Source organism: Armigeres subalbatus, chromosome 2 (genome assembly GCF_024139115.2).
Source record: "Armigeres subalbatus isolate Guangzhou_Male chromosome 2, GZ_Asu_2, whole genome shotgun sequence".
NCBI lineage: Eukaryota > Metazoa > Arthropoda > Insecta > Diptera > Culicidae > Armigeres > Armigeres subalbatus.
The window spans coordinates 46,235,345-46,293,043 of NC_085140.1; the positions used below are offsets into that span (position 1 = coordinate 46,235,345).

Below are 57,699 nucleotides of genomic sequence, written 5' to 3' on the forward strand. Positions count from 1 at the left end.
CCAAATTTCAATGAGTTTTTGGTTCTTAAGTGAAACTTGATGATTGCACCAGAGAATATATTTTTCCTGCTGGTAGTTTTTTGGTTAAGGCCAGAACTCAGGGTTTAGTGAAGTTGAATGCAGTTCCAAATTTTAATGAGTTTTTGGTTCTTAAGTGAAACTTGATAATTGCGCCAAAAAATATATTTTTCCTGCTGGTAGTTTTTTGGTTGATGTCGAGAACTCAGGGTTTAGTGAAGTTGAATGCAGTTCCAAATTTTAATGAGTTTTTGGTTCTTAAGTGAAACTTGATAATTGCGCCAAAAAATATATTTTTCCTGCTGGTAGTTTTTTGGTTGATGTCGAGAACTCAGGATTTAGTGAAGTTGAATGCAGTTCCAAATTTCAATGAGTTTTTGGTTCTTAAGTGAAACTTGATGATTGCGCCAAAGAATATATTTTTCCTGCTGGTAGTTTTTGGTTGATTTTGAGAGCTTAGGGTTTAGCGAAGTTGAATGCAGTTCCAAATTTCAGTGAGTTGTTGCTTCTTAAGTGAAACTTGATGATTGCGCCAAAGAATATATTTTTCCTGCTGGTAGTTTTTCGATTGATTTCGAGAACTCTGGGTTTAGTGAAGTTGAATGCAGAACCAAATTACAATGAGTTGTTGCTTCTTAAGTGAAACTTGATGATTGCGCCAAAGAATATATTTTTCCTGCTGGTAGTTTTTTGGTTGATTTCGAGAACTCTGGGTTTGGTGAAGTTGAATGCAGTTCCAAATTTCAATGAGTTGTTGCTTCTTAAGTGAAACTTGATGATTGCGCCAAAGAATATATTTTTCCTGCTGGTAGTTTTTTGGTTGATGTCGAGAACTCAGGGTTTAGAGAAGTTGAATGCAGTTCCAAATTTCAATGAGTTTTTGCTTCTTAAGTGAAACTTGATGATTGCGCCAAAGAATATATTTTTCCTGCTGGTAGTTTTTTGGTTGATGTCGAGAACTCAAGGTTTAGTGAAGTGAAATGCAGTTCCAAACTTCAATGAGTTGTTGCTTCTTAAGTGAAACTTGAAGCGCCATCAAAAATATATTTTTCTTGCTGGTAGTTTTTTGGTTGATGTCGAGAACTCAGGATTTAGTGAAGTTGAATGCAGTTCCAAATTTCAATGAGTTTTTGGTTCTTAAGTGAAACTTGATGATTGCGCCAAAGAATATATTTTTCCTGCTGGTAGTTTTTTGGTTGATGTCGAGAACTCAGGGTTTAGTGAAGTTGAATGCAGTTCCAAATTTTAATGAGTTTTTGGTTCTTAAGTGAAACTTGATAATTGCGCCAAAAAATATATTTTTCCTGCTGGTAGTTTTTTGGTTGATGTCGAGAACTCAGGGTTTAGAGAAGATGAATGCAGTTCCAAATTTCAATGAGTTGTTGTTTCTTATGTGAAACTTGATGTTTGCGCCAAAGAATATATTTTACCTGCTGGTAGTTTTTTGGTTGATTTCGAGAGCTCAGGGTTTAGTGAAGTTGAATGCAGTTCCAAACTTCAATGAGTTGTTGCTTCTTAATTGAAACTTGATGATTGCGCCAAAGAATATATTTTTCCTGCTGGTAGTTTTTTGGTGGATTTCGAGAACTTAGGGTTTGCGAAGTTGAATGCAGTTCCAAACTTCAATGAGTTGTTGCTTCTTAAGTGAAACTTGATGATTGCGCCAAAGAATATATTTTTCCTGCTGGTAGTTTTTTGGTTGATTTCGAGAACTCAGGGTTTAGTGAAGTTGAATGCAGTTCCAAATTTCAATGAGTTGTTGCTTCTTAAGTGAAACTTGATGATTGCGCCAAAAAATATATTTTTCCTGCTGGTAGTTTTTTGGTTGATGTCGAGAACTCAGGGTTTAGAGAAGATGAATGCAGTTCCAAATTTCAATGAGTTTTTGCTTCTTAAGTGAAACTTGATGATTGCGCCAAAGAATATATTTTTCCTGCTGGTAGTTTTTTGGTTGATGTCGAAAACTCTTGGTTTAGTGAAGTGAAATGCTGTTCCAAACTTCAATGAGTTGTTGCTTCTTAAGTGAAACTTGATAATTGCGCCAAAAAATATATTTTTCCTGCTGGTAGTTTTTTGGTTGATGTCGAGAACTCAGGATTTAGTGAAGTTGAATGCAGTTCCAAATTTCAATGAGTTTTTGGTTCTTAAGTGAAACTTGATGATTGCGCCAAAGAATATATTTTTCCTGCTGGTAGTTTTTTGGTTGATGTCGAGAACTCAGGGTTTAGTGAAGTTGAATGCAGTTCCAAATTTTAATGAGTTTTTGGTTCTTAAGTGAAACTTGATAATTGCACCAAAAAATATATTTTTCCTGCTGGTAGTTTTTTGGTTGATGTCGAGAACTCAGGATTTAGTGAAGTTGAATGCAGTTCCAAATTTCAATGAGTTTTTGGTTCTTAAGTGAAACTTGATGATTGCGCCAAAGAATATATTTTTCCTGCTGGTAGTTTTTTGGTTGATTTCGAGAGCTCAGGGTTTAGTGAAGTTGAATGCAGTTCCAAACTTCAATGAGTTGTTGCTTCTTAACTGAAACTTGATGATTGCGCCAAAGAATATATTTTTCCTGCTGGTAGTTTTTCGATTGATTTCGAGAACTCTGGGTTTAGTGAAGTTGAATGCAGAACCAAATTACAATGAGTTGTTGCTTCTTAAGTGAAACTTGATGATTGCGCCAAAGAATATATTTTTCCTGCTGGTAGTTTTTTGGTTGATTTCGAGAACTCTGGGTTTGGTGAAGTTGAATGCAGTTCCAAATTTCAATGAGTTGTTGCTTCTTAAGTGAAACTTGATGATTGCGCCAAAGAATATATTTTTCCTGCTGGTAGTTTTTTGGTTGATTTCGAGAACTCAGGGTTTAGTTTTTTTTTTTTTTTCGAGGGTTGACCAGTTGTAGTCTTAATAGACTGGTATCTCGGCTTGGCTCTCCATGTGATACACAATACTAGCAGACGACTCAAGCTATGTTGCTCACTAAGTCACTGCGGTCTGGGTTCGTATTGTGATCATACCGATACATTTCCCTTCTCGCAGTCTGTCAGTATAAAAAACAAATAATAATAATAATGAAAGCTCATCACGCGCATGAATGTTTTCCGAATAATTAACATGTAAAGTTGATTTAATGTTTTCTTGGAGCCGACATTCAATACCGAATAGTAGTCTATGTTGACAACGGGTGGTACTGATGCCATCTCCAAGTAAAGGCCGTTCTACAGCGATTAACGCAACAGCGCATCTTGACAGTAAATCTGTATTCTCTGTCAAAACGCGTCACCGCGCCCACCACCGCAGCCGAGCCATAACACTTTGATGTAATGTGATGGGATCATACTAGTGGACTTTGTTTCAACATGGAATAATTTAAATGGTATCGTAAATATACAATAAATTAATTTAAGTACTATTGCAATAAATCGACATATTAATCTGAGAGCATCCATTATTTTGGCGGTTGATCAAGATTCTGGCGTCATATCCTTTACAGTACTGTCTGATATCATAAATTTCAGTAGTCAAATGGTCATGTTCTATTCCGCTCTTCAAAATTCAAGTCTTTAAAGTCTGGTCCAAGATTCAGTTATCAATGGTATGGTAATGCTTCATTGCGTCTATTTCCTAGCTAAATGAATGAATTTTACGATTATGAAGCATTGATTTATATGAATAAAATCATTAAAAATATGTACTACTCGTTGGATCTTTTGGTCACATAAAATACAATTATGTTGATGTGTATATGGTATAGGTATACACGATACACCTCGTTAAATTTGAATTGCTGACTATATTTCAAATAAACACCTTTCATGAAAACTTATTTTGAAAATTATCTAGTGAAAGCAGTCGAAACTGAATCGAAAAGCCAAAATTGGCCACAGTTTAGAACCGTTCACCAAACAATCTTAAAAAAAATGAGCCTGCTATTTTAACAACTACATATTTTGAACCATGTTCCAAGAAAACGCCTAATACTATCTTTGTGGACTTATGACGGCCTTGCATAGCATCATCATCGTCTCGGAACTAGAATCAGTCAGTAAAGATTTCAAACCATTTCGTGAGCTTCCATTTGATGATGGACTTAAAAAGACATTGATTGATCCTCCTCACGACCTTAGGTGGTCAAACTATTAGTCATGTAGAGAAAATGATAGTGGATGAAAGCATCATATGGTCTATTCTCATGTACACAGGTGGCTAAGGTCTCAGTTAAACGTGACTCTATCTCTTGTTTTACCGTCTAGCGCTGATCATGAGTTCATTCCCTATCGGTCGTATACTGTGTTATAAGGTAGTCAACTAATTTTATTTGTCTTTCAGAATACACTTAGTCACGTCTCCTATGTCCTTCAATCTTTCTTTACATTGGAGTATGTATTATTTTTTCCTAACCCAAAAAAATGAAGAGCGAAACAGGTTTGTTTATACGTTGATCCATGCAGTAAAAGTAAGAGTAAAATAACAAAGATTACTGAGAAGAAATAACGAATACAATCACCGTATATAATGCAAAATTAGTAAATCTACAGTATCTACTTTCACTACTTACTGTATACTGAACTATGAACTACAATTGGTGCAATGGATGATCGTTTGCTTCCCAGTCTTTTGTGTTAGTATTTTGTTAGTTAAGACTGGTACTAGACCCTGCCGGAACCTCCGCACGCAGCATATACTCAAGAAGATGTTGTTAGATCATGCGACACCTTCTCTAAGTATTTGCATGGAGGTATGATATATCAAGTGTTTAATTATTTTCTATATATTGGCAAAAAAATACTCGACGCGTTTCTGTTAAATTGAAATGTTACCGGGATTAAAATACGTACTTCAGTACTGCTTATAGTGTAACCTTACTCGGATGCAATTAAATTCATCCCGTTTTCGTCTAACGGTAATGTGGTGAGTACTAATAATACTAGCAATGTGTACTATAAAAGAACAAATTATTTCACAATTTTAACAATATGCAGACACTTGACTTATCAACGTTGACCCCATCATCCGTGGACAGGGATATCGAGAGCTCAGGGTTTAGTGATGTTGAATGCAGTTCCAAACTTCAATAAGTTGTTGCTTCTTAAGTGAAACTTGATGATTGCGTCAAACACAAATGTTCCATCAGATCAGCAAGCAACCATTCATCAAGTTTTAATTATTCATTAATTTTCACGGAAAACAGCATTCTTTAAAATTACTCAAAAAATCAATGAGCAAGAAAATATCGCTAGCTTGGTTATTTATTTATTACCAGACTAAGGCCGGAGTGGCCTGTGCTGCACATAAAAGTCTTCTCCATTCAGCTCGGTCCATGGCTGCACTTCGCCAAACACACAGTCTGCGGAGGGTTCACCAATTTTCCTCCACCTTACCCACTGTGCATCTCGCCTTCTTGTTTGCGTCGGATCGTTGTCGAGAACCATTTTCACCGGATTACTGTCCGACATTCTGGCTACGTGCCCGGCCCACCGCAGTCTTCCGATTTTCGCGGTGTGAACGATGGATGGTTCTCCCAACAGCTGATGCAACTCGTGGTTCATTAGCCTCCTCCACGTACCGTTCGCCATCTGCACCCCACCACCCCCACAACACTTTCCTTTCGAAAACTCCCAGTGCGCGTTGGTCCTCCACGAACAACGTCCGGGTCTCGTGTCCGTAGAGAACTACCGGTCTAATAAGCGTTTTGTAGATAGTCAGTAGATTTGGCTTGGCTGGCTTGGCTAACAAATGCTCAACAAGATCAGCAGCCATTCATCAAGTTTTAATTCTTCATTAATCTTCACTGAAAACAGCGTTCTTCAAAATTACTCAAAAAATCAATGAGCAAGGATAATCGTTGGCTTGATTAACAAATGCTCCATCAGATCAACAACCAATTAACGTTCACTGAAAACAGTATAACCTACTTCGTGGGTTATTCTTCAGTTAATCAGTTTACACGACCGTGGTTGGGTTCATACTGCTTTATTAAAAACTTATCTATAAATAGGAAAGCTACTTATTCTAGTACTTCTTAAGGATAGGTTTCGTAGTGGGAGAAACAACCATTTCAATTATTTACGAAATATATACATTAGGTCAGAATAATACATATATCTTGCCACAGAAGTTGAGCAATATAAATAAAACACTTGTGTTCTCATGCATTCAAGTAGTGACTCAATAACCGATGCACAAGTTGCATCATACTAGAAAAGGGTCGCATGGTGTCAAATAACATAGAACCAATAACATACCTTGTCATGTTGTCTTTCTTTTGCTAAGCCAACTAATCACACCCAACGCGCGTCTGCGCTTATGTATTTGTAGTTTGTTTATGTTCCCTTGCGCTGATTGGATTGCTATCAAATGCTTTATCAGATTATCAAATGCTTTATCAGATCAGCAACCACTCGTCATGTCTTAGTACTTCATTAATCTTCACTAAAAACAGCGTTCTACAAAATTACTAATAAATCAATGAGCAAGAAAAAATCGTTAGCTTGAATAACAAATGCTTCATCAGATCAGCAACCATTCATCAAGTTTTAATTCTTCATTAATCTTGACTAAAAACAGCGTTCTTCAAAATTACTCAAAAAATCAATGAGCAAGAAAAATCGTTGGCGCGATTATCAAATGCTTCATCAAATCAGCAACCACTCGTCATGTCTTAGTTCTTCATTAATCTTCACTTAAAACAGCGTTCTTCAAAATTACTAAAAAATCAATGAGCAAGAAAAAATCGTTAGCTTCAATAACAAATGCTTCATCAGATCAGCAACCATTCATCAAGTTTTAATTCTTCATTAATCTTCACTAAAAACAGCGTTCTTCAAAATTACTAAAAAATCAATGAGCAAGAAAAAATCGTTAGCTTGAATGCTTCATCAGATTTTTTCATTATCCTCCAATGAAAACACAATTCTTCAAAATTACTCAAAAATTCAATGAGCAAGGAAAATCGTTGGCTTGGTTAACAAATGCTTCATCAGATCAGCAACCATCCATCATGTTTTAATTTTTCATTATCCTCCACTGAAAACACAATTCTTCAAAATTACTCAAAAAATCAATGAGCAAGAAAAAATCGTTAGCTTGAATAACAAATGCTTCATCAGATCAACAACCATTCATCAAGTTTTAATTCTTCATTAATCTTCACTAAAAACAGCGTTCTTCAAAATTACTCAAAAAATCAATGAGCAAGAAAAATCGTTGGCGCGATTATCAAATGCGTCATCAAATCAGCAACCACTCGCCATGTCTTAGTACTTCATTAATCTTCACTAAAAACAACGTTCTACAAAATTACTAAAAAATCAATGAGCGAGAAAAAATCGTTAGCTTGAATAACAAATGCTTCATCAGATCAGCAACCATTCATCAAGTTTTAATTCTTCATTAATCTTCACTAAAAACAGCGTTCTACAAAATTACTAAAAAAATCAATGAGCAAGAAAAAATCGTTAGCTTGAATAACAAATGCTTCATCAGATCAGCAACCATTCATCAAGTTTTAATTCTTCATTAATCTTCACTAGAAACAGCGTTCTTCAAAATTACTCAAAAAATCAATGAGCAAGAAAAAACGTTGGCGCGATTATCAAATGCTTCATCAAATCAGCAACCACTCGTCATGTCTTAGTTCTTCATTAATCTCCACTAAAAGCAGCGTTGTTCAAAATTACTAAAAAATCAATGAGCAGGAAAAAGTCGTTAGCTTCAATAACAAATGCTCTTAGTCTGTAGATTAAAAAAACACCTTAATGAAGACTAAAAAAAAAAAATATAAATAACAAATGCTTCATCAGATCAGCAACCATTCATCAAATTTTAATTCTCCATTAATCTTCACTAAAAACAGCGTTCTTCAAAATTACTAAAAAATCAATGAGCAAGAAAAAATCGTTAGCTTCAATAACAAATGCTTCATCAGATCAGCAACCATTCATCAAGTTTTAATTCTTCATTAATCTTCACTAAAAACAGCGTTCTTCAAAATTACTCAAAAAATCAATGAGCAAGAAAAATCGTTGGCGCGATTATCAAATGCGTCATCAAATCAGCAACCACTCGCCATGTCTTAGTACTTCATTAATCTTCACTAAAAACAACGTTCTACAAAATTACTAAAAAATCAATGAGCGAGAAAAAATCGTTAGCTTGAATAACAAATGCTTCATCAGATCAGCAACCATTCATCAAGTTTTAATTCTTCATTAATCTTCACTAAAAACAGCGTTCTTCAAAATTACTCAAAAAATCAATGAGCAAGAAAAATCGTTGGCGCGATTATCAAATGCGTCATCAAATCAGCAACCACTCGCCATGTCTTAGTACTTCATTAATCTTCACTAAAAACAACGTTCTACAAAATTACTAAAAAATCAATGAGCGAGAAAAAATCGTTAGCTTGAATAACAAATGCTTCATCAGATCAGCAACCATTCATCAAGTTTTAATTCTTCATTAATCTTCACTAAAAACAGCGTTCTACAAAATTACTAAAAAAATCAATGAGCAAGAAAAAATCGTTAGCTTGAATAACAAATGCTTCATCAGATCAGCAACCATTCATCAAGTTTTAATTCTTCATTAATCTTCACTAAAAACAGCATTCTTCAAAATTACTCAAAAAATCAATGAGCAAGAAAAATCGTTGGCGCGATTATCAAATGCGTCATCAAATCAGCAACCACTCGCCATGTCTTAGTACTTCATTAATCTTCACTAAAAACAACGTTCTACAAAATTACTAAAAAATCAATGAGCGAGAAAAAATCGTTAGCTTGAATAACAAATGCTTCATCAGATCAGCAACCATTCATCAAGTTTTAATTCTTCATTAATCTTCACTAAAAACAGCGTTCTTCAAAATTACTCAAAAAATCAATGAGCAAGAAAAATCGTTGGCGCGATTATCAAATGCGTCATCAAATCAGCAACCACTCGCCATGTCTTAGTACTTCATTAATCTTCACTAAAAACAACGTTCTACAAAATTACTAAAAAATCAATGAGCGAGAAAAAATCGTTAGCTTGAATAACAAATGCTTCATCAGATCAGCAACCATTCATCAAGTTTTAATTCTTCATTAATCTTCACTAAAAAACAGCGTTCTACAAAATTACTAAAAAATCAATGAGCAAGAAAAATCGTTAGCTTGAATAACAAATGCTTCATCAGATCAGCAACCATTCATCAAGTTTTAATTCTTCATTAATCTTCACTAGAAACAGCGTTCTTCAAAATTACTCAAAAAATCAATGAGCAAGAAAAAACGTTGGCGCGATTATCAAATGCTTCATCAAATCAGCAACCACTCGTCATGTCTTAGTTCTTCATTAATCTCCACTAAAAGCAGCGTTGTTCAAAATTACTAAAAAATCAATGAGCAGGAAAAAGTCGTTAGCTTCAATAACAAATGCTCTTAGTCTGTAGATTAAAAAAACACCTTAATAAAGACTAAAAAAAAAAAAAAATAAATAACAAATGCTTCATCAGATCAGCAACCATTCATCAAATTTTAATTCTCCATTAATCTTCACTAAAAACAGCGTTCTTCAAAATTACTAAAAAATCAATGAGCAAGAAAAAATCGTTAGCTTCAATAACAAATGCTTCACCAGATCAGCAACCACTCGTCATGCCTTAGTTCTTCATTAATCTTCACTAAAAACAGCGTTCTTCAAAATTACTCAAAAAATCAATGAGCAAGAAAAATCGTTGGCGCGATTATCAAATGCTTCATCAGATCAGCAACCACTCGTCATGTCTTAGTACTTCATTAATCTTCACTAAAAACAACGTTCTACAAAATTACTAAAAAATCAATGAGCGAGAAAAAATCGTTAGCTTGAATAACAAATGCTTCATCAGATCAGCAACCATTCATCAAGTTTTAATTCTTCATTACTCTTCAGTAAAACAGCGTTCTTCAAAATTACTCAAAAATCAATGAGCAAGAAAAATCGTTGGCGCGATTATCAAATGCGTCATCAAATCAGCAACCACTCGCCATGTCTTAGTACTTCATTAATCTTCACTAAAACAACGTTCTACAAAATTACTAAAAATCAATGAGCGAGAAAAGTCGTTAGCTTCAATAACAAATGCTTCATCAAATCAGCAACCATTCATCAAGTTTTAATTCTTCATTAATCTTCACTAAAAACAGCGTTCTTCAAAATTACTAAAAATTCAATGAGCAAGGAAAATCGTTAGTTTGGTTAACAAATGCTTCATCAGATCAGCAACCACTCGTCATGTCTTAACTTCATTAATCTTCACTAAAAACAGCGTTCTTCAAAATTACTCAAAAAATCAATGAGCAAGAAAAATCGTTGGCACAATTATCAAATGCGTCATCAAATCAGCAACCGCTCGCAATGTCTTAGTACTTCATTAATCTTCACTAAAACAACGTTCTACAAAATTACTAAAAATCAATGAGCGAGAAAAATCGTTCGCTTGAATAACAAATGCTTCATCAGATCAGCAACCATTCATCAAGTTTCAATTCTTCATTAATCTTCACTAAAAACAGCGTTCTTCAAAATTACTCAAAAAATCAATGAGCAAGAAAAATCGTTGGCGCGATTATCAAATGCGTCATCAAATCAGCAACCACTCGCCATGTCTTAGTACTTCATTAATCTTCACTAAAAACAACGTTCTACAAAATTACTAAAAAATCAATGAGCGAGAAAAAATCGTTAGCTTGAATAACAAATGCTTCATCAGATCAGCAACCATTCATCAAGTTTTAATTCTTCATTAATCTTCACTAAAAACAGCGTTCTACAAAATTACTAAAAAAATCAATGAGCAAGAAAAAATCGTTAGCTTGAATAACAAATGCTTCATCAGATCAGCAACCATTCATCAAGTTTTAATTCTTCATTAATCTTCACTAGAAACAGCGTTCTTCAAAATTACTCAAAAAATCAATGAGCAAGAAAAAACGTTGGCGCGATTATCAAATGCTTCATCAAATCAGCAACCACTCGTCATGTCTTAGTTCTTCATTAATCTCCACTAAAAGCAGCGTTGTTCAAAATTACTAAAAAATCAATGAGCAGGAAAAAGTCGTTAGCTTCAATAACAAATGCTCTTAGTCTGTAGATTAAAAAAACACCTTAATAAAGACTAAAAAAAAAAAAAAATAAATAACAAATGCTTCATCAGATCAGCAACCATTCATCAAATTTTAATTCTCCATTAATCTTCACTAAAAACAGCGTTCTTCAAAATTACTAAAAAAATCAATGAGCAAGAAAAATCGTTGGCGCGATTATCAAATGCGTCATCAAATCAGCAACCACTCGCCATGTCTTAGTACTTCATTAATCTTCACTAAAAACAGCGTTCTTCAAAATTACTAAAAAATCAATGAGCAAGAAAAAATCGTTAGCTTGAATAAAAAATGCTTCATCAGATCAACAACCATTCATCAAGTTTTAATTTTTCATTATCCTCCACTGAAAACACCATTCCTCAAAATTACTCAAAAAATCAATGAGCAAGGAAAATCGTTGGATTGGTTAACACATGCTTCATCAGATCAGCAACCAATCATCAAGTTTTAATTTTTCATTATCCTCCACTGAAAACACAATTCTTCAAAATTACTCAAAAAATCAATGAGCAAGAAAAAATCGTTAGCTTGAATAACAAATGCTTCATCAGATCAACAACCATTCATCAAGTTTTAATTCTTCATTAATCTTCACTAAAAACAGCGTTCTTCAAAATTACTCAAAAATCAATGAGCAAGAAAATCGTTGGCGCGATTATCAAATGCGTCATCAAATCAGCAACCACTCGCCATGTCTTAGTACTTCATTAATCTTCACTAAAAACAACGTTCTACAAAATTACTAAAAAATCAATGAGCGAGAAAAAATCGTTAGCTTGAATAACAAATGCTTCATCAGATCAGCAACCATTCATCAAGTTTTAATTCTTCATTAATCTTCACTAAAAACAGCGTTCTTCAAAATTACTCAAAAAATCAATGAGCAAGAAAAATCGTTGGCGCGATTATCAAATGCTTCATCAGATCAGCAACCACTCGTCATGTCTTAGTTCTTCATTAATCTTCACTAAAAGCAGCGTTCTTCAAAATTACTAAAAAATCAATGAGCAGGAAAAAGTCGTTAGCTTCAATAACAAATGCTCTTAGTCTGTAGATTAAAAAAACACCTTAATAAAGACTAAAAAAAAAAAAAAAATCACAAATGCTTCATCAGATCAGCAACCATTCATCAAGTTTTAATTCTTCATTAATCTTCACTAAAAACAGCGTTCTTCAAAATTACTCAAAAAATCAATGAGCAAGAAAAATCGTTGGCGCGATTATCAAATGCTTCATCAAATCAGCAACCACTCGTCATGTCTTAGTTCTTCATTAATCTTCACTTAAAACAGCGTTCTTCAAAATTACTAAAAAATCAATGAGCAAGAAAAGTCGTTAGCTTCAATAACAAATGCTCTTAGTCTGTAGATTAAAAAACACCTTAATAAAGACTAAAAAAAAAAAAATAACAAATGCTTCATCAGATCAACAACCATTCATCAAGTTTTAATTCTTCATTAATCTTCACTAAAAACAGCGTTCTTCAAAATTACTCAAAAATCAATGAGCAAGAAAAATCGTTGGCGCGATTATCAAATGCGTCATCAAATCAGCAACCACTCGCCATGTCTTAGTTCTTCATTAATCTTCACTAAAAGCAGCGTTGTTCAAAATTACTAAAAATCAATGAGCAGGAAAGTCGTTAGCTTCAATAACAAATGCTCTTAGTCTGTAGATTAAAAACACCTTAATAAAGACTAAAAAAAAAAATAACAAATGCTTCATCAGATCAGCAACCATTCATCAAGTTATAATTCTTCATTAATCTTCACTAAAAACAGCGTCTTTCAAAATTACTCAAAAAATCAATGAGCAAGAAAAATCGTTGGCGCGATTATCAAATGCTTCATCAGATCAGCAACCACTCGTCATGTCTTAGTTCTTCATTAATCTTCACTAAAAACAGCGTTCTTCAAAATTACTAAAAAATCAATGAGCAGGAAAAAATCGTTAGCTTCAATAACAAATGCTTCATCAGATCAGCAACCATTCATCAAGTTTTAATTCTTCATTAATCTTCACTAAAAACAGCGTTCTTCAAAATTACTCAAAAAATCAATGAGCAAGAAAAATCGTTGGCGCGATTATCAAATGCTTCATCAGATCAGCAACCACTCGTCATGTCTTAGTTCTTCATTAATCTTCACTAAAAGCAGCGTTGTTCAAAATTACTAAAAAATCAATGAGCAGGAAAAAGTCGTTAGCTTCAATAACAAATGCTCTTAGTCTGTAGATTAAAAAAACACCTTAATAAAGACTAAAAAAAAAAAAAAATAACAAATGCTTCATCAGATCAGCAACCATTCATCAAATTTTAATTCTCCATTAATCTTCACTAAAAACAGCGTTCTTCAAAATTACTAAAAAATCAATGAGCAAGAAAAATCGTTAGCTTCAATAACAAATGCTTCATCAGATCAGCAGCCATTCATCAAGTTTTAATTCTTCATTAATCTTCATTAAAGCATTCTTCAAAATTACACAAAAAATCAATGAGCAAGAAAAAATCGTTGGCTTGATTAACAAATGCTCTATCAGATCAACAACCATTAATCAAGTTTTAATTTTTCATTATCCTTCACTGAAAACAGCATTCAGCAAAGCAAAAATCGTTTGCGCGATTATGAAAAGAAAAGCTGCATCAGATCAACAACTACCTATTCATCATGTGTTAATTCCTAATCTTGTAAAATATTATGCTTATGCAGTTTCTCAAATAAATTATTTATTTGCATTAATATTAATGCAGCTAGGTACTCTCGTACTCATAAGGAATTGCCTCATACCTATCACAGGAATATTCAATATCTAAGCTCATAGTGCTAAGCTCCACATACATTATGTGCTATCTAATTTTATTACTGTATTATCAAAAGTAATATAAACTTTTATAAATTTTGAATATACCCAATTTACTTCCTTGACCTCACTGAAACAAATATTGTAAAAGGTTTGCGTGATCTATTCAATAATCTATTAAACTATTAATTTATAAATCGTGTACCTAAAAACATCGATGAAATTTGCTTTCATATTAAATATTTTGTTAGCATAATGGAAAGAAGTAGTAACTGTTGACGTAATCGCACATATATTTGGTATTCATCCAATTTTAGACCATCAATTGAAAGGCTATCGTAGTAAATAATAATTAATACTTTTTATCTGTGCGATGATGTTAATTTTGGATTTTCTATAATTACTGTTCAATCTTGAACATATTAGAATTTGCCAACCGACGAAATTTGCTGCTATTTATTGATTTAATTATTGTCTTTTATCCACCCGAAAACTTGATTCGAATTGCTAATAATAAATAATTATCTTAACTCACCATTCCAGACATTATTTCACTTATTATGGTACATAATATTCATTTTGATTAAAAATAATTTGAAATTAAAAACATCACTACGCGAAACTGTATGGATTCGATTCGAACTCAGCAGGAAAAAAGCTCGACCTGTGAAATCAGCCGGCAAAAAGCTCAATATTGTGAAGCTAGCAGGAAAAAAGCCCAAAATGTGAAGTTAGCAGGAAAAATATTTTTTCCTGCTCATAGTTCATGCGCTCAGGCACAGGTGGCGCACTAAAAGAGCTTTTTTCCTGCTCGATTTTTCCTGCTAGTTTAGCAGAGGTACTTGATTAAAGAAATGTTTACGAATTGTTGACGACAGAGGAAACAAAAAATAAATAAAAGCTGCCAGTTATGCACGGAAAACCTCACAAATCAGATAACTGACAGGCTGGCTATAGTGTCTTTTCATTTGTATACCTAGAACTCTACACACCGGTGGAGACTTCAAGCGCAACACCGAAAAATTCCAAGTGCGATATCCCGGTTATTAGTTCCTGGCTGGATTATCGTTTATTTTTATCGACATTTTTAGTAAACATCCACTACCTAATTTTAGGTAAAATAAAAACCTAATTTTAGGTAATCTCATCTAAGCGTGTAGGCGTTTGACATAATCAGTAGGCGTGGGGCGTTGTTGAATTCACCCCTGGATGCGGTGATTACCGTGACGTGATTACACAACAAAACAAAAACTTGTCAAACGCCGAAAGGTTTGTGACTTCGAGGGATTTCGCTTTATATAGAGTATAAATAACTATAAAACTATAGTTTTATTTAGAAATTCTCCTGCCATAATCATCGTAGGTAATTGTAAAACAATATCGATAGTTGTACATAAAGTATATGTTGCTTTTACAGGAAGTTTCTGCCGTTGCTGCAAGATTGTACCGAATATGTAAGCTGTGATCACAGGTCTCCGCAAGTCTCCCCAGCTAATAATAATAGAATACCTGCAGTTATCCTCGGAACCTAAACACAACTGACTGTCAACTTACACCACAAACATGAGGATACCCCTATTCTTCAAATCGCTTCTGTTGAGCATTCCGGTTGGGGTCACATTCTTTGACTGTGTTGGCTATGTCGCCCGAGTGGAAGGTATCTCGATGCAACCGGCGCTAAACCCCGACGGAAGCCCTGTGACCGACTACGTGTTCCTGTCTCGATGGGCTGTCCGAAATATGGAAGTTGATCGTGGCGACGTGGTTTCATTAGTTTCTCCTAAGGATCCCGGTCAGAAGATTATCAAACGAGTGGTCGGACTGCAAGGCGATATCATTTCTACGCTTGGCTATAAGGTTCCATATGTTAAGGTCCCCGAGGGACACTGTTGGATCGAGGGCGATCACACAGGTTAGTACTATTTGTTTTCATTAGTATGTACATGATTTTAAAGTATACCTTTCATAATGCAGGTAATTCTTTGGATAGCAACTCTTTTGGTCCCGTATCACTGGGACTGATAACTGCTCGGGCTACACAAATTGTTTGGCCACCATCACGCTGGCAATCGTTGCACTCAAATGTTCCTAAAACGCGGCATCCGATATCGCTTGGGAAATCGACAAATTCGAGCAGTAGTAATAGCGCCCCTAATCCAATATTGCAAGCGCAGGAGAAACCATCGTAAACTATTTTTTTTACATGAAATGCTTAGCATCACCATCAGGTCTAAAATCAGGTGCGCTCATGTTGCTGTTTAAGGAACCACAAATTGTTAAACAGTAGATCCAAATTATTTTAATTTTGAAGATATTTTTTAGCGTTAATGTCAAGAATACTTTCGCGGATGTTTCTAAATATATTGTCAATGAAAATCAATAATGCCCGAAAATTTCAATTCAAATTTTAAATTTAAAAAATTACGCATCTTTACTATTTTGTCATTCCCATAGATCAGTTGAGTTGGATTGGGGTTGGTCTTGACTGCTTCCGAATCTCAAGCTAAATATCGATTCCTATAATCATATAAAGGGCTTCCTGTTAGCCTTTCGGGCAAAGGCGTTAGATTGCTAAACTAGAGATAGCGAGTATGATTGTCAGTCCAGTCTACGAAATTCGTGGGTGGGAAAAATGTTCGATTCACTATAATAGGCATAGCGTCAGATGACGATCGATTTGACATACGCCTTTGCTCGCAAGACTAACACTGAGGTTGAATTCCATTTTCGAATGTAGGTAATGAGAATGAATGTATAGAGTCGAAAACATCTCCTAACACTCATAAACATAAAACAAGCTAGTTGACCTTATGAACCATTTACATTTTATTTGGCAAATTTAATCTATTTTTAATACTTACCATTGTTTCCTTAACTATTGTGCTATTGCTTTAAAGCCAAATTGCTCGACCACTCGAATTGTGTGCTCTACAGCGACACCTTCGCGGATTACCTTGTACAGGCCAATCTGCGACAGATCAATAACTGTTGAAGCCGCTCGTTGTTCTTCCCGAACTCCTAGTTGCCCTCCATCAAAAACAGCGCCTAGCGCTGGCCACAGTTTCTGGAACTCTCTAACATTCAATGTACTTTGCTCGGAGCTCTTATTTGCACTAGTAAGTGCCACCGGTAATCGGAATTCTCTGGAAACATTTCTGATGAAGTCGAAATCAGGAATCCTTATTCCAATCTTTTCAACTCCCGGATTGAGATACGGATTATCAAGATTAGCAGATTTCCGAACAATGAGGGTTACAGGTCCAGGAAGTAACTGTGCGAGCAACTTATCCGGCAGATGATCTGCTTGTCCCCAAAATCGAAAATCGCAGAAATCCGCAACGCATATAGCCACTGGTTTTTTCTCCTCTCGTCCCTTGATAGCATAAAGTCTTTGAATAGCATTGGGATCGTTTGCACTGCATGCTAACCCGTACACGGTATCAGTAGGAAGCGCAATGACTTTACCAGATTCGAGCAGGTTAGCAGCCTGGCGAATCGCTTGATCGTCATTGGCGTTCATAACAGAACTAGTCACAATTGTAGACATTTCCTCTAACTTCATTTTTGAATGTAATCTAAATCTTTTCATTGATGGCAACTTACGCGCCAAAATCATGTCTTTCCAGTCTCAATAGCTTATCAAAGTGCACAATCCTCAAAATTAAATTATTCTCTCCAATTATGACCACAGGTAGGATTACAACATTTGTAGAACGTTGTCATAGGTTCATCTGCCGAACGAGTTTGCATCTGCATAAAATACGCACGATTATGGGCACAAGCCGGACAATCGGCGTCAGTTGAATCTACGTTTTCCCAGGCAGCCGCACCGCCCATAACATGATCAACTTCCTGCAAACCAATAATCATATTACAAAAGTTTTTATTCAATTTCTACAACATACATTTAAATAAGGAGAATAATAATAAATTTATTACAATTATACTAACCTTCAGCTTAGGATAGATTCGCGTCGATATCTTGCGCTTTATCTTGCAAATGTAAGGACATGTGTTGCACGAGAACCGGAGTGAATCAGTGCCCTCCTCCACCAAAAGCAGATTACCGCAAGTTGGACAAAACATTAACATCGTTAAAAAACACCAGATAATTTTGCCACGTTAGAATAAAGATGTAAAATTGATTCGCAAAAGGGAAAATCCAAAATTAACTTCATTTATTTACCTTCTCCGTATCCAGACCAGATGACACGCACGTGGGCAACTGTCACAAAAAAGAGACTGGCGGTTCGCGGTTGACGTTTTTTTAATAGACCAGTGCATGATGACGTAGGTTGACAGTTCACAGAGCTTGTTTACAGGGACTTACACGTAAAAAAATTTAATGTTGTTTATTATTAATATTTCTAATACTTTTTTGCCAAAGCAAGCGCTTAATGACATGTATAAGAAAAAACTTATACATCGCATTAGTCACATACATTCGGAAACTTATACTTTTCATTAACTTATAAATGTTATTAGATTTTTGATATGGGATCACTCATTAGGTGGCATAATGAAGAGTATAAGTATTTTCGAATGGTTTTTTGCCATAACATATAAGGTTATTTTTTTACGTGTAGTCTCTGGAGCAGCTTCCGGAAAAACTGTTTTGCGATTAATTAAGAATAATGATGTCTGCTGTGGTGGATTTATGTTAGGAATCAAAGAAAAGATATTTTAGTTACTACACGCTTAGATTGATTTACCTATTTATGGGTACTTAATTCACTCATATATGGGTAATTCCAATTATACCAATATTATTAGTGAAACTTACCCAAAAAATCGGTAAAATTTACTGATGTTCTGAAAAAATCGGCTTTACCTATATTTGAGTAATCGCATTTACCCATATTTGGGTGAAAAAATAAAGATAAACAAATTCGACCGACATCGCAGTAGTTTGTGAAATTTCTTTATTTTTATCTCGTCGAAGTTGAGAATATGTAATCGATCCGAAAGTTCTTCATGTAAGCCGAATATAAGGTAACTATTTTGTTGTATTTTATTAAGATTGTTGTATTTTTGATATTTGTATTTTAACTCATCTTTCAGGTTGGAACTTCTCAACTATATCTTTCCAAAATCAGCAGATCAGCAGCACCTCCTCGTTATCGGCGAATGATGAACAATCGCAGGCACCAGGACCGGAAGCTAGTTCCAGATCCACAGGCGGAATGCTTCTGCTGACAGCTGCGAATCTCTGACCACTTAGAATATTCTTAAGAGGTACCAATGGAATCGATAATTCCTCCAACCGTCTAACAACTCCAACGGGAATGTTCGCTCCAATCTGCATGTTTCTCATCCTGTTCCCGATAAATAACCATAGGTACTTGGAGTTGGAAGTTGCTGGATGACGAGGAGAAAAGGGAAAGGAAAAAACAGGCGACTCAAACGGAACGTGAGCGCTGTCATTTCTTTTTGTACCAAGAACTAATTCCTAGCTGCTATTGGATGCTGCTATTGTAGATCCAGTTGGAAACCGAACTGAGATCTCGCGACAATCGCATTTTCTCCCATTTCCGGATGTCGCAACTGCATCACGAGTAGTGCGCAACTATGCCATAGCCGTGCGCCATCATGCGCACCACTCGCGATGCAGTTGCGACATTCGGAAGTGGGATAAAATGCGATTGTCGCGAGAGCTCAGTTCGATTTTCAACTGGATCTACAATACTAAAATAACAATCAGAATTCAGATTTTTTGAATTGGAGGCGTAAGTTGATTAGTGTTTAATAAAATGATTTAGGATTTATATATGATCTTTAAATTTTTCAGATCTATGCGGTCAGTCGCAACTATTTAACCGGATCATTCAGCATTCAGCATATCTGCGTCCGGGAGAGTTACCATCCGCCAGCTGTCACCAGTTCCATAATAGCATGCCGTTCCGCACCGCTTACTCCACCACACCACACTGACCCGTAGCTGCTGCTGAAGGATGTTCCGGTTCGTTCGGGATTCCAGAATGGCAGAACTTCCACACTGAACTTCCTCACTGACACGAAGCTGCTGCCGATGCTGCTGCTGAAGGATGTTCCGGTTAGTTCGGGATTTGCTGCCATCAGCCACTGTTATTAGTAATGCAACCAGCAAAATGAAAGTTGAGGAATAAAATTCAAACTATTTTATGAAAAACGCGGTAGTTAAAATAATAAAATAATTTGCATGTATATAACCAATCAAATATTTTACTTATATTTATAAGAATAATTTTTATTCAATAATATTTTCAAAACAAGAACAGGAAAATATCACCCATATTTAGGTGAATTTCACCTATAACAGAATACTCATAAATAGGTAAACATTACCAAAATTCCCATGAACCACTTGTACTCAAATATGGGTAAATGGTACTGTCGTGATCCGCCGGCCATTTTCGAGGCCCGATCCGGTGGTTCACCTGACTGGGTGACGTCCGTCGCTAACCACATTCTACACCAAACTGATGTCTCATTTCAAATGGGCTTTGCTCAAAGCCCCTTCCGAATCTTTCTTTCTCTTTCTATCTCCATCACGAACTTCTATCGTTGTTCTCGAGCTATTGTTCGCTCCGTTGATCGTTACCGCCAAAAATCAGATCGGTAGGTTTTACTAACCCATGTCAAAATTTGGATTCGACCATTTTACCGAATGTAAATAATAATGGATTGGCGTAGGACCACAACTTGACTAATTTAATCTGTTTCATATACTTTCCTCTGATCCCTACAATCCCCTTCACCCCTACTCTCAAAATAAAACTCTATGTATAATAAAATATTTAGTTGATAAGAAAATTATTTTGAGCTTTTTAGTGGAATGTCTTCACTTGTCATAAGACGAGTTTATACCATCCCATTGAATTCCACCACTTAATTGTATCTTGACAGATACGTATTTCGACCTCAACAGTAAGGCCGTCTTCAGTGTCTCGTACTTGACTCGACAAGTCGAGTCAAGTACGAGACACTGAAGACGGCCTTACTGTTGAGGTCGAAATACGTATCTGTCAAGATACAATTAAGTGGTGGAATTCAATGGGATGGTATAAACTCGTCTTATGACAAGTGTATTTAGTTGAATTTATTATTTATTTAGGTTGAAAACAACTGAAATGTAGTTTAAAAAAAAATTAACATCAACAGAGCATACAGCATCTTCAAGTAGCGTTTACTTAGGATGCATAATTCAGGTGATTCAGGTGATTAAGTGATTCGTATACGGATTATATTTTTTGTACATTTTCCTCACCATTGACATGGAAGAAAACAGAATCTTTCTATTCATTAACATTCGATCGGAGATGGATCAGATGGCAAACTCAGCGATCAATTAAAAGCTAATTCATCGTAATGAACACAGCTCAAGACCAGAGTTTAATAAAATTAACAAAAAATCATCGAGTCCCAACTGGAAGAAAAAAAAGGGAACGCTTCAGCATGTAAATAAATATTTTTCGTTTCATTTTTTTCTCGTTTTCAACTCGTCTAAATATTTTGACATTTTCGCATAGGCGTGGAAAAATAATAGCCAAATAATTGGAAAAATAGTTCACCAAAAGCGGCTTTTGAGCAGCACTCAAGTGCAATTTAGATCTTATCAGCACTGTTACAATGTCGTTAATGTGACTATAGAATCGAATTAATGCCATGTTTAATGGCTTAGTGGTTACTTGGGTATCCCTCAAACATCGAAGCCCGAAAATGTTCGACAACATATTTACTAAGAATATTAGTTTATTGTTCTAAAGCTCATTTTACACTAAAACGATCGTTGATTTTGTTTTGCTAGCATGTGTTTACCAAGCTTAAAACACAAATGAAGCAACAAAATAAAAAAATCAAGTTACATATTATATCTCTAAACAAATTAAAATGCACATCTGGTTTGCTATCATGTGTGTTGAGTTTTCCAGGCTCAAGAAGAAATCAAGCCACAAAATCAGAAAAAAAGTTTTAATAATCTAATCTGCTTAAACTATCTCTAGACGAATGAAAAATGCTGATTTTGGGTTTGCTATCAAGAGTTGAGCTTTAAGCACAGAGAACAGACATGGATGCTCGAACAAAGTTTCGTTGAAAACGTGTGTAAAGATTTAAATCGAACCTCAACGCCGCCAACGCAGGCCGCCCGACATAAAAACTTAATATCACTAAGTGATGGCGTTGGCATACACTACATAAACAAGGTAGTGCTGCCACCTAGGAGTGAGCCCAGGAGCAATTCGAAATGAACACTAGCGCTAAAAGTAAAACACGGCAAATTTTTACCATATTTATCAGCACACTAGCACCGCGCAACGGGGGCATAACGACATACTTCAAAATGACCAGTACAAACTTTTACACAAGCACGCGAATGAAGATGAACGTCTGTTCTCTGTGCTTTAAGGCTGAAGAACCTGAAATGAGTTTTACATATTATATCTCAACACGAATGGAAATGCTGATTTTCGTTTTGCTATCATGAGTTGAGTTTTTAATGCTCAAGAACAACAATCAAGCAACAAAATCAGAAAGGTATCTCAAGAAGGTATCATTGTTCACGTTGAGTTTTTCAGACTCATGAAAATCAGTCAAGGAACAAATTCAGAAAAAAAAATAATTATCTGTTCAAAAGGAACAAAAATTGCCAACCGATCACTGCAAACGACGAAATTTATTGAGCGAGGTTTTGTATTATCGCTAGGTATTGCACTAAATTTTCGTTGCATTTCGTTGCAACGGATAAAAATAGCCAAATGACAAAACGACGATAGTGAATCATTCGCAGTTTTTTTTTTCGTCCAATGTGTATTACACCTTAATCAAACTTCCCATGTTAGAAATAATTCGCATCACTTCACACGAAATTGATTCCGTTCATTGCAACCGGATTAATTTCACTTTTTTCGCCATATTCGCTTTTCACTATTTTCGTGGAAACCGTACATTGCAACCGGATTTCGATTAATATGAAAGCACTCCGTCCATGACAACCGGATGCTTACAATTCATTATTCGGGCTTCGTTCATTTCTTCCGAAGCCTATTCCCTTCATTTCATCCAGAAAATTTCCCTTTCAATTTTCTATGGGATTCAGTCTTTCAAGAAAACTCCGTTCATAGCAACCGGAGCTTTGCATTACATCCATCAATATCTGCCATCGTACAAAATATTATTGGATACCGTTCATATCTCCCGGAATCCATTTTGTAAAAAAGCTATCCGTCCATCGCAACCGGAGCTTCATTTTCTACATTAGGCTTTGTTCATCACACCCAAAGCCTGATTCACACCCAAAGACCGGATTCTTTTCATTATATCTTTTTAATAGCTTTCTTGGGAGCACTGCGCCATTTGTCGTGATCCGCCGGCCATTTTCGAGGTCCGATCCGGTGGTTCACCGGACTGGGTGACGTCCGTCGCTAACCACATTCTACACCAAACTGATGTCTCATTTCAAATGGGCTTTGCTCAAAGCCCCTTCCGAATCTTTCTTTCTCTTTCTACCTCCATCACAAACTTCTATCGTTGTTCTCGAGCTATTGTTCGCTCCGTTGATCGTTACCGCCAAAAATCAGATCGGTAGGTTTTACTAACCCATGTCAAAATTTGGATTCGACCATTTTACCGAATGTAAATAATAATGGATTGGCGTAGGACCACAACTTGACTAATTTAATCTGTTTCATATACTTTCCTCTGATCCCTACAGGTACTTCACCCATAAATAGGTATGTGCACTTTTTCGAGATTATAGGTACTGTTTACCCATATTTGAGTGAACTGAACTAAGCGTGTAGATAAAGATTGTCGCTGTCGTCGCTGTCCGGAACATCTTTTGCTGGCAAGGATAGGGGAGCTAAATGTCAAAGAAGGAAAATCCATACGATTTGACAGGTATGTACCACACATGTTTCGGACAGCAGAACAAAGGGAACCGAAGCGACAATCTTCATCTAGTAACTAAAATATCTTTTAATCAAAGCATATCACTAGAATATTCGGATCAAAATGATTTTGAACAAATATTACGGATTTTTATTTCCAGCTGATCGATTTTAATTCTAACACCCTGTAAAGGTAGCCTCACACCTCGGGAATTTGGTTGGCGGATTTTTTCCCCATGTATTTTTGCATATGCGATGTTTTCGGGATTTGGGCACGGAAAATCAAAATCCCAGCCCCATTTAAAATGCACGGGGATCAAAATCCGGCGGAAAATTTTCCCGAGGTGTAAGGTAGCCTTAAACAAGCTCTGTGAACTGTCAAATAATTAAGGTTAACTCAAGATCTTGCATTGGTCTACACGCTTACCTCAGTTTACCCTTAAATACGTAATCAGTTCACCCAAATATGGGTAAATTGTTCTTTACTAATATTATGAGTGAAATTTACTAAAAATATCAGTGAATTTCACTCATATTATTAGTAAGTATGGTCATACCCAAATTTGAGTGATCGAGTTTACCCATTTTAGGATGAAAAAATAATCTTGTAAACAATTCATCAGCATGAAGAGCTCTCAAAGGTTTCTCCCAGGCTACTGACATCCTATTGTTTAGCCCATCGCCAGATCGTAGCCAGGATGTCCTGGGCTATATTTTTTTTTTCATACTGCGTTTCAACGATTACAGCGGCCTATGTCTATTGATGATGATGACACCGCGCTTGTCACCGGGTCGGTTTCTCCTAATTACTTCAACGCTGGGTGGTGCGGATAGAATCGATTTGGTTGTCAAACTGAAGCCAAAATTTTCTATTGTGCCGGAGCCAAACATTGAAGATTGTGCGGTTATGTTCGTTTCTGATCTAATATTGAGAAGTATTGTTATTATTTTGGGAAAAAAATAAAAATAAACTTTGTTTGAGTTTTTTATTCTTTGTAACAAATATTCTCACATTATATTTCAAGTGGAAAATTAGTGGGAATGCAACTAAAAAGCACTCGTTACGAAATTTCACGAGATTCAGCAGCTGATTGGAGCATGAATGTATGTAAACAATCGTAAAGTCATGTAGAGTCTAGCGCATTTGTGCGCTCTCATGCAGCGTGGAAAGAGAGAGAAATTCGAAGAGCGGGAAATGTTTGACAGCCAAGTAACTGCAAAATAATGTTGTCTATGGGAGTAATTTCACTTTTTCCCTCTGCTGGCTTGAGCGCAGAAAAGCGGCTCTATCCGCAGTACCCAGCTTCAACGTTGCCGCTAAACTATTAAATAAATTGCATAATTTTATAAACTACGGTAGTGCGATATTTATATAAACAATGTAAGCACAGACAAACAGACATAACTCTTGATTGTCGGAATAAAATAGAACAGCAGTTTAACAGCAGAAAACTATTTATTCAACTTGTTCGGTGGAGAGCTTGAACAGGAATGAATGATTTGCTACAATTGTTTATTCAATAAAACTTATGTTGCTATGGAGGCCTTCGGTTTCCAAGGAGGTCATCAGCATACTTTGTTGCCGATTTACTCCAACACCCCCCCTGAATCGGTAAGTCCTAGGAGGGTCCTTAGTTCGCGGAAACGTCCAGGTTCCAGGTGTTTGGTGAACGTGTCCGCTATCTGATTTGCTGTACCAATTTCTTCAATTGTAAGTCGTCCTTGTGCTACATGGTCGCGAAGAAAGTGATGCTTCACATCAATGCGCTTAACACGCTTGTTCTCCGTATTGGCGGTGGTTTTCATGACCGGAAAGTGCGTTCGCACACAGGACGATAGTGTGGTGTCCTTCAAGCTAGATTCTGGAGCCACCGATCATCTTGTGAACGTGAACCACTGTTTCGCCGATCTCACGAAGCTGAAGCAACCCTGAAGGATGTCCTCTACGTACCAGATCTCCGAGCGAATTTGCTGTCTGTGAAGAAGATGGCAAAAGCAGACCTGAATGTCACGTTTTCGAAGACGGAAGCAATCTTGAAGCACGAAGGAGAGCTGATTGCAAGATGTCCCATGCGGGGCGATTTTTACGAGCTCGATCTGTTTGTCGATACTGTGGCGGCGTGGAGCTGCGAACGGTAACCTGTGGCACCTTCGACTTGGCCATTTGGGAGAAAGGAACATGCAAGCACTCGTTAAGCACGGAATGGTAACAGGTATTCCCGAGGAGCCAGGTAAATTGGATTTCTATGATGTTTGTGTTCTCGGAAAGCAGTGCCGAGAACCATTCACGGGTACTAGAGCTCGTGCTGCAAGACCTCTAGTGCACTCCGATGTGTTCGGTCCCATCACACCAGCGGCTTGGGATGGTTCTCGGTACTTACCTTTATTGATGATTACACGCACTTCGCAGTAGCTTATCCCATCAAGAAGAAGTCCGAGGTGTTCCAAAAATTCAAGGAATACGAGGCCATGGCTAGTGCTGCTCTGGAGCACTCGATTTCGAAGCTGACTGTTGATCAAGGGAGTGAGTACTGCTCCAAAGATCAGCGAGCGTTCTACGTTTCCAAGGGGATCCAGATCGAGCCAACCGCAACCTACACACCACAGCAAAATGGGGTGTCCGAAATAGAACAATCGTCGAAAAGGTGCGTGCGATGCTTATTGAAGCCCAAGTTCCGAAGACTCTATGGAATGAAGCGGTCCTAGCGGCGGTGTACCTGACGAATAGAAGTCCAACCAATGCGATATCTGGCTGGAAGACTCCTGCCGAAATGTGGACTGGTCACAAACCGGATCTAAAGAAATTGCATGTCTTCGGATGCAAAGCATTTGCTTGGCTGTCAGCGACACAGAGGAGAAAACTTGAGCCAAAAAGCAAGCCTGCTGTGATGATCGGCTACGCGCCGAATGCATAGCGCCCGTGGGATAAAAAGAAGAGACAGTTATTTCTTGCCAGAGATGTGAAGTTTGATGAGACCAGTTTTCCATTTGCCACCGAGATCCGTGATGAAGCTCCATTGGTTGTTGTTCCGTACGAGTTCGAGGATCAAGACAAGGAAGACGTGCACCACCCGGTGCGGTCTGTTCAAACCAATCAGCCACTCGTGGCTCAACAAGATGACATTCTGACTGACGATGATGACGACGAGGGTGAAAACGAAGTTGACGAAACCGGAGCGCTCCCTTCGCAACTAGACCGTGGTTCAAACCTCGAAATGGTAACCCCGAGGCGCAGCGAACGGGAGCGCAGACTCCCCGGTAAGTTGAAAGAATTTCTGGTTGGGAAACTTTTCACTGCCGCGCAGTCTCCTTCTACAGATGCTGTACAGAACGTTCCCAATGCGCCATTCGACGGTTCCGATGCACGAGATGAGGCTGAGCGTTTGATCTTCGATGTTCCTGAGGCGTACAAGGAAATCGCTGGACGAGCTGACGAAACCCTTTGGCAGCAAGAATTGCAGTCGTTGGCGGACAACCATTGTGACGACGAGAACCGGTCGGCCCTCAACCGTTAATAGTGAACTGCAGGGCATATACTGTGTTCAACAGCTACGCAGTGGAAAACGTCAACGAATGACGAACTGTCATAGATGTCACATGAAGCAGAACGTCAGTGACTATGCAAATTTGGTATTTATAGATTATTGTACTCGATCGCCCAGTAATTTTCCAGTAATTAATAGTATTCCGAAATATTTGAGAATTTACTACAATATTCAATATGTAAGTGTAAAACCTTAAAATTAAATTACCTTAAAACTATTATTATTACCCACTACCTAAAACTTGTTATTATAAAACTGAATTTATTTCTCTAGTTGCAATACCAACACCTATTCTAAAAAAGTTAAACCTAGAGGATTAGTAAGAGATACTGTTAAAATTGTAAGTAAACTGAAATTGTAAGGCTAATTAAATGAACTTATAATAAATTTATTACAGCTAAAGCTGTCTCAACCAACTACGAGTTTATCGGTGGGCTGCTAAAAGAAAACAGTTTCAACAACCATGTTTGGCGATTGGTGAGATGTCCAGCTGGCGTGGTTCCGCTTAAATCGAAATGGGTCTTCAGAGTCAAGCCAGACGACCGAGGCGAAGCAGTTCGTTACAAGGCACGCCTGGTGGCGAAAGGATTCCTGCAGAAGGCCGGCATCGACTACAACGAAACGTATTCCCCCGTAGCGAAGTTGACCACAATCCGAACCGTTCTTGCTGTCGCAGTCCACCGAAGGATGCACGTTCACCAACTCGATGTGAAGACCGCGTTCCTGTACGGTGAGCTGGAAGAAGATGTGTATATGGCCATACTTGAGGCATTACGGCACCACCGCACCTCGTATGCAAGCTGGAACGTTCACTCTACGGACTGAAGCAAAGCCCACGCTGTTGGAACAGCAAGCTGAACGACCTCCTACTGGATTTCGGGTTTACTCGTTCGCGACACGACTACTGTCTGTATACCAGGATCGACGATCGAGGGAGGGTATTCATCATCATCTATGTGGACGATTTGCTGATCGCATCCGATCGGCTAAACCTGGTGCAGGAAATCAAGCGTGCACTGTTCAAGAAGCTTCAGATGACGGACTGCGGCGGTATAAACCACTTCCTCGGAATTAAGATCCGATACGATAGCGCCACCGGTAAGATGTCCCTGATGCAAGAAGCTGCTGTGGACCGTGTCCTAGCAAAGTTCGGAATGCAAGAGTGCAATCCCGTCAAGACTCCAATGGAGAAGGGCTGTCTCCTACCGGCGCGATCTGTGAATCCTGTGTCGCATCCGTACCGTGAGTTGCTGGGCAGCCTTATGTACACAATGTTGTGTGTCCGACCCGACATATGCTATGCGGTTGGATACCTGGGGCGCTTCCAAAATCAACCTGGTGAAACTCACTGGCAAGCGCTGAAGAGAATAGTTCGGTACATGAAGGGTACGAAGAACCTCAAACTTCAGTACAAGCAGCACAACGACGCTGAGGCACTAGTCGGATACGCAGACGCCGACTGGGCGTCGGACACTAAAGATAGAAAATCTGTTAGCGGCTACATTTTCAAGGTTTATGGTAACACCGTGTCCTGGACTAGCCGCAAGCAACAAACCGTTGCGTTATCGTCGTGCGAAGCAGAGTATGCAGCCTTGAGTGCCGCGGCTTCCGAAGGGCTGTGGCTTCACGGAATCCTCCAGGACCTCAAACAAGTCCAACCGAATATGGCGTTCAAATTTTTTGAAGACAACCGTGGCTGCATTTTGATGGCCGCCAATACGGAGAACAAGCGTGTTAAGCACATTGATGTGAAGCACCACTTTCTTCGCGACCATGTAGCACAAGGACGACTTACAATTGAAGAAATTGGTACAGCGAATCAGATAGCGGACACGTTCACCAAACCCATGGAACCTGGACGTTTCCGCGAACTAAGGACCCTCCTAGGACTTACCAATTCAGGGGGGGGGGGTGTTGGAGTAAATCGGCATCAAAGTATGCTGATGACCTCCTTGGAGACCGAAGGAATCCATAGCAACATAAGTTTTATTGAATAAACAATTATAGCAAATCATTCATTCCTGTTCAAGCTCTCCACCGAACAAGTTGAATAAATAGTTTTCTGCTGCTAAACTGCTGTTCTATTTTATTCCGACCATCAAGAGGTTTCTTCAAGCTTCGCCCCGGCCAACTTCAGTTGTCGGATCAGCTCTTCGAATGTTTCAGGTGATATTTCACGGATGAACCCTCAGCCATTCGCAGCTTCGCAAGTTGCTTTCTGACGAATGTCTGCGACGAGACGGACTTCTTGGCGTAGACGGCTTCAAGGCTGCTCCAAACTTCCTTTGCCGTCTCCTTGTCCCGGACAAGATCCAGCAGATCGTCATGGATAAATGAGATCAGCAGGTACGCCGCTTTACCGTCTTCTTCCTGGAACTTCGCAAGCTCGGCCGGTTCCGCTGGAGGATCCTTCTTGATGACATCCAATAGCTTCACGGACTTCAAATACTTCTCCACTCGAAAACGCCAATTGTCAAAGCCGGTGCCCAAGAACAACGGGATCCCGTGGACCGAATACTTGCGTGAGTCGCCCATAACTTCTTGATTGTCGGAATAAAATAGAACAGCAGTTTAACAGCAGAATTATTTATTCAACTTGTTCGGTGGAGAGCTTGAACAGGAATGAATGATCTGCTACAATTGTTTATTCAATAAAACTTATGTTGCTATGGAGGCCTTCGGTCTCCAAGGAGGTCATCAGCATACTTTGTTGCCGATTTACTCCAACAATAACACATTGAACATTTACTCATCAAATTCATCGTCATTCAAACACTAACGATATCTGTCAATTTCGGTTAGTTGGGCAAATCACGAACCAGATGACGGTAGTGAGCAAACGTCAAACTCGAGCAAATCCAATGAGCGCGCCATGAGTGATCGATTGGCCAACTAATGATTATTTCAATCGGCCAGTAAATCATTGAACGATGGAAATTTGACGAGTGTTATGTCTGTTTGTCTGTGATGTAAGCAGAGCTTGAAATATTCATCTTCATGAAGCAACTTCAGTCCGACTTTTGACAAATATCGCATGAATATTCAAAACATAGAATGACATAGTCAGACGACTACTCCACAAACTCATTCATTCGACTGTCACTGAGTGTGGTCACTATGTGGAGAAAAACAGATAATTAACATTGTTTACATTGATGTTTACCGTTGAAAGTGCCTCGCGGATGAAAATCGGGTTCAGTTCTATGTGATAAATTATTTTACTTTTGTAAAACTTGTTCAGATTTCAGATAATCTATCAATTTGTAGAATGTGCATAAATATTCAATGACTAACATTCAATCGAATATTGACAGTCAAGAGCCGACTATGAATGTGTTTGGAAGTGAGCGGACAAGTGAAGAAAGTTTGACTTCACCAAAAATTTTCGATTATTTTACACTCTGGATGTAAGTATATATCCTTATTTCACAGCTCCAAAAGATATCATTTTTTTGGTTCACACCTCGGGAATTTGGTCCACGGATTTTTTCCCCATGTATTTTTGCATATGCGATGTTTTCGGAATTTGGGCACGGAAAATAAAAATCCCGACCACCTTTAAAGGTAGCCTCACACCTCGGGAATTTGGTTCGTGGATTTTTTCCCCATGTATTTTTGCATATGCGATGTTTTCGGGTTTTGGGCACGGAAAATAAAAATCCCGCCCCCCTTTAAAATACACGGGGACCAAATTCCGGCGGAAAATTTTCCCGAGGTGTCCTTAAGGCCACCTTACACCTCGGGAAAAATTTCCTCCGGATTTTGGTCCCCGTGCATTTTAAATGGGCCCGGGATTTTGATTTTCCGTGCCCAAATCCCGAAAACATCGCATATGCAAAAATGCATGGTGAAAAAATCCGCGGACCAAATTCCCGAGGTGTAAAGGCCACCTTACACCTCAGGAATTTGATCCGCGGATTTTTTCCCCATGCATTTTTGCATATGCGATGTTTTCGGGATTTGGACACGGAAAATCAAAATCCCGGCCCCCTTTAAAATACACGGGGACCAAATTCCGGCGGAAAATTTTCCCGAGGTGTAAGGCAGCCTTTAAAATACACGGGGACCAAATTCCGGCGGAAAATTTTGAACCCCGTGCATTTTAAATGGGGCCGGGATTTTGATTTTCCGTGTCCAAATACCAAAAACATCGCATATGCAAAAATGCATGGGGAAAAAATCCGCGGACCAAATTCCCGAGGTGTGAGGCTACCTTTAAATGGGGCCGGGATTTTGATTTTCCGTGTCCAAATCCCGAAAACATCGCATATGCAAAAATGCATGGGGAAAAAATCCGCGGACCAAATTCCCGAGGTGTGAGGCTACCTTAAAGGCTGCCTCACACCTCGGGAAAATTTTCCAGCGGATTTTGAGCCCCGTGTATTTTAAATGGGGCCGGGATTTTGATTTTCCGTGTCCACATTCCGAAAACATCGCATATGCAAAAATGCATGGGGAAAAAATCCGCGAACCAAATTCCCGAGGTGTGAGGCTACCTTAAACCGCTGAACATTATTCCATGTCGGAATTTTCCGCCTGCAGCTGCGCATCCCGAAAAATGTGAATATTCGTCGGTTCGGTGTTGAAACTGTCCGGAAGTATTCCTTATGATATCGATAATAAATTGACGGAAGGTCGCCTTTAAGGTAGCCTCACACCTCGGAAATTTGGTTGGCAGATTTTTTCCCCATGTATTTTTGCATATGCGATGTTTTCGGGATTTGGGCACGGAAAATCAAAATCCCGGCCCCATTTAAAATGCACGAGGATCAAAATCCGGCGGAAAATTTTCCCGAGGTGTAAGGTTGCCTTAAAGGTAGCCTCACACCTCGGGAATTTGGTCCGCAGATTTTTTCTCCATGCATTTTTGCATATGCGATGTTTTCGGAATTTGGGCACGGAAAATAAAAATCCCGGCCCCATTTAAAATGCACGTGGTTCAAAATCCGGCGGAAAATTTTCCCGAGGTGTAAGATAGCCTTAAAGGCTATTTTTCCGCCGGATTTTGATCCCCGTGCATTTCAAATGTTGCCGGGATTTTGATTTTCCGTGCTCAAAATCCGAAAACATCGCATATGCAAAAATATGAGGTGTGAGGCTACCTTAAGGGGGTCGGGATTATTTTCCGTGCCCAAATTCCGAAAACATCGCATATGCTAAAATACATGGGGAAAAAATCCGTGGACCAAATTCCCGAGGTGTGAACCAAAAAAATTATATCTTTTGGAGCTGTGAAATAAGGATATGTATATACTTACATCACAGACAAACAGACATAACACTCATAACTTTTCTTATTTAAAAGATTATAATAGACCCTCTTATTAAATTTCAGGTACGCTCAACATTAAAGCCAATAGCTGTGACGAAATCACAAAATGCTTGTGCAATCATGAAGTTATGCGCGATATCCGCTCAATCAAAACCAGATCAGTACAGTCCCGATGGAATCGGGTGGTAACCTAATGGGGCGAACACAATGCTGCGTCATCGCAGACTTCAACTTCATCGCATATGGCCGGACCCATATGCGATGAAGTTGAAGTCTGCGATGACGCAGCATTGTGTTCGACCCTTAACTGTCAAATCGTATGTATTTTTCCTTCATTGACATTTAGATCCCCTATCCTCGCCAGCAAAAGATATTCCGGACAGCATCGACAGCGACAATCTTTATCTGGTAACTAAAATATCTTTTAACAAACCCATAAATAGAAAACAAAAATATTTAAAATAAAAATCCTTTGCACTCGGATTTGTTGCGTCGCACGTCGCGTGCTTTCTGGTAGGCACCTTTGGAACGGGCAGTTTGAATTCACGTGAAACTGCAATAAAATATCTGCTTGCCGAATTCTCTTCAAGCAACCCTTCAGAGCAACCGACCAATCGCCGAACGCCAACGAACCTCAACCGAGTAAACAACAGTGTCGAAAGCGAAGTAGTACTAGCATAGATACTATTGTCGTCTCGTTCTAGCATCAGGTCGCTGCACCGGCAAAAAGTGCTTTTCGGTCGTCCACCATTTCGGTCCGTTCGTGTATCTTTGGCCACGTCTGCTCGTTGTCTCAGACTACGGGGTACTTATTCTTGCACATATTGAACTAACCAGCACAAGATTGTCTGGAAGTTCAACCGGGTGTGTGAATTTGTCTGCGTGGTGAACTCCGGGTGTGGTATTTTAACAAAGTTCGGAAAGAAAGGAGGTGCGTAGCAATGTTCTCCCTGAAAGTGGTCACCTTTGTTGCCGTTTTGGGGCTGCAAACGGCATTTGCGAGCGAGGCCGATGTCCTGGATCTGACCGATAGTGATTTCGCGACTCGTGTTGCCGAAACGGATACTACACTGGTCATGTTCTATGCACCCTGGTGAGTAATAATGACGAAATTTTATTCCAAAGCAGACGTGTTCAGCGTTTAGCTTATCTATGTATGTATCGATTATTGGATGATTTTAATTGGTATGTACCGGGTGAGATTAGTAAACTGCTTGTTTTTGTTGCTTTGTAGCAACGGGATACAGTCATTCTAATATGATATGTAGATCCGATTAGGTGTGGAATTGTGCACCTAATCATCATTGAACAGGTCTGAATCGGAACAAAAAATTCTCGGGTACTTATTCAAAAGGACGTATGTGATTTTGTGAACAAAGAATCAAACGTCGATTTGTCTTATCTGATAGCACACCCACGCAAATCAACACCACCAACAGGTAGCCGAAGCCTCCCCCTATCTGTCTATGGTGATGGTTTGCGTGGGAGGGCTATCTGATCGGACAAATCGATGTTTGAATCTTTGTTTACAAAATCACATACGTCCTTTTGAATAAGTACCCGAGAAATATGTTGATATGTAGGTAGATATACCTACTAATAGAAAATTATTTCAAACTTTTTAGTGGAATGTGCTCACTTGTCATAAAAGACTAGCTAGGTACTATCGCATTTAATTCCACTACTTGATTGTAACTTTACAGATACGTATTTCGACCACATCAGTAAGGATGTTTTCAGTTTCTCGTACTTGAAGTCGAGAAGTACCATACACTGGAGCAGTCTTACCGTTCAGGTAGAAATGCGTATCTGTAAAGTTACAATCAAATGGTAGATTGAAAAATTTGAAAATTTAGTGAAAAATTATTTAAGCTTTTTTAGTGGAATGTTCAACTGTCTAAGACGAGTTTAGTACTTTCCATTTAATTCCATTACGTTTTGTTATCTTTACATATACTAAGTCGAGTCAAATACGAGACACTGAAGACGGCCTCACAATTGAGGTCGAAATACGTATCTATAAAGATATCAAAACGTAGTCGAATTAAATGGAACTAAACTCCTCTTAGATAGTTAAACATTTTAGTCATTCTTTTCATTTCTGTGTTGTGTTGGCCTTTTCGAAAAGAAATATCGGGAGCCGTTCTCGCATTTCCTATTTTATCACCCCAAAATTCACCAGGGGGGTTTAAAAATGGGATATTACTGTATGTAATAGTACTATCTCGATTTATGAGATAGTACTATTACACCTTATCATCTTCCTTTTGCTCCTCCTGGGTAAATTTGATGTCCTTATGCACATTGTTCATCGCTTCCAAAATGCTGGGTAGATCTTTTCGGTTGATGATGCTGAAATTGTTTTCGACGTATCTCCACCATTTGTCGGGTTCTTTATTCTACTTATTCACCCATATTCTTGTTTACGTACGAACGCACTTTCGAACGAAAGTTGAAGTGTATTCTCGTTTACGCCAGCAAAATCAAATGGAGAAACGGTTCGAACGAATCGCATTCGTTCGAAAGTATCGTTCGTCCGTAAACAAGAATAAGGGTGATTATGTCCTCTTCTTCTATGTGTTCTGTCTTCAACAGCTTTTGGGCGAACTCCTGGGTGTTGATGACTGGGGAATGGCAACGATTTACTGTCTTCATTCGAGCTTCTCCAATGATAGCCTGTACACTGCTTTATCATTTTCCCGGCATTCAATCCTGGTAGAGGTCTACTCTCAAATGCCTGTATGCTGCCGTAATCTGAAAAAGTGGAGTATGCCAAATTATATACCATGTTTTCCATTTTTCTGTTAAAGAGCTCGATGAGTACTATTCGTTAACATGATTTTTGGAAAATGACGTATGCGTCTCTTTTTCAGATTACGGCAGTATGGTCCTCCGTTGATTTTCGTCGTAGTTCGCTTTGTACATTATCACCACTGCTTAGTACCTCTGTTCGCTTTCATACAATACAGTAGACCTTCAGATCCTCCCGTGCTGTCCTTTGATGGCGTTTGCAACGATGTTCGCTGTAGCCCGATTATGTTGCTTGATGTTTCGGAAAATTGCAAATACTGATTGTAGCACTCCAAGGTTACTCGTACTAGGTAATTTGGCTTAATGTCACTTTATCGATGCCTTCATGAACACTCTGCTTGCTTATTGATACATTTTAGGATATGAGATCCCATCTAAATCTTATGGCTGGAGGGCGTCAGCTTCGGACAGCTTCTGCTTATATATTTTGTAATTGTGATTTTGCATACTTAGATAAGTGCATCACATATATAAATACGGTAACAAAACTACTTAGGGCCGATTTCTACACCCCCTCTTAGTCGCTAAACCATGTTTAAACGTATGGGTAAGCACCGCTTAAAAGTTAAGCGAAAGTGAAGAAATTGGCCCTTACCTCTTAAATTCCATTGGAAAGTTACGATTTATTTAAAATCCTTTGATAGTCTTTTAATCTTGTGTCCATTTTGGAACTTAAACAATTTGGTATTTGTTGAAATTTCTAGCATGATTTTTGAAAACGTCGTATGTACAAATGAGAGACTCTCTTTCATTACGTTCTCTTTCGCTAATATCGAAGCTAGTTTTGCATTTATTACAATATTTCTACCTCAGCACGCTAAACAAAGCTATTTTCTTCAGATCTCTGTGATTTTGAAGTTTCTCTGTTTCTTACTGTAGTGATTATAATTTACATTCATAATGTTCAATACATTATAAATGTAAACTATAATCACTACACTTGCTATGTTACTATTGATTGACATATTGGTCTTCATAAATATTTAAGTTTTTAAATACTACATAAAACATTATTTTCCTCTCTTGATCATAAAATATAAACTTTGCCAATTTTCATCCTTTTTTCTTTCTTCAAAATGACACCATTTGGTCACTATTCTTATCAGCATGGTCACTTAGTGCTAAGGTTATTTCTCGACTACCTTCATTGCTACCAAGACTGTAATTTTCTTGTTCTGTTGGAAATGCTATCTTGATTGGAACTTGGAACACAATCTAATAGGCTGATAATGTAAGATATGATTTAAAAAACAAATATTTGCCATTACGGCAAGGGTTTACATCATTCGATGTCATAATGCGCTCCAATACGCTAATTCGGCAAGAAGCCATGTCAATTACCTTAGTTTAAAGCTTAATTTTTTTTTTCTTTCAGGTGTGGTCATTGCAAGAAGCTAAAACCCGAATATGCCAAGGCTGCTGAATTGTTGCGCGGAGAAGACCCACCAATTGCACTGGCGAAGGTCGACTGTACTGAGGGAGGCAAGGATACTTGTGGTAAATTCTCCGTGTCCGGCTATCCTACGCTGAAGATCTTCAAGAACGGAGAAGTTTCCCAGGAGTACAATGGTCCACGTGAGGCCAGCGGCATTGCCAAGTACATGAAATCTGTCGTCGGACCCGCTTCCAAGGATTTGCTAACGGTGGAGGCTTTCGAAGCTTTCTTGAAGGTACAGGAAACCAGCGTGGTCGGTTTCTTCAAGAAGGAATCGGACCTGAAAGGTGTCTTCCTGAAGTATGCCGACGGTCAGCGTGAGCGTCTGCGTTTCGGCCACAGTACCTCCCAGAGTGTTCTGGACAAGCAGGGTGAAACCGATGCCATTTATCTTTTCCGCGCCAAGCAGCTTTCGAATAAATTCGAACCGGACTTTGTCAAGTTCGAAGGCAAGACTAAGGACGATCTGAGCACCTTCGTCAAGGAAAACTTCCATGGATTGACCGGTGTGCGAACTCGTGATACTCTGAATGATTTCAAAAACCCGCTGGTGGTGGTTTACTATGTTGTGGATTACGCTAAAAACCCTAAGGGAACCAACTATTGGCGCAATCGTGTCCTTAAGGTCGCCAAAGAATTCGTCGGCCGTGTTAACTTTGCCGTCAGTGCTAAGGATGATTTCCAGCACGAATTAAACGAGTATGGCTATGATTACGTCGGTGATAAACCTTTGGTGTTGGCTCGCGATGCTAAGAACCAAAAGTTTATTATGAAAAACGAATTCTCGTAAGTATCAACTTCGAAGGAAAACCAAGAAGCTTGACTAACCTCACGTTATCTAATCTTTACAGCGTTGAAAACTTGCAGGCTTTTGTTACCGAACTGGAAGAAGGTTCACTGGAACCATATGTCAAGTCAGAACCCGTCCCAGAGAACAACGATGCTCCGGTGAAGGTTGCCGTCGGCAAGAATTTCGAAGACGTCGTTCTTAATAATGGCGTCGATACGTTGATCGAGTTCTATGCACCTTGGTGCGGCCACTGCAAGAAACTGGCTCCGGCCTACGATGAATTGGCCGCCAAATTGAAGGATGAAGAGGTTGCCATCGTGAAGATGGATGCCACCGCAAACGACGTTCCACCGACGTTCGATGTCCGCGGCTTCCCAACGCTGTTCTGGTTGCCCAAGAACGAAAAGACTAGTCCGCAGCGGTACGAGGGCGGTCGTGAGGCCGATGATTTCCTGAAGTACATCGCCAAACACGCTACCAACGAACTGAAGGGCTGGGACCGCAAGGGTAATGTCAAGAAAACCGAACTGTAATCTCACTGCAGAGAGGGGCTTAGCAGCGAGGAGGCAAATCTCCGGCAAAAGTATACATTTCCATTCCGGTTGTGTCAGCCCTTTGATCTATTGTTTGCTCTGTTATTTTGCGAATGTTGTATACTGTACCGCCCTAAATTTGGTTATCTACCCTTCCACAACTTCCATTTTTAGATCCGTTAGGTGTATGAAGGCATTTTTTTAATTACGGTCTATGTTTTGGCAACAACTAGTTATAACATGACTGAAGGAAAACGAATGATGACTAAACATAAAATTTGCCGTTAAAGTAAACAAACATTGTGCATTTAAGTTCATAGAGTCGGATATTTGGAAAAGACGCTTTGCACGTTGATCATCAAACCTAAATTAAAAGTTGGATTGCTATTCGGATCAACTACAAAGTTTCCTTGTGAGCGTTTAGGTTTAGTAGAAAAGTGGTAATTAATTCTTTATGTGGATTAACTTTTGATCGTGTAAGAGAAGAATACAGATTGTAATCTTTTTTAGATTTATTGGAACAAGACGACAAATATTTGTTGATTAATTAATAAAAGAACATTCCTTACCCTATCCTATTCGACAAGATAATTCTATCGATTGATACCAAAAATGAAAAAAAAAATTCAATCTTTCCTACGAAATCGATTTGGTTGAATCGTTTCCCCATTTGATTTTGCTGGCGTGTTCCATGACTACACGTTGATATATCTTTGGCAGATAATAATGTTAATGCGCTAAATACAATATTACACGCACTTGCCCAGGACAAGGCGAGATAGTAAATGACTTTCTTTCAAATTATGCACTTGCCCGGAATAAGATGGGAGAGTAAAGTCACCTTATTGTAAAGCCTGCTTGCCAGAATAATGCGAGAGAATGAATGCCTCTTTCTTTTAAAGCACGCGATTGCCTGAACTAATGCGAAAGAGTAAATAACTCCTTTTTGTCCGGAATAATACGAAAGAGTGAATTTCTCCTTTTTTTAAAGTATGTATTTGTCCGGAATAAGGTAAAGGGGAAATGACTCCTTCTTTTAAAGCACGCACTTGCCCGGGATGAGACGAAAAAGTAAATGTTTCTTTCTTTTAAACTACGGTACCCCGAAATAAGACTGGTGAGTAAATTAATCCTACTTTAGTTATTTTTGATATGTTATTTTTGACAGATTAATTTCCATTTTCAACTTCATTTTTGAAACGCAATCTGTCGACGCTTGTTGTACACCATCGAGAGTTTTGAGCGCAGGCATACTGCACCGAGGTATTGAACGATTTTTTTTTGCGCACTGCGCTAAATGCGGACGTTTATGATGTCGGAGAAGAATTTACCATCGATTACTTGTGGGGCACGATAGTGCTTCGGAATCGGAATAATCAGTTCCCGGGAGGCTGCAAAGTTTATGCATCATTAACCGTTGTGATTCGATATGGTGTGCAGACTATCCGATCAGATCACCGATCTAGGTATACATTTTCTCCATTCCTATACCTGAGCATTCCTGTCGCCGATGATGATTTTCCATCATATCGGCTTCATAATTTCGAAAGAGCAATACTGCTTTGCAAACAAGCGTTTCTCACGTCTCTTGTGGGCTTACTTGAGCTCATCCACGCAATCCAACCCTACTAACAGAGGCGTCGAATTCGCTTCTTTCATGCAACGGTGCTGGATTACGTTGGTAGGCACAAATTAGCTCACCAGCGACGGGAGAATATTTTGATTAAAAAAGCAGTTTAACCCTTTGGAAATGTCGATGCCGATATAATACCTTCTCCAACTGTGCGTATAACGCTTCTAGTTGAAGACACCTCAACTTTGGTAGAAGGGAGCCTGCCAATGAATGGATTCGCAAGCGGCTTATTAAGCCTGCGTAAAACTGCTGTCTCGCGGAAAAGCCATTGTGTTTAGTACCATCCAACACCAGAATTTGGGCTTTAGCTAGTGCGCTTTGAGCAACACACGGTCAAACGACCCTCCAAAGCTGGTGGGACCTGTAGGGTCTTGACCTTAAGAAAAGGGAGTTCGGGAGGGACTTTGATCGGAAGGAGGAGAGGAGAGGAAACGAGAACGGTTGGAGATGGTGTGTGCCGTGCGGATAATAAATAAGTAATGGAAAAAAACTAATGTGCGTTAAAAGAAATACTACAATTGGCGACGAAAGTGATAAGCAAAATTGTACGTATGTTGATGACATCGAGGGATATGGAATTGGGATGATTTGGACTGCAAAAAGGTCATGGCTATCCCCTCTTGTAGTGGTCGGAAAAGCCAATGGGGAGCCTCGCATCTGTCTTGCCTTGAGACAAGTTAATCTTTCCGTATTGCATGGAAAGGCACCCAATGTCATTGATTGAAGATTTCCTGGCGCGAGTGGGACGGGTGCCAATATGATAAGGAGCAAATTGGATTTAAAGGACTCCTTCCTTCAGCTCGAACTGAATGAAGAGTCGCGAGACGCGATAATTTTCATAACCGGCCACGGGCTGATGAGGTTTAAACGTGTGCCATTTGGGCTAGGGACAGCGCCTGAGATATTCCAGAAGACGATGGACCAAAGGCGATAGCGCCTGGTAGTACATCGATGCCATCTATATTGAAGGCAGAGACAAAGAAGAACATGACGCTCGTTTAAATCAGGTATAAGCGAATTGAATCAACAATTAATTTGGATTTGATTGATTATATCATTTATAAAGGTATTCAAAATAAAGTCATTAAACATTTTTGCTAATTAGACTGAAGGAGAAAAATGTACAATTGAATATGGAGAAATGTGTTTATGGTGTGACCGAACTGGATTTCTTAGGGTATAAGACCATAAGACCGCCGAAACTGGAATTTCACCGTTAGTGATTGCATTGCGTTCATTCAGAAGACCTAAAAATGCCAACGGAGTTCCAAGTTTTTTAGGTCTGGCCAACTACCTGAATCGTTTCATACCTGATTTGGCGACCATAGATAAACCTTTGAGGGAGCTATCAAAGAAAGGGACAACTTTTCAGTGGCAAGAACAACAGGAAGCTGCCTTTAGTAAGTTGAAACAAATGTTAACAAGTCCAACGACGCTAGGAGAACGGACACTTGTTATGGCTGATGCAAGCCCTATTGATAAAGACGACACTCCGGGCATGTATATGGTGGCCAAGGATGGAAAAGGAAGTGGAAAAATGTGTTAAGAGGTGCCAAGGTTGCATACTCGTATCAGTACCTGAAGCTCCTGAGCCCATGAGAAGACGGGAAATGCCATGGCGAGAGATAGCAGTTGATATTATAGGACCGTTACCGGAAGGACAATGGCTGTTTGTGGTCTTAGGTTATTACACCCGCTTCATTGAAATAGTAAAAATGCACAGGATTACAGCGAAGGATACGATCCGGGAGCTGACTATGTACTATCCTCGGAAGGTTTGGAATACCACAATGAATAAGAGCCGACAATAGCCCACAATTGAGTGGAGATTGCCAAGAACTAAAAGTGTTTTGTGGAAAGTATGATATCGAATTGATAAACACTATTCTCTACTGGCCACAATAACACACGATCGAGATAAGGAGAAAAAGAAGGAATACTCGGATGAGAGGCGTAAAGCACGGGAGATTAAAATAAAGGTGGGTGATTATGTATATGTCAAGCGTATGAAGAAGCACCATAAGTGACCATAAGCTCAATGCCGATTGTTCCCCGGAGAAATATAAAGTTATTGGTCGAGTAGCACTCTTCTTTTTATTCTGGAGTCGTCAAAACTGTTAAAAGCTATTATAGTTCTGTATATATGTTTTAGATCAACAACGTGACTGATGAGAACAATCGCTTTTTGGATCTTTTCAGTTTTCAGTTATTTTCTGGAATCTCATTACGCGGAAACTAACGGGTGGCAACTAAAAAATTGGAATGACTTTAATACTTTTTTTTTCTGAATAATAATGCTTTCACAGAAATATGACTCTATATGAATAAATCCTTAGAATGATTCCTTAGAATTGTCACACACACACACTTTTACTCCTTCATTGCTCACAACATGCCGTAGAAACAAAAAATACTGCGCATTGTAAATTTCTCAAGCGAAAAAAGATCATAGGAAAAGTATACGGTCGAACATTTTAAGCGTGAATATGTTTCGAAAACTGTTACAGCATTATTTGGTCCACTCAGCACCATTGTATACAAAGACGATTGTAAGGCCAAAGACACGAAGCAACTCATAAGCAGGATCAGAAGCAGCATTCCGAAAATCGATGTGGTAGATCCGTACAGCGGTCATGTTATACCAGCAAGACTAAGCTGCGCCGCACGGCGAACCACGGACCATATGCCAATATTCATTAGTCTAAGTTTGAAGACTAAGGACAACTCTTTGTATAACATATATCAGATTGAACTGTATTTCTTTGTATTTTTTATCCCGAGCAATTCTTTTCATTACAATTTTTTAATTGCCACCCGTTAATTTTTGGAGTGCAACATTTTGTGAAATGATTTACAGGGTTGTTACGGAGATCCTGAGTTATTTTTCGCGCCAAATCCGCGTGATATTTAATCTATTCCGCGCGAAATCCACGCGACCCAGAACTGAATTCTCAAATATACGTGAAATATCAATTTTGGTTACCACAAATAACTGAACAAAATCTCTTCAAATTAGTTTTTTATGACATTACTGATTTAAAATCAAGAAACAAATAATACAAAATCTAATATAGATAGTTGCTCAAGCTCCGTTGACTTGCAAGCCAGAATTCTGAGTTCCGCCATTTGAAATTTTTAACACCCATTTTTTCCCAATTTTTCAGCAAGAGTTCCTGTGTGCGTTTTTACGAAAATTCCTGCAGATATTCATCATTTGTGCACAGATTCATACCGGAAATTTCTACGGTTAATCTTCCGAGAATTTTCTTGGAAATTATCCAGGAATTTTTTGCAGAAATCTAACTGCTCTTGTAACTTCTGCAGAAGTCGCTCCAAAATTGTCTGCGGAAATTTTTCAAAGAACATCAGTGGAAATTCCTCTGGAGTCCGGATATTCTTGCAAAAGCTCCCCTGCAGAAATTGATTGGTGAAGCGGCGGAACAATTGCGACATGGAGAGCAGGTTGGGTGGTGATTCGGCGTTCTTCGGCGAGCGGTCCAACATCGAGTGTTTTTCCTGCGGGAAAGTGGGTACAAGAAGTCAAACTGCCCCATGAAGAAGGACACGGACCAACGAAAATCGTCTGGTAAGCCGAAGAAAAAGGAAAGGGCCAACGTTGCTGGTTCCGAAGTGGCATTCGTGACGGAGTCGGATGGCGATGTGAAGCGTGAAGGTAAGAGTTTGAGCCAGTTCCGATGGATTCTCGATTCGGGCGCAACCGAGCATATGGTGCAGACAGCGGATTGCCTTCGGAACGTGGTGAAGCTGGACCAACCGGTCCCAATCGTGGTCGCATCCGGAAAGGTTGTGTATGGTCGTCACTCTGGAACCGTCAAGATGGTGTCGATGGTTGGAGGACGGCGAATCAACAGCGTGGTGAACGACGTACTATACGTGCAATCGTGGAGCGTGGACCGGTCATTTTTTTGGCAAACGAGTACGAGCTGTGGCATCGAAGATTCGGCCACATAGGTAAGAGTGGTCTGAAGACTTTGGTGCGCGACGAAATGGTCAACGGCATGGCACTGAAGAAGGAAGCGTTCCGGGAGAACGAAGTGTGTGAACCTTGGGTGCTCGGAAAGCATGCGAGACAGCCCTTTGGAGATGTTCCAGTTCCGAGATCCAACAAACCGTTGGAGCTGGTGAACAGCGACGTGTGCGGTTACCTAACATCGACAGCCTGGAATGGAAAAAGGTATTTTGTTACATTCACGGACGACTTTACTCATTTTAGCGCCGTATACATCCTTGCGGCAAAAGATGAGGTCCTGGATGCTTTCAAGCAGTACGCGAACATGGCCGAGGGACATTTTGACCGAAAAATTCGTCGCCTCCGGTGCGACAACGGCGGAGAATATGTCAGCAAGGAGTTTCAGCAGTACTGCAGAGACCGTGGAATGCTGGTGGACTACACCGTTCCATACACGCCCCAGCAGAACGGCGTGAGCGAGCGCCTAAATAGGACAATCCTGGACAAAGCGAGAGCGATGGTGGAAGATTCCGGCCTGCCAAAGAAGCTTTGGTGCGAGGCGGTTCAAGCGGCGGTGTACATCGTCAATCGGAGTCCGACGGTGGCGTTGAACAAAAAGTGTTACGGTTCATTTTATCTCACTTGTAAGTGACAAATGTTTAAGTGGATATGTGTGTGTTCCATTCCTGCATGTTCTATATTTGGGCCTGAAGATAGGCAATTAAAATTATAAATAGAGAGATTTCCAGACACAGACTTTATATTGCTGGTGCCACATGGCACAAATTAATAGAGGTGCCCAAATAGGATAAGAATCCTGTACAAAGGCTCAGCTATGAATACAGCAAACTAATTGCTGTAGACAAAAAGCGCAATACGCAATAAAAATATACATGCGGGATTTGACTGATGGACCAAAATCTTATATGAAACCTCAGCGTTTCCCGTAATAGGCATAACCAAGCCGTCTCTCTCAGGGCACCCGGAGGGAACGTGCATTATTTTAATTTGTTATTTGTTACATGTTGATAGTTAATCTTTATGTTGTTATAAAATAATTGTAACGTGGGGCTTGTTACACTGGCGCCCAGCTAAATAACCCACAATGATAAGAATGACGATTTGAGATTACGACAAGTATCGATTTGATTGTTTAGTGTGGGATTCATTTGATTTTTCGCGAGAATCATTTGTAATTCAATTTAATTGTAGGATCAACAGAGAGCTGATAGGATGTCTCACCTATTTGATGGTCACGTCCAGACCGGATCTCAGCGCATCGGTGAATTACTTCAGCAAACTGGGCGACTGACGTCAACGACAGGCGTTCGGTTTCCGGGATCCTGTTCAAGCTGTACGGAGCCACAGTTAGTTGGAGCACTAGGAAGCAGAGCACCGTATCCTTGTCGTCGACCGAAGCGGAGTGTTCCGCTCTAGCAGATGCAGCGTGTGAGGCCATTTGGATCCAAAAGGTCTTAGGTGAGTTAGGAGTGCAAGAAGGGCGATCGCCACTATTGTTTGGATCCCTAATCCATCGCGATTATGGAGTCGGCTGGACCTTCGAAGCGACTGAAGCACACCGACGTCAAGCTGCATTTTGTGCGTGAGTGTGTAGCCATGAAGAAGCTTGAAGTTCGCTACATTTCAACGAGTGAGCAGCAAGCAGATTTGTTGACGAAAGGATTGCCCGTGATGCCGTTCCGGAAGCACTGTTCGAGCATTGGAGTTTTCCCACGATCAGTTTGAGGAGGGGTGTCAAGAACGAGCAAACCAATCGTAGTAGCTGTAGTCAATAATTTGAGCGTAGAAGCCATGAGCTTTGATTAGAATAAATAAAATCAGTTTTGAATTATACCGTCACCAGAAGCAGTCGTCTTTCCAGTACTCTGCTATTCACAACACAAACATGTTTCGTATGTGTCATTTTAAACCATTCTAAATGCAGGGCTGGTAGCAAGTCGCTTTTTAGTGACTTGGTCACTATTTTGAGCCTAGTCACTAAAAAGTCACTATTTGCATCCAAAAGTCACTATTTTTCGAAAAATGGTTACTAAAGTCACTATTTTCGCACCACCGTTTGCGAGAAAAAAGTTTAAAATAAAAATCATTTGTATCTACCATTATCATCAACCAAATCAAATGTAAATCTGTTACCAAAATATATAAAGTTTGAGAAATTGCTCCAAGGCCAAAGCGCAAGATTGTTATCGCGGTGTTTGCTGTTTTCGCGGATTTGATGCGGATTTACATAACGGTTTTGAGGTTTCGCGCGGATTTAGTTTTGGGAGGAAATTTAATGAAAAAAGGAGCGTAGGCTTTTGTTTTCGATAGCAAAATGTCGTTGAGATGGGACTCCACATTTGATGTCTATGCTTATCCAACTTTTTGGATATTTCCAAGCCATCATTGAATGCATTATACTTTTGAGCACTCGTTTAACAAGCATTATAAGGGTAAGAATTTCACTTGTTGTCATTAGTGCTGTCCAATGAGAGCTTGAAGTAGCTCGAAGTTTCTCCCTGTCCTGCTCATGCCCATTTGTTGACAAAAAAGAACGAGCAGGACGGGAACAACTTCGAGCTACTTCGAGCTGCTCATTGGACAGCACTATTTTTCATCGTTTCTGAATATCCATTTTTTGTCACGTCAATTTTGACATAATTCCGAGATATTTCTTAGTTTATGATTGATTAACCCGTCTACGACGAACCACACAGCATGATATTGTCGGCGTAGCACCACATTAGAATTCGGAAGTCGGGACTTCCGAACCGAACTTTCTTCCGAAGTTTTATCTGTCGAACTAATTGATGTGGAAGTCGAGTCAAGTACGAGGCACTGAAGACGACCTTACTGTTGATGCCGAAATACGTATCTGTCAAGGTACAATCAAGTGGTGGAATTAAATGGGAAGGTACAATGTTTTTTACCCTTCTTACACCCTAAGAAGGGTATTAAGATCACTTGAAAAATCGACTTTTTATCCGAGACTCGGAGACCCAAGTCATATATACCAATCAACTCAGCTCGACGAACTGAGCATGTGTATGTATGTGTGTGTGTGTGTGTGTGTGTGTGTGTGTGTGCGTGTGTGCGTTACAAAAAATGTCACATCTAGATCTCAGCCGTCTGTGAACCGATTTGCATGATTTTATCTTTAAACGAAAGCTATGCCTTTGCCATTGAACGCATTGATTTTTTTTTGCAATCGGACATTTAGTTTCCGAGATATTCGAGAGATACAAACATTGAGTGCAAAATAATGTCACATCAAGATCTCAGGCGTCTGTGAACCGATTTGCATGATTTTATCTTTAAACGAAAGCTATGTCTTGGCCATTGAACGCATTGAATTTTTTTTGCAATCGGACATTTAATTTCAGAGATATTCGTGAAATACGAATCTTAAGTGCATTTTCAGAAAACTAACAAAATAATGCCACATAATGATCTCAACCGTCTGTGATCCGATTTGCACGCTTTCATTTTTGTACGAAAGCTATGGCTTCACGATAGCATCCATTATTTTTTTTTCCAGTCAGATATTGGGTTCCAGAGATATCTGTGAAATACGAACATAAAGCATTAGACGTATTTTGTTCACAACATTGGCAAAATAATGTCACATCAAGATCTCAGCTGTCTGTGAACCGATTTGCATGATTTTATCTTTAAACGAAAGCTATGTCTTTGCCATTGAACGCTTTAAAATGTTTTTGTAATCGGACATTTAGCTTCCGAGATATCTGTGAAGTACGAACATGAGGCATATTTTTAGAAAACTAATAAAAAATTGCCACATCAATATCTCAGCCATCTATGGTTCGATTTGCTCTCTTTCGGGCTTCAACGGTTGCGGGCTTGGTTGCAAATCAAATCTGCAGCCTTTGTGTATTTTTATTGAAAATTTTAAAAAATCCATAAATATCCCTTTTTTATATTGAAAACGATAAAAAATTATCACTAGTGTTTCCTTAGCGACCAATGTTTGCTTTATGTTTATTTCGCTTTCTATTAATATACGACTTTCACACTTGTGTCTTGATGCTGCTTGAATTATTTTATTTGTAAAAATATTAAATAATATTTTTATAAAACTAGATTTTTTTCCTTTTAACTATTACCATACCATAATCGCATACCTACCAACTCAGATCAAAGAACTAGATATAAAATGTGTATGTTACAAGATAGTGCCACTTCAAGATCTCAATAGTTTGCTATCTGATTGAGCTCTCTTAACTATAAGCGGAAGCTAAAATATTGCCATGAAATGCATTTTTTTTTTTCAATCGGATGTTGGATCCTGCTGATATCTCTGAAATCCGAAAAAAATACCAACTGTAGATTCGAACTTTTTTTCGAGCATAAAAACTTCATTTATTTGTTATCCAATTAAAGTTCATGTTTATGCATAAAAATTGTAATATGCAGTGCACCCATAACCTTTCAAAAGTGTAAGAAGGGTTCCATTCACTGTAGGTGGATTAAGTCGGGTTTTTTTTTATTATTAAAAATCGTATTTTAAAAAAGTCATCATAATTTTGAATTCTTTAATTTTTTTTTTACAATTTGTCCTTTGTTCATAAGCTTTGTGATTCCAAATAATTTTCTGTCTAGTAATTGATTAGATTATTTTATTGCTTTTTTTACCGAAGAAACCATGCTAATTTTTCAACGTGCCAAAACGAATGTTCACACATCTAACTACATAAAAATATTAGCGAAAGCCCAATCCAAAACATCGTTCTAGCACTCTTTCACACTGTCTTGCAGCTGAATCATCTATATATGGTGAAACTTTTGGGAATATATTTTGACGAGACAATATTTTTTGAACGGTAGTAAAAGACAGCGCAAAATTTGTTATATTTCATTCTGCCTTTTTCATACACAAACTGCAGTTCCACGAAAAACTTCGAGCTCATGTTAAACTTCATTACCACAATGCTGTAGAACTTGCTTTACCCGTGACGGTGGGTAAATACCATTACGTGATGTGTTACGGAAAAAGGTTTACAATGGTCGTATTGCTAGCCTCTGGATGTCCCAACGAATACCTTCCTCAATATCCAACTTCGTGGTATTTATGATGGTGTCGCCAAGTCGGTTGCACCCTGCTAAGATCCATTCTTTTCCTAGTTACGGTGAAGATGCACACGGCCAGCAGTAGTAATCCTCATGCTTTTGTAATTTTTGTCTTTTCTTGATTTCTGATAGCAACATGATATCCGATCTACTATGAGATACACAGTGACAATACGAATGCACCTCAGCTCATACAAAAGTCACTATTTGGTCACTTTTTCTGCTTCCGAGTCACTATTTGGTCACTTTTTTCGTCATAGTTGGTCACTAAGTCACTATTTTGAACGGCATTTATCGCTACCAGCCCTGTAAAGGTTTAAAAATGACAAAAAGTGTCGCCCCTCTCCTCATATCATTTGTTTAGTGAATGCTTAAACATGTAATCATTGCATTTGATAAGGGCTTGTAAACATCCGAGAAATAATTTAAGTAATTGACTTCAAACATAAATTTTGTTCTCAATGACATTTGCTAACGAAAATAAAACCCATCTAGATAGACATAAAACTAATTTTCAAATAAACAACCTCAGCTTTAGAATTTTTTGTTAAATTTTCACTTAAAACTAAATCCGCGCCAAATCCGCAAAATTGTTATGTAAATCCGCGCCAAATCCGCGAAAATTGCGAAATCCGCGTAGTCGTAACCCTGGATTTATTTCACAACATGACATTTCAGGAATAACCCATTTTGTGGAAATTATAAATGAATTTCTCATATTTTCTTAAAATAAATCGCAACTTGATATTGTATCATTTGATTGTATACAAAATGGTTTATAATGATAAACGATAAAACAACTATCAAAAATAGTTAAATTGCCTTTCCATGTGCCAGAGCAATAGCCTGACGGGAACAACCATCAGTTTCCTACATATATTGTAAAACGATTCTTTTTTGGACACCAATATTCTGCATTAATCCTGCTTCATTCCTTCATGAGGAATTACTTTATCTTATGCTAACGTATATGAAACCTCTGAATTTCGCATATCCTTTGAAATCTGTGGCTATGATCGCATAGCAGCTCCACCTCTAAAAACAGGAATTCGAAAAACAAACCAAACAAGCATATTTGCAATGTTTAGTAACTCGATGGGCACAGCATGTACCTATTAGATTTAATTCGGAAAATGTATTGCAAGCAACCTTTATTCTTAGTTGGGACCGAGTATCCAGCCCCAGTACGCCAGACGGGTGTTTGGCTTTGGATGCCCTTCGTAGTTTAGCGGCAAATCACACGTTTCGCGTCTCTGCCTCTTGTATTTGAAACGTATCGAAGTAGAGTGCCCACTTGTCATAAGACAAGTGAAGACATTCCACTAAAAATCTCAAAATAATTTTCTTAACGAAGTAGAGTGGTTAAATCCAAATACATTTTTCGAATTATTAAATCGTTCACATGCTGTTGCAATGCACGCATTATAATGTGATTATTTTTAATTTGTGACAAATGGCTTGATATTTTCCAGTTTTTCAAACCCATCTTTTTAATGAAACAGTCAATAATTTAGAAATAATGGCTAATAATGAATCAAACTCGAAAACGGTGAAAGTTCATATGGGGCTGACATGCAATCATAGGCGGTCACTTACCTTTCTAAGTATGATGCTCATATGGCAGTAATATGTATATACGTTCTTATATGTACCACCATTTATCTTTTATAGAACGTATCTAGTTGTGGAACTCGGTATTCAGCATCCGTCACATCGGTTCTTGCGTAAAGTAGGGATGCTGGAGGCACTGCAAAGCGGAAGGCCTTTCCCGTGGATTGAATGCGAGCATTTTCTTGACCAAATCGTTGGAGAAATCACACAGCTTTGAGCAAAGGTCACGTGGCTCCCGTGGTTGGGTGGCTCGGAAATTTTCCCGCGCCACCGATATGCCCCTCGGCCATTGGCTCTCTGAAGGTCTTCCGGTTAATCTGAAAAGGATGACATTTTTTAAATATTTTTGAAAAAAAAAGCGCTGAAACTCGAGAGCCTAAATGGGTAGTCACTAACTCGAAAATTTTCTCCAGCTGATTGCCTTCTGATGTTCCCGGGAACAATGCGACTCTCTGGAACATTTCGGCAATAATGCAGCCCGAACTCCAGATGTCGACCGAACTGTGATAAGGTTCGCCGAGCAGCACTTCTGGGGCGCGATACCAGAGCGTGACGACCACCGTAGTCAGCTTCATTTCGAAATCGTACGTTTTCGCCAAACCAAAGTCGGCCAGCTTCAGCTGGCCTTGAGCTGAGATGAGGAGGTTCTGCGGTTTCAAGTCACGATGGATGATTCGGTGCGAGTGCAAAAAATCGACACCGGTGAGCAGTTCACGGGAAAGGCGCTGTAATAAAACAAAAACCATAATGGAGATTAGCTTAGCATTTTTATAGAATAGACCGAGCTATCACACAGTGAGGTAACTATAAAATAAAAACAGTTTGCATAACTTCTACTATTTTGAACTAAATTTTAGCACACGAAATTTGTGACAGAATGTTTGTTAAGCTTGGTTGAAATCAGTGATGAACAGGCTTGTAAAATGTCATCTGCATGTCATTTGACTAATTTGTTCATAACTTTCTTTAGAAGCCAAATTTCTTCCATAATTTTAGATGTACTCATAACGCTTGAGTAGGGCTATATTTTTGTCCAAGAGTACATTGCTCTAAATATAACATCTGAGGCTGGAGAGTGGAAACTCTCCAAAATGTCACGTGTCATTTGACATAATGTCATTTGAATGACATTTTGCCTCCCACGCCCCAGATTACATATTTACAGCAATGTCTTGTTAGACAAAGTTGTAGCCACATTTAAGCTCTATAAGTTCGCCATACATCATGAATTGATAGCTACCTTCGAGAAAAAGTTCTAGGAAAATTATACAAACGAATGCAAATGACATTTTACAACACTGGTGATGAACTCTAACTATAAGAAAAATCACTTTAATTAAGCTATAAGAATAAAAAAATGTTGATGTTGCATGAAGAAGAAGAAAGATGATAATTGAAAAAAATCCCCACGGGAAGGCATAAGAAGTTTTTAAAACTCTTCTCAAAAATTCTAAATGCAATTTAATTTAAAACGATGAGCAGTACGGGGTTGGACTTTTCTTATACTGTATTTGGAAAGAGTTTTAAAAATATCTTCGTATGCTTTCCTGTGGAGATTTTTTCGATTATCATCTTTTTGCTTCTTCTTCTTCACATCTTCACAACATCAAAGCGCCAACTGTTGCCGCGACTCTTTTGTTGTGTCGCTGCATGCAACCACATGCAACGTTCCATTTACGCTTCCATACCAAGAGCGACAGAACCGCAATCGCCATGCGACGACGACAGTCGCATCGCGTGTGTTTGGGGAACCTTAAATCCCCTTGTTGTCCATAAGGCTTGCTGACGTTGCACGCCAACAGAAAGGATAGGTTTAGTTTTCGTCGGAGAAGCTTCCGAAGCGATTTCCGATCCTATCCCATTCTCCTATTCTCCCCATGCGCTTGAAAGGGAACGATGAGTAAACGTCAGCAAGCTCTATGTAGACCTTCAGATCTGAACTCAAAACTCAGGAGTAGTTTGACTTATTATATTTGACATATCTCCAAGACCTCAACTCAAGAATAGTTGTGAGTATTGATTGAATGTTGATGTCCTGAGAATAGTGTAAATTATTTATAGGTAATTATCTAATTTTATCGCAAGGAACTCCAACTTTGAAATATGACCGATTTCCGGTTTTGCGTTTCGCTGTTCGTGAAACATTAAGATCAAAACTCAAGGAAAATTTGAAAACTTTTTAATGATCCATGGTTAATGGTTAAACGTCAATGGTCAAAAATTATATTGAAATATGGTGTAGGATCTGTTACAAATCGGTCAACATGACGAACAGAGATTAATCGGTTCGTCGCTGTTCTTCTGTTTAAATCACTGGCATTTCTCTCTTTATGATTTTTGGATGATGGTTCGAGAACTCTCCCCGCTTTGGAAAGGTGGGCTCCCGTACAAATGGAACCAATACTGACATGTGGAGGTTTTGGCAGGGAAGATATGTTTCTGCGGTGGTTCGAAACCCCTCCTGTGTAACTCAAGAGCTAATCAGAGAATCAATCAATGTTAGGCGAAACGAAGTTTGTCGGATCTGCTAATCACTTTGTTTAACTTTTTTAAAAGGACAAAATTAACATCTCGTTATTTTGGCGCACACGCGCTTTTAAAGTTTCAGCACCTACTTGAATGGTCATACGAGGCATTCCTCCAGGGGGAAGTCGTTTGATGAAGTCGTCTAAATCCTGTTCAAGGTGTTCAAACACCAGGAACAGTACTAACTGCCCCTCGCGTTCTAGACGCGGTCCATGGCAAACATCCAACAATCTGTAAAGACAAAGTTAAATTTATTTCGGTAGATTTTTATTCAAAGTGAACAATGAAACTTACTTTACGACATTTGGATGTTGGAAAGCGTCCAACTGTTTCAACAGTGCAATCTCCCGCAGTGTCGACATTGGTACTCCATCTTCGGTCAGAGCCACCCGAACCTTCTTAAGAGCAACTATGTTTCCTTCATTGCTCAGATCACGCGCCTTATATACAGTGCCGTATGCCCCTAAAAATATAGTCGATTATGCTACTCTTTTCAAAATAATGAATGTCTTGAAATAAAATAATAAAAGAATGTCTTGAATTCAAAATAATGGATGAAAATCCATCGCAACCCTTTCGAAAGGACATCTCAACAATTCACCCTGCATTCCCCTATACTTCACCTGTTCCAATCACATTCAGCTCTTCGTAGTTGGTGCTCAGTTGAAACATGGTACTAACGGTGTGGTGCTGCTGTGGCTGTTTGGTTGGTGCCATATCCGACGGAGTCTTTATCCTCCAAGCGTTACTACCTGTAACGGTAATTTCCGGTGCCGCGGGAATAAAATTTAATACCGAATTCGAGTCCACAGAAAAATGCGCATAAACAAAGATAGGAACGCTTGCGCGAGAGCGCGTTGTTGTGGGAACTCTTTTTGCTTTCAGAACGGCGAAACAAGAGCGAAGCGCGTGTTGGTACACGACGCGGAAACCGACACGTATATTACACCGTTCAATTGGAAAGCGAGTTTCCCGAGACGCATACACACGCAAATCTGATTCTACTCAGAGTAAAATCAGCACCATAAAAACCCAGAATAATCCACCTGAGAAATAAGACAAATAAGACAAATAGGACAAATAAGACTAATAAGACAAATAAGACAAATGAGACTAATAAGACAAATAAGACAAATAAGACAAATAGGACAAATAAGACAAATAAGACTACAGTAGCCGTTCGATAACTGCAAAATGTTTACTTTTCAGTTAGCGAATGCCGTTCGATAACTGCAATGCATTCTAGACGTCAAATAGTTGTCAATCGACGTCATATGCAATAAGGTATTTTATGAGACGTTTCGCGGTGGCCCGTTTGTTTACTTTTGATGTTTTGTTTTCATATGATTCTGCGTGAACATTCCGTTAGGTCCGAACACAAAATAATGTTTGAAAAGTTTTACTTTTCATTCGTGTTTTCTTCAGCTTTTCATGCTTAGAATGCAATGGTATGAATAATCTAACGACACGTTTTAAGAATCATACGAAAAACTTTGTTTTAAAGCGCTGGTAGCCGAAAAGTAGAATCGGTAGAAATAATGATGGGACCCATCGGAATGTTATGCCTGAAATTACCAAACAAACGGGCCCCCACTAATTGTCAAAGTAGATAAACACGAGAAAAACAGCTGTTTCGATCTGTCTCATAAAATGCCTTATAAAAGTGCACCGAAATGTGCAGCGCATTGCAGATGTCATTGAGTTTGACATCCGTTTGAAGTTTAGCGGTCCGATAACTGCAAAACGGTTGCAACTAGCGAATTGCAGTTAAAAAGCATTGCAGTTAAATGACTTGCAGTTATCGAACATCTACTGTAATAAGACAAATAAGACAAATAAGACAAATAAGACAAATAGGACAAATAAGACAAATAAGACTAATAAGACGAATGATACGAATGACACAAATAAGACAAATAAGACCAATAAGACAAATAAGATGAATAAGACTAATGAGACAAATAAGACAAATAAAACAAATAAGACAAATAAGACAAACAAGACAAATAAGGCAAATAAGGAAAATAAGGCAAATAAGACAAATAAGACAAATAAGACAAATAAGACTAATAAGACAAATAAGACAAATAAGAAAAATAAGACAAATAAGACAAATAAGACAAATAAGACAAATAAGACAAATAAGACAAATAAGACAAATAAGACAAATAAGACAAATAAGACTTAAGACAAATAAAACAAATAAGACAAATAAGACAAATAAGACAAATAAGACAAATAAGACAAATAAGACAAACAAGACAAATAAGGCAAATAGGACAAATAAGTCAAATAAGACAAATAAGACCAATAAGACAAATAAGACGAATGATACGAATAAGACAAATAGAACTAATAAGACAAATAAGACAAATAAAACAAATAAGACAAATAAGACAAATAAGACAAATAAGACAAATAAGACAAATAAGACAAATAAGACAAATAAGACAAATAAGACAAATAAGCCAAATAAGACAAATAAGACAAATAAGACAAATAGGACAAATAAGACAAATAAGACAAATAAGACAAACAAGACAAATAAGACAAATAAGGCAAATAAGGCAAATGAGGCAAAAGAGGTAAATGAGACAAATAAGGCAAATAAGACAAATAAGACAAATAAAACAAATAAGATAGATAGGACAAAGAAGAAAAATTGATTAAGTTCCTCCGGAAGTTTCTCCGGTAATTCCTACGGAAGTTCCTCCGGGAATTCCTCTGGAAGTTCTTCCGGGAATTCCTCCGGAAGCTCCTCCGGGAATTCCTCCGGAAGTTCCTCCGGTAATTCATCCGGAAGTTCCTCCGTGAATTCCTCCGGGAATTCCTCCGGAAGTTCCTCCGGGAATTCCTCCGGAAGTTCCTCCGGGAATTCCTCCGGAAGTTCCTCCGGGAATTCCTCCAGAAGTTCCTCCGGGAATTCCTCCGGAAGTTCCTCCGGGAATTCCTCCGAAGTTCCTCCGGAATTCCTCCGGGAATTCCTCCGAAGTTCCTCCGAATTCCTCCGGAAGTTCCTCCGGGAATTCCTCCGGAAGTTCCTCCGGGAATTCCTCCGGAAGTTCCTCCGGGAATTCCTCCGGAAGTTCCTCCGGGGATTCCTCCAGAAGTTTATCCGGGAATTCCTCCGGAAGTTCCTCCAGAAGTTCCTCCGGGAATTCCTTCGGAAGTTCCTCCGGAAGTTCCTGGAGGAACTTTCAGGAAATTCCTGGATGAACTTCCGGAGGAATTCCTGGATGAACTTCCGGAGGAATTCCTGGATGAACTTCCGGAGGAATTCCTGGATGAGCTTCCGGAGGAACTTCCGGAGGAATTCCTGGAGGAACTTCCGGAGGAATTCATGGAGAAACTTCCCGAGGAATTCCTGGAGGAGCTTCCGGAGGAATTACTGGAGGAACTTCCAGAGGAATTCCTGGGGGAACTTTCGGAGGAATTCCTGGGGGAACTTCCGGAAGAATTCCTGAAAGAACTTCCGGAAGAATTCCTGAAAGAACTTTCGGAGGAATTCCTGAAGGAACTTCCGGAGGAATTCTTGAAGGAAGTTTCGGAAGATTCCTGGAGGAACTTTCGGAGGATTTCCTGAAGGAACTTCCGGAGGAATTCTTGGAGGAACTTTCGGAGGAATTACTGGAGGAACTTCCGGAGGAACTTCCGGAGGAACTTTTGGAAGATTCCTGGAGAATTTTCGGAGGAATTCCTGCACACTTAAAATAAATCGCCGAATTCGGTACAATTTTACCGAAATCTCAACAGCAGAACTGTTCGGTAAATAATTTAACTGATTTTCGGTGATAAGAAAATTATTTTGAGCTTTTTAGTGGAATGTTTTCACCTGTCATAAGACGAGTTTGAACAATCCCATTGATTCCACATTGTATCTGACAGATACGTATTTCGACCTCAACAGTAAGGCCGTCTTCAGTGTCTTGTACTTGACTCGACTTGTACTAGTCGAGTCAAGTACAAGACACTGAAGACGGCCTTACTGTTGAGGTCGAAATACGTATCTGTCAGGATACAATTAAGTGGTGGAATTCAATGGGATTGTTCAAACTCGTCTTATGACAGGTGATTTTCGGTGATTTTGACAGTTGAGCAATGGAAAAAATTACAAAAAATCTGTAAAATAAATTACCGAACAGTTCTGCTGTTGAGATTTCGGAAAAATTTACCGAATACGGTGAAATGAGTTAAGTGTGTGGAGGAACTTTCGCAGGAATTCCTGGAGGAACTTCCGGAGGAATTCCTGGAGGAACTTCCGGAGGAATTCCTGGAGGAACTTTCGGAGGAATTCCTGGATGAACTTCCGGAGGAATCCCTGTTGGAATTTCCGGAGGAATTCCTGGAGGAACTTTCTGAGGAATTCCTGAAGAATTTTTAGGAGGAATTCCTGAAAGAACTTCCGGAAGAATTCCTGAAGGAACTTGCGGAGGAATTCTCGCTTAACTTTTCAAAAGGACCTAAGTAACATTTTTTTCATGAATTAATTTGAATAGCGCAATCAACATAAAAACATGAAAGCTTTCGATTGCAGTACTCAAATTAATTCATGAAAAAAATGTTACTTAGGTCCTTTTGAAAAGTTAAGTGAGAATTCCTGAAGAATTTCTGGGAGGAACTTCCGGAGGAATTCCTGAAGGAGCTTTCGGAGGAATTCTTAAAGGAGCTTCCGGAGGAATTCC

At 38.8% G+C, this 57,699-nt stretch overlaps 6 protein-coding genes across 8 annotated transcripts; 2 read left to right on the plus strand and 4 right to left on the minus strand.

The window, feature by feature from the left end:
- Positions 1-15,140: 15,140 nt before the first annotated feature.
- LOC134218519 (mitochondrial inner membrane protease subunit 2) lies at positions 15,141-16,320 on the plus strand. 2 transcript variants are annotated; one of them, XM_062697627.1, is made up of 3 exons: positions 15,141-15,296; positions 15,355-15,849; positions 15,912-16,320. In XM_062697627.1, the coding sequence occupies exons 2-3, from the start codon at positions 15,501-15,503 to the stop codon at positions 16,124-16,126; spliced, it is 564 nt and encodes a 187-aa protein (XP_062553611.1). In that variant the 5' UTR covers positions 15,141-15,296; positions 15,355-15,500; the 3' UTR covers positions 16,127-16,320. The 2 variants fall into 2 exon arrangements, with proteins under 2 accessions (XP_062553611.1, XP_062553610.1); XM_062697626.1 differs by having other exon boundaries at positions 15,143-15,300.
- A 419-nt stretch (positions 16,321-16,739) lies between these two features.
- Positions 16,740-17,553, minus strand: LOC134218518 (threonylcarbamoyl-AMP synthase). The gene has a single exon (XM_062697625.1). The coding sequence runs from the start codon at positions 17,551-17,553 to the stop codon at positions 16,813-16,815; it is 741 nt and encodes a 246-aa protein (XP_062553609.1). The 3' UTR covers positions 16,740-16,812.
- A 50-nt stretch (positions 17,554-17,603) lies between these two features.
- LOC134218520 (DNA-directed RNA polymerase III subunit RPC10) lies at positions 17,604-18,117 on the minus strand. The gene is made up of 2 exons (XM_062697628.1): positions 17,889-18,117; positions 17,604-17,789 (listed from the first exon to the last, which is right to left on the minus strand). The coding sequence occupies exons 1-2, from the start codon at positions 18,027-18,029 to the stop codon at positions 17,604-17,606; spliced, it is 327 nt and encodes a 108-aa protein (XP_062553612.1). The 5' UTR covers positions 18,030-18,117.
- Positions 18,118-19,655: 1,538 nt separating this feature from the next.
- Positions 19,656-20,658, minus strand: LOC134214347 (uncharacterized). The gene is made up of 2 exons (XM_062693742.1): positions 20,262-20,658; positions 19,656-20,018 (listed from the first exon to the last, which is right to left on the minus strand). The coding sequence occupies exons 1-2, from the start codon at positions 20,382-20,384 to the stop codon at positions 19,794-19,796; spliced, it is 348 nt and encodes a 115-aa protein (XP_062549726.1). The 5' UTR covers positions 20,385-20,658; the 3' UTR covers positions 19,656-19,793.
- Positions 20,659-33,342: 12,684 nt separating this feature from the next.
- On the plus strand, positions 33,343-38,715 carry LOC134218521 (protein disulfide-isomerase A3). Its single transcript, XM_062697630.1, has 3 exons — positions 33,343-33,713; positions 36,807-37,652; positions 37,718-38,715. Exons 1-3 carry the CDS (start codon positions 33,562-33,564, stop codon positions 38,187-38,189), a joined length of 1,470 nt encoding a protein of 489 aa, XP_062553614.1. The 5' UTR covers positions 33,343-33,561; the 3' UTR covers positions 38,190-38,715.
- A 10,910-nt stretch (positions 38,716-49,625) lies between these two features.
- On the minus strand, positions 49,626-53,925 carry LOC134218523 (cyclin-dependent kinase 4). 2 transcript variants are annotated; one of them, XR_009981355.1, is made up of 6 exons: positions 53,641-53,925; positions 53,312-53,480; positions 53,107-53,248; positions 50,888-51,216; positions 50,477-50,808; positions 49,626-49,915 (listed from the first exon to the last, which is right to left on the minus strand). XR_009981355.1 is itself a non-coding variant. In XM_062697631.1 (5 exons), the coding sequence occupies exons 1-5, from the start codon at positions 53,732-53,734 to the stop codon at positions 50,589-50,591; spliced, it is 954 nt and encodes a 317-aa protein (XP_062553615.1). In that variant the 5' UTR covers positions 53,735-53,925; the 3' UTR covers positions 49,626-50,588. The 2 variants fall into 2 exon arrangements, 1 of the variants encoding a protein (XP_062553615.1); XM_062697631.1 differs by having other exon boundaries at positions 49,626-50,808.
- Between the last annotated feature and the right edge of the window lie 3,774 nt (positions 53,926-57,699).

Excerpts from the sequence above, each read along its gene's own strand:
- LOC134218519 (XM_062697627.1), top strand. The coding sequence starts at position 15,501 with ATGAGGATACCCCTATTCTTCAAATCGCTTCTGTTGAGCATTCCGGTT. Across the intron at positions 15,850-15,911 it reads GATCGAGGGCGATCACACAG|GTAATTCTTTGGATAGCAAC; the intron begins GTTAGTACTATT and ends TTCATAATGCAG.
- LOC134218518 (XM_062697625.1), bottom strand. The coding sequence starts at position 17,553 with ATGATTTTGGCGCGTAAGTTGCCATCAATGAAAAGATTTAGATTACAT.
- LOC134218520 (XM_062697628.1), bottom strand. The coding sequence starts at position 18,029 with ATGTTAATGTTTTGTCCAACTTGCGGTAATCTGCTTTTGGTGGAGGAG. Across the intron at positions 17,790-17,888 it reads GAATCTATCCTAAGCTGAAG|GAAGTTGATCATGTTATGGG; the intron begins GTTAGTATAATT and ends ATTGGTTTGCAG.
- LOC134214347 (XM_062693742.1), bottom strand. The coding sequence starts at position 20,384 with ATGTGGTTAGCGACGGACGTCACCCAGTCAGGTGAACCACCGGATCGG. Across the intron at positions 20,019-20,261 it reads AGTGGTTCATGGGAATTTTG|TGGCTGATGGCAGCAAATCC; the intron begins GTAATGTTTACC and ends TACTAATAACAG.
- LOC134218521 (XM_062697630.1), top strand. The coding sequence starts at position 33,562 with ATGTTCTCCCTGAAAGTGGTCACCTTTGTTGCCGTTTTGGGGCTGCAA. Across the intron at positions 33,714-36,806 it reads GTCATGTTCTATGCACCCTG|GTGTGGTCATTGCAAGAAGC; the intron begins GTGAGTAATAAT and ends TTTTTCTTTCAG. Across the intron at positions 37,653-37,717 it reads ATTATGAAAAACGAATTCTC|CGTTGAAAACTTGCAGGCTT; the intron begins GTAAGTATCAAC and ends TAATCTTTACAG.
- LOC134218523 (XM_062697631.1), bottom strand. The coding sequence starts at position 53,734 with ATGGCACCAACCAAACAGCCACAGCAGCACCACACCGTTAGTACCATG. Across the intron at positions 51,217-53,106 it reads TGCCTCGTATGACCATTCAA|CGCCTTTCCCGTGAACTGCT; the intron begins GTAGGTGCTGAA and ends GTTTTATTACAG. Across the intron at positions 50,809-50,887 it reads CAGCTGGAGAAAATTTTCGA|ATTAACCGGAAGACCTTCAG; the intron begins GTTAGTGACTAC and ends CATCCTTTTCAG.